The sequence below is a fragment of the Cryptomeria japonica genome, chromosome 11 (assembly GCF_030272615.1).
Source record: "Cryptomeria japonica chromosome 11, Sugi_1.0, whole genome shotgun sequence".
NCBI lineage: Eukaryota > Viridiplantae > Streptophyta > Pinopsida > Cupressales > Cupressaceae > Cryptomeria > Cryptomeria japonica.
The window spans coordinates 670,754,467-670,826,555 of record NC_081415.1 but is presented as its reverse complement, the minus strand read 5'-3'; the positions used below and the strand labels follow the sequence as shown (position 1 = coordinate 670,826,555).

Sequence of the window (72,089 nt, the reverse complement as noted above, 5' to 3'; positions counted from 1 at the left end):
GTATTGCATCATTGATAGGAATACAATTTATTCTCATCATATTGATTCTCTCTTGTTATTCTGCTTTCCATTTGGCCTCTAGATCTTGGGTGGCTACCTTCATATCAAATTCTTACATGGTATCAGAGCTTTTAGAGTGCCATTGGTTTGTCATTTAAGAGAATTTTGGTGCAATTTTTGGTTTTGGCAGTTTTTGGCTTTCTATTGCAGATCAATATTGGGACTTGCTCGGACAAATCTGATGCTACCATTGGATTGTGGAGGTTTGAAAAAGTTGGAATTGCCTTTTGTTTCATCCAAATTCGACACTGGAGGCCAAATCTACAACCATTTGAAGGTGGAAGGAGGTTACCAAATCCAGGAGGCACCTGCAATTTTGAAGCACGTTGGGGAAAAATTGACCCTCGCATCGCGCTCAAAAGGCCCAAGAACCCCAAAATCGACTATCAATTTGTTGAAATTAGACATCGTCACGCAAAGATGAGAAAAAAATTGCCCCCTGGTTGCATGGTACAGACGGTACAGTCGTTTGATGCAAGTATGATTTTATTTTTTTTAAAGAAAATTTCTCATTTTTTATTTTTTAGACTTTTATTAAAATCAAAATTTATTTTTTATCAGGTTTTTTATTTTATTTTTTTTAAAATTAAATAAAAAAATTATTTGGTACCTTCGGGCATTGCAGGGTACTTGATAGGTACGTAGGTGGGCCCTATGACCTGCAGGCCACCTATACCATAGTACACTTATGGTGGTAGGTGTACTACCTGCCACGACAAGCCTGTGGACGAGGTACCCTGCCACAACAAGGTATTGTAGATGTTTTAAAATTTATTTTTATTTAAAACTTTTTTTAATTTAAAAACACTTTAATAATATGTGTTTTTTTCACATTTAAAAATAAATTAAAACAATAATGTTTTTAATAAAAAAATATTTTTCTTTATTAATTTATTTAATAAGTTTTTTAATCAAAACTAAAAAAATAAAAAAAAAATTTATTATTTTAATGAAAAAAGTGTATATTTTTTCCTTTATTTTTAAATAGTTTTTTCAAAATAAAAAAATAAAAATTGTGTGATTTTTTTCTTTATTTTTTAAAGAAGGGTTTTTTCGATAATAATTTTTTTTTCAATTTTTCTTTATTTTGATAAAGTTTTTTCATCACGGGTTTTAATAATAGTTTTAATTAAACTTTTAAGAAGTCAAAAAGTTGTCTAGGTCTCTACTAAACCAGGAAAGATATGAAAATTGTTTGAATCCCTTGCTAAAAACCCAAAGAAATTAAAGGTCATTCCACTTACTACCTTGATAAAATAAAATAAAACAACTTCCCTTAAAAACTATCAAGCAATCACAACACTTGAAGAAAAAGGGGAAGGTCACATAGACATCACCTCAAAAGAAAGTAAAAACATTACTTATAAACCCATAAATAAAATCTGAGAGGGAGGATTATTGAGGTAGTATGAGTGCCTAGTTTAGGAAGATTAAAGAATAGACATTTCCTCTAAGATTGATGAGGAATACTCATTTGATAAGCTAATTCTTTGATTGGGAGGAGGAAATTGAAGTTGGCCAGTAAGAAGGGCAGAGGCTAGATATGCAATAGGAAGAGTATAGGTTGGACACACGGTAGGAGGAGCAAATGATGGGTGTGTTACAAGAAAAATAAGAGTTTAAATTGTGGCAAGAAGAGAAGGAAACCGACATGCAAAATTTATGTTAGAAAATCTAGCCAAAATGGATGCTATAGAATAAGAAGAGGTTAACAAGAAGCACACAAAAAATATTTGCCACAAACCTCCTAACTTCTCTAAGCTAACCATTGCTTTGAAATTGTGGAAGCAAGTGTAACAATTTAAGTTGTAGTAAGAAAAATGTAAATGAGGAAATGAATGTCGAAATTGAATAGAAGGATGTTGAAATAAAGAAATTAAAAGGAATAGTTGAATACATAGCTCTAATAGTGTTGGCAGTAGGCCAACATCCCTCGCGGGGATTCGCGACATGGTTTAATAGCCTCCTGTGGATTCTATAAGTCTAGTGGTTGTATCGGGCATTGACAGGTCGATCTTTTGGTGTAATGACAACCCTAGCTTGTAACAAGTGGTATCAGAGCTTGGTCACAGATTCAAATCACGCAGGTCACGACGAGTGACGCTAGGAGGGGGATTGTTGGCAGTGGGTCAGCATCCCTCGCGGGGATTCGCGACATGGTTTAAAAACCTCCTGTGGATTCTATAAGTCTAGTGATTGTATCAGGCATTGATAGGTCGATCTTTTGGTGTAACGACAACCCTAGTAGTTGTAACAAATAGTACCTAATATTATTCAATGCACGCTTCTCACAAGGATATATGTTATGTTTTTAAGAGAGATTTTCTTAGTTTTCAATTAATGCAAATATATTGTGATATGCCATTTTCACTAGTCACCCCAAAACATTATTCCAGTATTTTTGAAGTATCACTATAGAACTAAAAAAATCCTCTTGTGAATTCTATTTGCATAATTATGCAATCTTTATGATACATAGTGAAACCCACTTCTTTATGTAGGAGACTTGCATCTAGGGGCCATTTCTTAATTCATCTAGAACGAAATCAATAAAAGGAAACACATGAGAAACTACTTAGAGATGGAGAAATTAATGTCATTGAGTCTTACACTAGAATAAGATAGTCTAGACTACATACTAAACACTTGGTTTATAGTTCCTAGATGACCTAACACTTAAGGACAAATCATGTCAACCAAATGGTCAAGTCATGCCATGTTTAAGAAATTGGCACAAACTACAGGAAGAGAGGTTTTGAGATTCCTTGCAACATGATGGAATGAATTGATAGATGATCTAAAAAAAGAATTGCATTCACTGTATAGTTATCATGCAGGATTCCAAAGGGCACAAAGGTATATGTAATTGGCCATAGAACATGATGTGCTATGGTTGGCTCTTATATTTTATCCACCAATATTTTGGTGGCCTATTCCACACTAGAAGTGAGGTGTACCATATGATGAGGAAGTAGAAGGATATAGATTTTTAAAAAAGACATTTGAAAGGATTCTGTTGGACCATATAATCACAACATAATGATATCACTAACTCGGGAGACATTTAATAGTTGGCATTGATGTATAGTTAAATGCCTCTCCTTCTTGATGAAAAGAAAGACATTAAGCTTGGGGGAAATGATGGGCCATTTTAATGAATTTTTAATTACCCTATTCATCTTTTAAATCCTCTAAAGACTGCTAAACTTGTTAATACTTTTCCATTTTTATGACTAATTATTGAACCCTAAAGCATGTTTGTTAATAAAATGATAAATACTTATATGTGCATCTGATTATTGGTAAAAGCATGTTACATTTTATGATTTATTTAATGTTGAATGAGTATAAGGACTGACATGTCTTGTACCAAAAAGAATGAAGAACACATGACATAGACTTACTATAGCTGAAGAAAGTGTAGAGACAACAATATTCCTATAGTTGGGTAGAACACAAGTTTGCAGTGATAAGCATAATGTAAGTTAAGGTGTCCATTGAAGCAATGGTATCAAACTCCTATTTCCAGCATATATTTGTACCATTTATAATTATTTTGTTGAATCTATTATTAATTCTCTTCTATTATGCATTCATCCTAGTCATCAAACTTTCATTTATGATGAATTTATAGAATTCATCTAGGACTTCATTTTCATCTTTTAGTTGTGTCTCTTTAGTAAATAGTCCTCTTATTGTTAGGAATGAATGAAAAATAATCCAAGATAGTTAGAATAGTTAGAATTATATATGATGTAAATAAATAATGGATTGGATGGATCATCTTGTGTAATTTTTTTATAATTATTATCAATAATCAATTAAATGCAAATATTTATCTTTGTGAATGATCATGCATGAATCATTGTCAAACTATTAGTTGTATTTTAGTAGTTTAGCCTTGTAAGTACTCTTACCAAATTAGGGTTCACTTGAGGCAATTAACTACTCGTAGTTGGTTTGTTAATATTATTTCAATTTTGTTTATCATTTAATATATTTAGTTGTTGATATCATGAGGGTTGTAGATCATGTAGTGGATTTAGTATATGTCTTTAACTAAAACTATCATTTATCTTTGTAAAATTTGGCTATAGAGACATCCACCTAAGATATAGAGTCCTAATAGAAAGATCAATAAAATGAGAAGATCAATATGACAAGAATAAATTATATTCCTATCAATAATACAAATACAATGGATGATATTACAAAGGCGATCCTTGGTTATATATGCCAAGGTGAACATAGGATTGCATAAGTTTATGACACATACATCTTAATTTTATGACTTGATACATAAAGTGATAACATATCCACTTAATGTGGGAAATCAAATTAAAGTGGGAAGAATCCTATGTGTTCCCTAAGTAAAATTAAGTAACATGTGTGATTAGGACCTATGGGAGGAACTTACTATATACAACACCCCTTTCACACCAACAACCCCCTTAAATGCAACTTAGGGAGAATGAAAACAAATTAAAAAAATGCAAGATGCAAGATGGGTCCCAAATACTAGGCCATGTTGGATACCCATGTACATATACAATCCAATCTCTCATAAATGGAGAAAGGGAGAAAAATATTCCCAAAAAGAGAGATGAATATACAAAATACTTTCAAAGAAGAATGTAATGGAAAAAAACCTCATGTGAATAAACAGTCCCCCCATAAGATAGAAGAAGAGAGAACATGTAGCCATCCTCAATATAGAACATGCACCAATGGTAGATGCTTGAAACTATATGTAGAAGATGGTCAATGATCGTCAAACAACATTCCTCCCCTTAGCAAGAAAAAAAACAAACACGTATGAATGATGTCTTACCATTCCTAGAAGGAAGGTGATGGAAGATAGATGCAATGTGATGTCTCTAAAGTATTCTCAAGTGTCTCCATGTTGATGTTAAAAGCTACTACATTCCAATCAGGTGTTCTAGAGCACATTACTAAAGATGACAATCCAAGATCTCCTAGAAACTGATGTAGGATATCATCCAAAGATACGATTACCTCCTTTGAAGACATAGAGACCTCCTCCAAAAGTTGTTCCAAATTATCCACACTCATATCAAACCACAAGGAATGATAATGTATACAATATAGAAGAGGGTTATATTATTCCATCACAACATTTAAGAAGGATAATCTCCATCAAAGAAAATATGTATGCCATCAATGGTGTCTCCTGATGCTCTACAAAAAGGATTAGAAAATCTGTTTGATGGCAACACACACAAGAGCACAAGAAACAAACATTAGTGTTAGCAACAAGAGATTATCCTAAACAGGCATATCAAGAGAGATATTAAGCATGAAATAGAAAGCATATAAACATAGAATAAAATAGCTAATCAAGATGCTCATAGTTGCTCCTCCCTTGTTCCTCTCCTCTCCAAGTCGCAAATGAGTGTAGCTTTCAGCTTTTAGCACTAGCCATGGATGCCATATGGAGATTCAAGATGGTTGAATATGATAAGCAAATGCTATGCAAGTGTAGATAGTGATGCTATGAGAAAGCTCTATGCTAATGCCAGTATAACAACAATACTCTAAATGTTTTTTTTTGCTTGAGGAGAAGGGTTCTATTTATAGAAGAAATGGGGAAATGAAGGGTTAAAATTGAATGGTTTAATCAAGGGCCAAGTTTGAAAGTTGGGGATCCATGTGCACAATTGGCACCAATAAAATGGTGACAAGTGTCAACATAGGATTGGGTTGAGAGAAGAGGTTGGAGGCATTAAAGGCCAGAGAAGACCTCATGGTTATATAGAGGCCAAGGGTCAAGTCCAAATTAAGATTACCCACTGGATTAAGAGTTAATCCAAGGATAAACCTTTGTGCAAATGTTTAAGAGATAATCATGGTCAAAGCATTAATGGCCTGATGAGACCTTTGGGTTGGGTAGAGGTTGAGTCAAAACAAATGTTTTAACCATGTGGGAGGGTTTGAGGTAACCATTAATGGTTATTGGAGACTTTGGGGATTAAGTGGTTGAAGGTTGAAAGCCTTCAATGGTTATCAAAGACTTTGAGCCATTTAGTGGTTGAAGGTTGAAAGCCTTTAATGGTTATCAAAGACTTTGAGGGTTTGAGAAGTGACTTCCCTTTTGCTTAGGAATGTGACAAAGTTTAGAGAAGGGGTTAGGTTATTTAGAAGTGATTAGAAAATTCTAGAAGGGGTTTAGGCATGCAAGTGGATTTTGTAGGAAAATGCAAGTGGGAGAAATTTTGGTATTTTCAATTAAAATAAAATCATTTATTTCAATTAAATGGTGTAATTTGCATTTGGATAAATATTCAAATAAATATTAATTTATTTAAATGAGAAAAATGAAGATAAAGCATTAAAATGCTTGAAAACTTTGAGGGAAACCATTAAAGGCTTGAAGACTTTAAGGAAAACCATTAAAGTCTTAAGAAGACTATAGAAGGAAGCCATCAAGTTTGAAGACTTTAAAGCCATCAAGTTTGAATACTTTAAGGGAAACCATTAAAGGTTTCAAGTGGGTGAGGATAAATAGGATTTTAAATAAATAATTTATTTAAAATAGTTGTGCAACTTGCTTTTGTAGGAAAATACAAGTGGGTGGAGGATAAAGGTGATTTAAATAAATTATTAATTTATTTAAATGTGAGAGGTGGGATTTTGGGGGATTTAAATAAATATTAATTTATTTAAATGTGAGAGAATATTTAATTAAATAAATATGATTTATTTATTTAATTAATGGTCTGAATTTGGTTAAGTGAATTAAATCAAATAAATTGAATAATTAATAGGAGAAGAGGGTTAACATGAATTAATTAAATATTAATTTAATTAATTATTAATTGATGGTTAAATAATCAAATAAATACTAAGTATTCATTTAATTAAGTGGACAGATTTATGTGACTACATCTCCCATATCTACAAGATAGAACTCCACAAACAAAATTGCAATTCCTATAGACTAGTCATTACAACTCACTGTATTTTAGAGACAATGAATATCATGTTGCATCGAATCATAAGATGCCATATTTGTAGCAACACAAGTATCATCACAATATATGTGATATCAATAGGAGGAGATATAATGCAAGGCTCAAGAATTGGATCACAAGTGAGAATACCCAAAATCAAGTAGCCAAAGTCCTCCTCAAAATATGAATCCATACTAGAAGTGTGATCATCATTTGAAGAATCAAAGTCACCAATAGAAACAAATTTTGAAAAGGAGTACAGCTGAAATGCATGATCTACCACCACATTAGAAATGCCACCTCTACTCTCCAAGTCCCTAAAAATAATTGAATCAGGAGTGAATTCCACAATTTTCCCTTCTTGACCATGAGTGATTTGATAGATAGAAAAGAGATTGTTTGTCAAGTGAGATACATAGAAAACATAATTAAAAGTGTCATCCCCAATATTAATATATCCCTTCCAAATTACATTCATTTATGCATGATTACCCATCAAAATACGTGACATATTACAAAGCTCAAATGAAGAAAACATAGATTATGAAGATGAACTTACAAGATAAGTTAATATATAAGTTATTCTAAACTATTACAAGATAACTATATGTCAATTAATTGTGCTAATCCTTGTATCTAATTCTTATTAACTATACTTAAATGCCAATGCCTATTCAAACTAATGGATGCTTTTTAAATTAATAATATTTTCATAAAAAATATTATAAATGTCTCACCAAAGGGTCCACAAATTAGTGATAATTTAAAAACAAATTTTATATATAAAAGTTGTCGCATGAAACTCGTTGTTGTTTTTTATTAATTTATTGCGAAACAGGTCATTCCAAAAAAAGTTGTCATTTTCATTTTAACTTAAACGTCACGTCTTAATAGTTAAAGGGGAACATAAAATAAATGCAAGTTTTGGGGTTTGTAATCTCCACTAGATTTTCTATGCAAATCATTGGCCTTTCACTATCATACTTAATTCATGCACATTTTTATTTTTCTTGGAATCATCATATTGTATGTAAATAGGAACAAAGTCCCTTTCAAGATAAATAGTTGGCATCAAAATTATATGGAGAAATGTAAAATAAATGTGGAAGTCAACTTAAAATAAATTAAAGATATTTAGGTAGATTTGTTTATATATAAAACTCAAAATAATAAAATGAATATTATAGAATATAGGAATTTATTGTCTATGTTTTTAGGTTATTCATGTGACTTTAGAAGTGAATTGTGCAATTGGAATTTGATTTTGTTTCGTAGACGTGATTTTTTGTGTGTGCATTCAATCTTTGCTATAGTTCAATATTTGCTTCTCAATTTACCTTGATGCTTATGACTTGCATTACTTGTTTGATAGTATTATACTACACGATTTTTATTAGTCCTACAATTTTTTAGAAATAATAATACGTTTTTAGAACATTCTCATACATGTTTCTAATAAAATCACAGAAACTTACAAAATCTTGGCTCTGAAACATGCAAGAGCACAATGCATATACCCTCCAATTTACTCTCCATTTCTAGCAAATTTATAAACATTGAAATCATAATTAATCCATTTACATGCATTCAACGCTCCATAACAGTTTTGGTTTACATGCATTCAACAGTCCTTAACAATTTTGATTTACATGCTTTCAACACTTCTTCATAGTTTTGATCTACATTCATTCAACGCTCCTTAATAGTTTTTGTAGTTTCATGATAATTTGTAATTAAAATATTAAATATAATTATTGTTCTAATTTTAAAAATTCTTATATTTTATTATGTATAATTATATATAATAATAAATAAAAATTATTTTTTAAATATAATTATAATTAAGCTATTGGAATTATGACTATTAGCTTGAGTAGATTATAAGTTTTACATTATTTTCTTAAAATAAAAAAAATCATATACATCATTAGGGTGAAAAAAACATGACAAACATCTACTTTTTTTTAATGATCTAGTTAATAAAAAAATAATTAAAATCTTGTAAAAATTTTAAAGAACATATAGATAGTTAATATAGTTAAAAATGATAAATATAATCTTTATTATAACTATTGTATACATTAAGATAAAAGTTCAAAATATAATGATGCAAGTAGTTACTTGTTCAAAATATTGTATATACATACAAGGGTCCTTTATTTGTTGATGAAAGTAGTTAATGCAATAATAAATACTAAGCCATTCCACAAATGCAATAAAAAGACATATTACTTCACCTTAATGGCATGGATACAATGCACCACCACAAGGAGATTATACCAATTCAAGTATGCCTACAAATATATCAACTAAAAAATGAGGAAAACAAGTATGTAAACCAAGACATGCTCAAAATTGAGGAAATCTCCAAGGCATAAATGAAATAAGCTAAATAAAGAAATACATGCAAATAAGTATACCTTTGACCAAAAATTCAAATCCCAACATTAGAAGCCATTCAAAAGGCTTGGCCCAAAATGGAAAGATAAATTAGGGCTTTCAAAATTTACTAAACACACCAAAATAAGAACTAAAATATGGGAAAATAAAATTTATTTGATTCTAGAATTTCACTCATGTTTTACAATTTGATTTAAAAATATTTCTCTAGCACATGAGATGTTCACTCATGATTTCCTCATCAAACTCGTAGCTAATATTTTCAAATTTTGTATATGATGAAATGTTTCCAAGTTAAAGCTTATATAAAACACCAATACATAGCTACCATATAGTCATCTTAAATGTCTTAAACCCAATAAATCATTAGTGTATTTAAAACATCAACTAATTGAATATATGGATTTGTAAATTTATTTATCAGAACTCTCTATATAACACATTTTAATTAAAAAAAATGCAAGCATTAAAAAGATGATTACACTACCTTAAAAATTTGTAACATGGCAATAAAATATAATTGCAAAAGCATATGTGGGCCCAATGATCCTATCAAATCACATTCATAAGGTACTTTCATCTTGAACTACCAAGCACTTGTAAACCTTCCAAATGATGGCATTGATTTATCTTTTCAAGATAAGTGAAGAGAAATTGGAGAACTGTCATATAATCACATATTATATACTCTTTTCCAATAAAATGGTTAATGCATACAACCTTAGACCCACAATATTAGCAATGCCCACCCAAACCAACCAATAGAAATAAGTGTGATGGATGAAAATAAAATCAGGTAGGCTAAGACCTAATCCAAAACTCATTCGTACATTAGACTAAGAAAGAGCCTAAGGAAGTGATTCACTTTGACTTTCTCTTATGAAAGAGAGTCAAGGAATACTTTAAGGGTCTCTATTCCTTTTCTAATATGAAAGGGAATGTGCTAAATGTAAGATGCAAACAAACTAAGCTAGTAGAAGTAATAAGAATAACAACAAATAATAGCTGGATATAGAAATGAAACTAAGACACAAAGTACAAATTTGGAGAAGGAATTCTGATGTCCACTTGATACTAAAATCTGAACCTGATTAAGCTAGACAGGAGCACAAGGCGCTTTGGTCCCTGTCACTACACTTAGCTAGAAACTAGAAATTTGCAAATTGAAGTGGTCTAGACCTGGACTACCAAAACCTACAACTAATTGAGGAGGACCAAGGCCTTGGGCATTTTGGTCCCAGAGGTTTGAGCCCAAATTCTGCAAATGGGTCCCTAACTATTGACTGAGACTTCCTGTAAATTTGCAACTCCGAAGGAAACCTGTACTTGCACCTATGATCTAAAAAATGATGCATTTGGGACTATATAGGGTTTTGCCTTAGTCAAACCCCTTGTTTTGGTGATTTCAACCTCCATAAATAGCCAATAATGTATTGAAAAGTGTGTGTTCCCTAGAATCTCATGTGTTTGTAAGATTCCTATGAGCTAAAATGCAAACTAGAGTTCTACCCTATGTTTTGAGTAAAAACCCTAACTGAATGTAATGTAAATGCTTTAGATCACAAATGCAATGTAGATCTAAAGCAATAATGTAAATCTGAAAATGAATGATGTATAGATTTGAAACTCACATAGAGATATAAAAATAACATGAAACTATACCAAACCCTAAGGGAGAGGTACAAGTCAATCAACAGTCGGTGATCTCCTTATTATTCTTCAATATCTCCTAAGCTTCCATGATTGATGAAAAATTGATGAATGATGAATTTGCTAATTGTAGACTTCACATAAATAGGTGCTCTTTCACTTCACAAGGATCTCCTTCAATTGCTAGATAATCGATCCTCAAATGAGGGAAAGAAAAGGTTTTATATATGAAACCCTAACTTTAATTTTGATCAAGGATGACCTAGAATTGATCAAATTACATACAAAGTGGGATTTGAACATTATAATACCACCAAATTAAGATCTTGAAATTCGAGGAGAAAAAAGTTGGGATTTGTATGGCGGGCATACCGGTCCAACCAACTTTTTTTCCAAATTTCTAGGGATGCAAAATATCATGATTACAAAGTCAAATCCATCTTGATGGTTCAATCCAAGGTGTTTATATATGCGAAAATGTGCCTTGAATATGGGAAATAGGGCTTTATTAGGATCAATTAAAATAAAATTAAAAGAGACACGCTTAGGGTTAAGGGCCCAATTTTATAATATGTGAATTGATGAGAGATGACCTTAGATTTAATTAAATTCTTAAAATAATCTTGAAAATTCAAAATGGAATGAGACACACTAAGGCAGGTGCTAACCTAAGCGTAAAATTGGACAACCCCAATTAGGGGTGTACAATTTACGACGCTACAATAAGACCATGATGTATCACCTTGACACACAAGAGCCTTCGATTGTAAATGAGTTCTAAGGGTACTCACAACCCCACTCTAAAATAATAATAACTTACTCCATAAAGTTGCATGGGCCTTTGAATCATACTTATCAATATTAGATCAAATTATTTGACCATATTAGTGGCATCATGATCTCCAAAAATCTCATGGGCCCACAATATCCTTATACACTAATGAGAACACATTTAATGCAAACATACACATGAAGAAAAAATAGATAAAAGGTCCCACCAATTATGACTCATCTTCTCCATGTCCAATGGTGCAATCAACCATTGACACATTTGGTCAATAGATTCTAGGGAACACTCTATATAGATTCAACACTCAATATAGATTCAACACTCAACCCGCCCTCCTCTCTCATTTAGTAATATAATGGTTTATATTATTATCTAAAGCTTGTAAGATTGTAAGACCATATTACCTTATCATGATTATAAATATGAAGCCTAATTATAAACAGGACTAGAAAAATATTCATAGGGTCAAGAATTAAGGGAATAACACATGCTCAAAACATTGATAAGGTCAACAATAGAGCCTTCTAAAAAATGAATTTTTATAAGTTACACAAGCTTTCTCATCTTATGAATCTAAGGATCATAAGGGTGAGACACTTATTTTTGTTATAGATTCTACTTCAATTAAATAGATCCTTGACTTTAGAGTTTCACATTAAATGGATTTATCATAAGATAAACATTTTATTCATTTGAGACTTGTCCTATGCCTCATATTATAATGGATAACAATATTTTTATGAGTGTTTATGGGAGAGGGCTAGTTGACATAGGTGAAGGATCATTCAATGATTTCCTCTGTGTACCTTTCTCATCAACTAATTTCACATCCATTTATCAAATTACATAGTAGGACAATATAATTGATTATGTGGTTATTTAGGATTTTTGTATTACTACCATTATTGCAATTAAGAAGGTAGACGATTTATTTAAATTATATGTAATTCCTTAGATTTGTATTGTGATATTCATTTGATAGATGTTCATACTCACACATCTATTTCTAATAATTTTTAGAATGTGCACTCACTTGAAGGTTCAAGTTCCTTCATTAAGGTTCTAGAGACATGTGTTTTCATTCCTTTGTCATCACCTAATACTTGTATAGCTTTTATCATTGCCTCTCATGATAAAGTTTCTATTAGTCTTCTTGATTCACTTCATAGGGCCATCCATCTACCAAATTTTTTATATATTTTAAAGTTTCATCTTTGGGATGCTAAGTACACCATTAAGGACCTATTCCTGCTTTTTAACAATAGTCGTTCTACAATAGAACCTCCACCATGTTTGGCTTTTTTTCTTCAAAAGTATCCATAGTTCTTTGAGTTTTCATTATCTTTAGTTTAGGGTCACAACACTTGAGCTAGGATTGACACCTTTGAAGATTGACTTGATGATATTTGAATGATTTCTATAAATCACTCTTCCCTCATTGAATTTTTTCTTTCAAAGGGTAAAAATATTATTTGGCAAGCATGGATCATCTTCAACTATCATTATCAAGCATCCACCATTAATATTAAACATCATATTTAGGGGCTATCTAATCTCTATCTTCATTCTCCTCCTTGTGTGGTCTATCATTGTACATTGATACCTCATATAGCATGTTTTGTTTGAACCCAATTTTTAAAAAAATTCTCACTCCCTCCTATGTTGCACTAATGAGGGGTTTATGTTAGTGAAATATTTTATTTACCTTGGATATGTCCATATCCCAAGTGTGATATTACACCTATTAAACAAGTTTCTGTAGAATATTATGAATAATCAATTTTCTATAGATCTAAGTAAGAAATAATAACATATGTTCAACTTGATTTGGGGTACATAGATGCTACATCTACCTCATCAAATATTGATAGATGGTGGTTAAGTTTCACACCCATTTAATTAATGCCACCTCCATCTTAGCTAGATTGATAGTTAGATGACATTTAACTCAACACTTAATTTCCAATGGTTGAGAACTAAAATCATGACTCTTACATACAATTTTATTGATTTATTCATCTTAGATACCTACATAGTTGCATGCAATTCTTTGTAGTTAATCAATTTATTTTTATTTTCTCAATATTAAATACTAGCGTACAATTTTTTTTCAACATCATTTATTGTTTTCACTAAGCTTAAGTAATCTTCTATAGTCACTTAGATATAGGCTCATGTTTGGATTCCCAAGAATCCTAAATTTAAATTAAAATCTTCTCTTATAAATTTGTATTATCTAAGATAACAACTAATTTTTTTATTGTTGTGATCAATTAGATATGTATACTCATAATTATGATTTGTAATCATTGCATACAAAATTTTGTTATATTGTATATTTTGTTGTTTGTTATTTAAAATTAATAAGATTGTACATTTAGAATTTATTTTTTAATGCATGTGTACATTCCATGCACATTGCAATTCATCGTGTTTTGTGCAAATATAGCATATTAGATTGCATTAGATAATTGTTATTTTTAAACTATAGATTCTATATGTTCTTTTAGGCCATGCATATAAAGAGATAAGAATAAATATAGAAGGCCAAGTTTTTCCAGTGATATTTACTATTTAGTTCTATATGGCAAATAATAAATCGTGTCATGAATTCAATAGGAACTAAGAATCCATACTTTTGATACATGTTGAGGCTATGTGAATTAGTCTATATTTACATATATTTTGTTTGGATAAAATACAATATCATATAAACTCAATTATGATGATCTTTGAATTGTATGTGCACATATTAATTGAATTAAGAATACTTTGTAATTTCTTGTGAACTTTTTTTTTTATCAGTAAATGACAATCTTTTAATTTGTCAAACACTCCACAAATTCAAACCCGCCCAGCCTAGGCACAAGGCTTGTGGGCCTAGTGGTCTAGTAGAGGTTTGAACCTTGGTGACAATCTCACCAACTAAGTGTTTCAATAAAGAATAAAAAAATAAGAGAAATGTCAACATTTATTATATACAATAAGTACTAAGAAAATCATAAATATATTGAAATCTTAATAAAAATAAATAAATTGATATCATTAATAATTAAATTTACTTTTTTACATTGAACAAAACAAACTACAAAGAATAAGAAGCACCAATAAGTAGCTGGCCCTTCAAATTTATTGATAATGAAATAAAATTAAATACAAACTAATTGCGTGATAAATTAAAAAACTATTTTAATCAAAATAACCCAATCAGAAATTTTAAAATGATTTATTTAACTGTGCAAGGTTTTACAAGATATCAAAACCACTATTAATATGAGCACAAACATTAAAAAACAAAAATTATTTGGATCTATTAATTGCGACACAAACCAGCCCAATTAAGAAGCCCTAAATTCACAAATGATTGTTTATTATTTCAGCAGCCAAAAAAATAGGTTTTGCATCTTGACAATGGAGCTCGATTTTATTGGTTCGTGATTATTCTAGCTCCAAAACATATCTGTCGTACAGCATGTTAGTGACAGGTTAGTCAATCGTAACCGTTAACTGCAAAATCGATGGTGTAAAACAAGCGATCCGTACTGTCTTTTTGGAACCAGAATAGACGTGTCCATTTTATTGAGCCACCCACAGAAAAATATTTTAACACGTGATTTAACCTTTAATAATTTGTTCCTTCTCTTCTTCAATGATTTTTTCTCTCTAGTTTATATTCTGGAATAGTAGTTGAGAGAGTAAACATTTCACCTGTGTAGAAGTTAGAAGTTAGCAGATCAAACATTCCATCTGTGTAGTTGAGAGAGTAAATATTTCATCTGTGCAGAGAATGGGGAACAATCTGCATTTTGTACTTGGCATTTTTGGTTTTGAAAAACTACCCTTTTTCTTTCTTTCTTTCAAATGACATTAATAATATATCAGTGAAGTCTTTTCTGTAAAGATTAGAAAGAGCAGAGAAAACAATAATAGAAATAGAAAAGCAATAAGAAGAGACAACACACGATTTATCGTGGTTCAGCAAATATGCCTACATCCACACTCAAAGCAGGGAATAACTTCTATTAATCAACCTCAAATACATGGGCTACACACAGCCATTATATAATCATATTCAGATATGAAATGAACAGTTGGGAGAATGCGAAGGGTCATGTGACCGTTGGACTTCACATTCCCAACAATCTCCCCCGTGAAGGCCAACTGGCATAGCCATGCACTGGCATCCCTGCTTCCATTTTTGAAATTCACATTAAAACCAGCCTACTAGATTTTAGCTTCGCGAACTCTTGTTCACATACACTTCGAATCAGCCTTTTCCAAATCAAAGCAGAGTTAAAAACTATATTAGGCACAAACTCACCCATTATGCCAAAAACCGAAACACCACTTTGTCCCAGTTTAAAATACATTTCTTCATCACCATCACCTAAACTCCCCCGTAACAGAATATCTACCGATTCACAATTACTGGATTCTAATATCCAAACATAAAACTCAAACCTTACAAGGAACAAAACAATGGCATTATTTTCATTATCAAACAACTCTATCAGATTGTTATCACAAGTTCGAGTTCTCTCACCCTCAGGTTGTTCATTATCGACGTTGGCACTATCATCCACATCCATCCAATCAGGTTGGTGAATGTCAATGCATTCTGGTCGATATAAAACATCTCCTCCTCCATTAGAATAAGCATTAACAGATTCAATAACATTTTCATTCACTCCATGTGATGCCTAAAATTGCTTGGAGCGATGCACATTGTCCTCTGCTCCCGTCAATGGTCGCTTTCACTTCAAACCAGAAAACAAACTTTTATCATTTACTATGTCATCTAAATCCATAAGCTCATAGGCTTCTATGAAATTATCTACACAAAGGTTGTCATCATTATGGGAGTGCCTCTTTATTTTCGCCAAGGCCATGCCATCCGCAGAGCTCTCTGAAGCCAAAATTTCTCCCAGGCCTCCTTGCCCTGCTACCTCACTCCAATCTGCACCCTCCTCATCTTGGGAGTCAATAGCAGATTCAGCTTGGGTTTCCAATGGCATACACTCTTCCTCCCACGATCTCTTGAGTTCATCCTCTTCAACAACAACCACTTTTTCAAAATCTTTCAGCTTAGAAATTCTAGCGTCTATGCAGGGACTATCATAGCGTTCAACCTTCACCACATGAATGCCAACAACTTCTCGGCCATTAACAGTTTGGCCAATAAGTGCCAAGGCTGGCTCAAGGGGAGAGCAAATAAGAATCCCAACATCATTTTCCTTCGCTGGATTCTCCTCTTCAACTGAGACCCCCTCTTTCTTCCAGCCATCCCACCAATGTATGCGGCGCTTGAAACATAGTTTTACATGAAACGTAAAACTGCCATAGAAGTTATAAATTTTACCTACTCCTTCCTCCATCTCTACTCAAGCCAACATGGCTCTGATACCAATTGTAAAGATTAGAAAGAGCAAAGAAAACAATAACAAAAACAGAAAAGAAATAAGAAGAGACAACACATGATTTATCATGGTTCGGCAAATATGCCTACATCCACACTCAAAGCAGCGAATAACTTCTATTAATCAACCTCAAATACATGGGTTGCACACAGCCATTATATAATCATATTCAGATATGAAATGAACAGTTGGGAGAATGCGAAGGGTCATGTGACCGTTGGACTTCACATTCCCAACATTTTCTAATCAAGTAGATTTCAGCCTTCTTGGCAAAGGGTGTTCCACGGATCGAACCTGGACAATGTCTTTTGGCTCAACTCTACCTGTCTATAATTCATCATCAAATTCTATGTGTTTTCTTTTCAAATTAGTGTTAATAAGTCAATAAACTTGTGAAATATTTGTTATAATTTGCAGCTTCCAAATGGATTGGGAGCATTGCTTGGTGCAGCACAAATTCTACTTTCCTGTGTGTACAGAAACTCTAGCCGCAATAATGAAGATTATGAAAGAGCTATGATTCAATGAAGCAAATTCTTGGCTGTTGTTTTCGTTGGGGGCCATTCGATATTTTTTTTTTAGTATTTTTCATTGGAATTTGGTTAAGTGGCGTACATTTCGCCGACCCATTTTTCATTTACTTATCAACTTTATTACAAACAAACACGATATTCGTGAAGTCGTAATACCTAAAAAGACTTTAAAAAAGGCTCTCTTGAAAATTATCTACATTGTAAATCATGTGAAGGGACTTTCTATTGTAATATTTCTTCCTCATTAATATATGTATTGTTCATACATGGAAAAAAGGAAAATGAATGAAGATTTTTTAATGTAGTTTATGCGATCGAAATTGAGAACAACATAATGATCTTAAAAGAATCAATCGGCTGATCATGTTGGAAGTGAAGTCCAACGGACTCCTTCCACTTTGCCGCCAAAACCTTTGGCTCTTCATCTTCTATTTGTAAAGCTCTTTAAGAGCTATTTGAATATCATTTGTGATGTGTGTTCTGAAGCTGCTTGCAGCTATGTATGTACAAACCAGAAGTGGTCATCAATAAATTGATTCCCCTGCTTTAAGTGTGGACGTAGGCAAACTGTCGAACCATGATAAATTGTGAGTCTCTTTTGTCTCTATAATTCATTGTTCTTTTTTCAGCTCTTCTAATTCACTTTAAATCCTAACAATTGGTATTAGAGTGAGGTTAGATCACTATTAGGATTTTGGTGGTTGAAATTTCGGAATCATGGAAGAAGTGAAGATAGAGAAGTTTTCCGATCAGAACTTTGGGCTATGGAAGGTGCAAATGGAGTCTTTGTTGATAAAGCAAGACCTTTCACTTGCGCTTCAAGGGAAAGCAAAGAAGCCATTTATGATGGCTGATGAAGAATGGGAAAAATTAGACAAGAAGGCAAAAGTGACAATATTTCTCTCGCTGTCTAACAATGTTCTCTTTAATGTCATGGGTGAAGCAACAACGAAAGATGTATGGGATAAACTCACAACCATGTATGAAATGACATCGACTACCAATAAAGTGTTTATCATGAAGCGGTTGTACAAGCTTAAGATGAAGGAAGGTTGCACAATGGCAAATCACATCAATGAATTTAATACATTGATTAGTCAAGCAACTTTGGTGGGGATGAAACAAGATGATCTGAGAGCAAGGCTATTATTTTATTATGCTCTTTACCAAGCAACTGGGATGGCATTCTAACAATAGTTAGCATATCAATATCCGATAAAAATAAGTTAGTTTTTAATGATGTAGCAGGTAGCGAAGATTTGAGAAGGAAAAATGAAGAACCTTCATCTGATGAAGCCTTATTAACAGTGGTAAGCACTGAAAAATAGAGGTAGGAGCCATAATAGAGGCAGAAATAATTATCATAGACGTTCGAAATCAGCAAGGAGATCGAAGTCTAGAAACAGAAATGGTGATTGTTGGTTTTGTGGCAAATCTACTCATGTAAAGAAGGATTGTAGAAACTACAAAAGGGCACAAGAGAAGGTGCGAGACAGCGAAGCACATATAGTCTACAATAAAGATGATAGTGTACTAATCCTTTCAACAACCGACACTACTCCGAATTCATGGGTACTTGATTTCGATGCCTCCCATCATGCTACCTCATTTCTTGAAGCGTTCATTAACTACAAAGAAGGTCATTTTGGAAATGTTTTCTTAGGAGATAACAAAGCTTGTGAAATTACAGGCAAGGGTGATGTGTTGCTACCATTAGAAGGTTGTAAAACATGGTTGCTCAAAAATGTTCGGCATATCCCACAATTGAAGCGAAATTTGATATCCGTTGGACAACTCTTTGATCAAGGTCTTAATGTGAATTTTCTTCCGGATACTTTGAAGGTAACTCATGGTACCATGCTGATTGCAAATGGCAATAAATTGGGTAGTCTATATATATTTAAGACTCATGGTGAAGTGGAAGCTGCAATGGTGATTGAGGACATCAAAGCAGATCTTTGGCATCAAAGGCTTGGGCATATTAGCAAGAAAGGACTCCATGTTATGCACACAATAAATTAGCTTCTGGGTTTCAAACTTGTCGACTTAGCTTTTTGTGAACATTGTCTTTATGGCAAACAAAAGCGAGTCAGTTTTTTGAAAGGTGGGTGTGATACAAAGACAACACCGCTGGAGCTTGTATACTCGGATGTTTTTCAGCCTATTGAGGTAACCTCCATTTGAGGAGATAACTATTTTGTCACCTTTCTAATGATTGTACAAGGAAAGTATGGATTTATATGCTCTTTAAGAAATCTGAAGTTTTTTCAAAATTTAAATTTTTTAAAGCTTTAGTTGAAAATCAGACTGGGCATAAGATTAAGTGTCTACAAATAGATAAGGTGGAGAATTTTGTTCACATGAATTTGATGATTTTTGTACTGATAATGGGATTAGAAGAATTAAGGTTGTTCCTTTCACTCCTCAAGAAAACGGTGCAGTCGAGAGGATGAACATGACAATCCTTGAAAAGGCACAATGTATGTTATCAAATGCAAGTCTAGGCAAGGAATTTTGGGTAGAGGCTTGTAACACAACAATACATTTGACCAATCGAAGTCCCTCATCTAAATTAGACTTTGGTATTTCGAAAGAGGAATGGAAAGGGAAGAGGATTCCATACTCGCATCTTCACGTGTTTGGATGTGAAGCTTTCTCGCATATACTCAAGGAGAAAAGAACCAAACTAGATCCCAAGTCGCAGAAGTGTATTTTTGTTGGGTATGGCAAAGATCAATTTGGTTTCAGGTTGTGGGATCCGGTTCATAGAAAAATTATTTGCAATAGGGATGTAATTTTTCATGAGACTTCCTTCCCTACACTGCAAGGTTCAAATAAACCAGATAAAGAGTATGTTCCTTTGTCTCTGTTTCAAAATTATTCTACTGGTGCTTTTCTTCATATCTCTCATCCGGTGGGAGATCCTATGTCATCTACCATGGTTGAATACAATTCTTAGACTGAGAATGGTGAAGAAGAAAGAATTTATCAAGACTGCTCACAGCCATTTGAGATAGCACACCATGGAACAGGGGGACCGGATAACATATCCTATGAAAAATCAATCTTTTTTATTTTCTCAATATTAAATATTAGCTTACAGTTTTTTCAACATCATTTGCCGTTTTCACTGAGCTTAAGTAATCTTCTATAGTCACTTAGATCTAGGCTTATGTTTGGATTCCCAGTAAATCCTACTTTGAAGTTAAAATATTCTATTATAATTGTTTAATTATCTAAATTTATATTAGATATTTTATTATGTAAGATAACAATTAATTTTTTGATTGTTGTGATCAATTAGATATGTATGCTCCTAATTATGATTTGTAATTGTTATATAAATTTTTTTGTTATTATATATTTGTTGTTTGCTATTTAAAATTAATAAGATTGTACATTTAGAATCCATTTTTTAATCCAAGCGCATTCCATGCACATTGCAATGGATCATGTTTTGTGCAAATAGAACATATTGGATTGCATTAGATAATTGTTATTTTGAAAATATAGATTCCATATGTTCTTTTAGGTTATACATATAGAGAGATAAGATTGAACATAGAAAGGCCATTTTTTCTCAATGATATTTACTATTCAATTTCATATGGCTTTATTTTGCAAACAATAAATTTTGTGTCATGAATTGAATAGGAACTAAGAATCCATGCTTTTGATACATGTTGAGGCTATGGGAACTAGTCTATATCTACATATATTGTTTGGATAAAATACAATCTAATATAAACTTAATTTTTATGATTTTTGAATTAGATGTGCACATATTAATTGAATTAAGAATACTTTGTGATTTTTTTTTTAAAGTGGTAAACGATAACCTTTTAAGCTGTCAAACTCTCCATAAATTCAAACCCACCAGCAAGTGTAGGCACAAGGCTTGCGAGCCCAATAACCTAGTGGAGGTTTGAACCCAATCAAAAAAATTTAAATGATTTATTTAACTTTAGAGGGTTTTACAAGATATCAAAACCACTATTAATATGAGCACAAACATTTTAAAGAGAAAAATTATTTGAATCTATTGATTGCGACATAAACCAGCCCAATTAAGAAACCCTAAATTGATGTGACAAATGATTGTTTATTACTCCAGAGAAACAAAATAGTTTCTCCATCTTGACAATGGAGCCCGATTTTAATTAGCAACCCACAATCTGTGGCAAGGAAAAATATTTTAACACGTGATTTAACCTTTAATTATTTGTTCTTTCCCTGGTTTATATTCTGGAATGGTAGTTGAGAGAGTAAAGATTTCATCTGTGCAGAGAATGGGGATCAATCTGCATTTTGTACTTGGCATTTTTGGTTGTGAAAAACTGTCCTTTTTTCTTTCAAATGTTATCTTCATAACAGAACAGTGAAGTCTTTTCTAATCAAGTACATTTTCTCTGTTTGGTTATTACAGGGAATGTTTTTGGAATTGCTCTCTTTGTAGTCCCTCTGTAAGCCTCTTTCTCATATGGGAATGGTTTTCTAAATGGTGGTTTAGACATGTTTTCTTTAGTGGGTATTTGCCAGATCTTATGATGAAGAGTTTGGTCTATGCAGGATTACATTCATCTCTGTGGTGAAGAAGGGATCCACTGAGGAATACTCAGGCATTCCATATGTGGCTGCACTCTTCAACTGTCTTGTCTACACATGGTATGGCCTTCCATTGGTCACTTCTGATAACATTCTCGTCTCGTCTGTTAATGGATGTGGCGTAGTTTTGGAGATTTTCTATATTTGTCTGTACTTGACGTATGCCCCTCCAAAGTACACGGTAAGATTATATTTCAACACATTTTAAACTTTGACTTGTTTAAACAACGCACTTTAGGCTTATCCTGAGATTGTAACCATTTGAAGGTGTGATAGCTTTTGTATGAAATGGAGGTGAGAGGAATGATAGGACTTGTTTGTGTTTTGTTTGGATATGGCAGGTGAAAATTTTGAGACTGTTCATTGGAGTGCTGGCTTTGTTTGCTGCAATTGTTGCAGTTTCTGTTTTGGCTTTTCATGGCACTGGACGAGAATTGTTTGTTGGGATCATCGGAGTTGCTGTCTCTGTTGCCATGTTCGCTGCTCCTTTGTCTATAATGGTGAGTCATAGATATAATATTGTTACAATCTATGAAATTAATTCGAAAGTGCTTTATATTTTGATAGTTAAAGATATTAGCATATGAGAAATCAAGAATATATTAAAGTTATCAAATCTTCATATATTAATGATTATTATCGTTATTTTTAAATTAAATCGTATAAAAGTTTTCATATCAATATTTTGAATCACACTTTGTAATCCATAATCAAACATATTCTTACACACTAAATTATGAAAAAATAAAGTAGAAGTTTCATATCTTGAGAACCAATCAGTCGGTGACCTTGTTGGATTGGAAAGGTTGATTCAAAGGGTTTGTGTATTTCGACCTTAGTTGCTTGCAAAGGGTGGTCCACGGATCGAACCTGGACAATGTCTTTTGTCTCAACTCTACCTGAATGGCACTCAAAGTTATGGTCTACTACTTTCTTCACGACCACTTTATCATTATTTCAATATTCCTGCTGCTATGAATGCCAAGGGGACCCTTCAAATTAACTAAAACTAAAGTCTTTTGTTAAGAATGGAATAATTTTTTTGGTATTCATCAAAAAACTTATTCAATACATATCCATCCATATTAAACCTCTGCAATAGACCATTTGGTTTCTAGAATCTCCTTTACTACAAGTCGTTCTCCAAAAATTTACCTAATGAGCAGTAAGTAAGTAATTAATTCATTATGATGAGCAATAAAATCATATATATATATATATACAATATTCACATGAGAGTCTGAGACTGATCCTGCAATATTCACATGGGACTGATCATGCAGTGCAATAGTTAGTTGCAAGCACTGACTCACTGGTTCATAGTTCTTTTCAAAAGCGTTTATGGTTTCGGCCTCTTATCGATAAAAAAATAAAATAAAATATTCACATGATTTAGAACTTGTTTTATGGTTTTAAAATATGCAGTTTTTACATTTTATAATAATAGTAACTCATCGTGTATTTTTTAACTTGACTTTGTTAAATTTTTATGATCAGTTTAATAGATGATTAAAATTTTACACAATTAATTTTAAAATCAATAATGAATTATTTGTATTTTTTATTTTTATATGCATTGATGCTCAACAAAATCTTCCCTAACATTTACATTGTCTATGCCCTCCTTTTCATATTGCAGAAATTGGTAGTCCAGACAAGAAGCGTGGAGTTTATGCCCTTCTTCCTTTCAGTCAGTGTATTTCTCTGTGGTTTCACCTGGTTTTTCTATGGCATTTTGGGCAGAGATATATTTGTGGCGGTAAACTTCTACATTTACACTTACTAAATATGCTCATTGATATTTATGATTCACCATCAAAATCTATATTTTAGATCATACGTTCATCGATGTTTTACATCATATTCTAAGATTCACCATCAAAATTTATGTTTTAGATCATACTCTATAATTTACTGTCAAAATTTATGTTTTTTTTCTTTGAAATTTGAAGACAGACCAGTTAGTGTTAATAAGTCAATAAACTTGTGAAATATTTGTTTTGATTTGCAGCTTCCAAATGGATTGGGGGCATTGCTTGGTGCAGCACAAATTCTACTGTACTGTGTGTACAGAAACTCCAGCCGCAATAATGAAGATTATGAAAGATCTCTGCTCCAATGAGACAAATTCTTGGCTATCGATATTTTTTTTGTGTTTTCCGTTGGAGTTTGGGTTAAGTGGCGTACATTCCGCCGACTCGTTTTTTGTTAATTTTATTAAGTCGTACTTTAAAACGACTAAGAAAATGGTATTGAAAATTATCTACATAGAAAATCACATGAAGTACGTGGAAGAAACGGAGGGAATGGGATATCTAAAATTAATTTAGATATTTTGAATAGTGGGAAAATTATCAGTTTAAGGTGTTTATATAATATAAATATTTAATATTGTAATGGTGAAATTTGTAAATGTATTTTTTATCTAGTTTTATGTTTAGAGGGAACGTTTTGATATACGTGTATATTAATGAATGCCATAATCTTATGTATGGTTGGTTTCATCCTAAAATAGTCTTTATCCATTCATATAGAGGTATATCTCAACTTTACTTTATCTTTATACACACATATTTATTTGTCTCACCTTATCATCGTATTCATTTATACCTACCTCCATATATCCTTTAGCCACATGGAAATTGCTTATCCAATCACTATCATTTTTTTGTGGTTGTAAAGTCAGCCCTTTCCTAGCCTCCTTTATTTTCCCACCACAAACCAACTTAATAAAAAAATTGCACAATTTAGTGGTATGTAAAGTCATTTAAATGCACGAATATTTTGCATGATCAAGCATTCAAGCCTCTTCTCTCATTCTAGAGCATTAAAGAAGCAGTCCATGGTAAAACACATGGATTTGGTACAAGTTAAAATAGGTAATGAATCTACATATATCATTTTAGGATTCTCTATGTTTTTTTCCAACTTTATATATAAATTTCTAGGGGTCAAGCTAGGAGAACTTATCTCTTAGTACTAAAATGACATCTCTTCCAAGGTATAAATATTGTCAGTCTTTCAGTCAGAAAAAGTCACAAAGTAGATACAATAATTAGGGGAGCAACATAGAAGAATTGGATATTGTTTAGAATCAAGTCTAAATCTAATGGAAAAAATCACAATCAAAAGTTTTTGTTGGAATCAATGAACACTAAGAGGGGGGGGTGAATCAGTGTTCCAATATTTATAAATTTGTTAATCTGATTATTTATCAACCGGATGCACAAATAAGAAACTGAAATACGGAAACACAAAGCAAATATGCACATAACCATAACATCAATATTTTTATGTGGAAACCCAAAAAGGGAAAAACCACGGTGGAATTTGAACCCACAATATTATTATACTGTGGCCAGTAGTAAAACAATATTACATGGGTTGGAATGCACATGCATTCAGACACACTGCCTAGAGCTCACTGCTCAATTACAAAAGGGCTACAACCCAGAGGAAGGCTCACTTCCTTACAAGCTAATAAAAAATGATTAAAATGAGTAATGAACTGAATAAAAGCATCTGACCATGCCATATAATAGTTCTGGTTTAGGCACAAAGTGATCCACTGCACTGTTCTGATAAATTGCTCTATTCTGCCTTGCTACTGATTACCAAATCAATAAAACTCAAGGTGCGCACGTGAAACTGTACTCAATCGCTCCCAAAATCATCTCACGCATCATATCCAAACACAAATGCATTAACCAAATCGATCTTATATATTCGCACTAACAAAAATGATCTCCCACAAGTCGACTTCCCAAAATATCAAAATATGAAACATGTAGCTTCAAGTCGGCTCAAATATCCTCAAAAAAATATTTCAGATCCAAAACATATGATCACACACTTCCCATAAGTCGGTCCAATTACCTCATACAACACACCTTCAATAATGGTGATAACCTTGTTTTACTGCTCTACCGGATACTAAACCTTCTAACATGCTAAAGAATCAACACCAAAGGACAATATTGCATGACAATCTGCTTCCCATACTCAATCAACTTAACTCAGATCACTGAAACTAAGAACACATCATCAGAGATGAGAAATTCTCATCAACATTGTACACGGAGTATCACTGACAGACTTATGCCAAAACTTACTCAAAACATCCTCAGTACATCCAGATATTCCAAAAATCCATACCGAATAAGATCAATAGACTGAGTTTCCATCAATGACAACTTCTAAGAAATATCATGCACGAGACATTACCAATCTTCACCTGAGCATCACCGCAATAGTGTCTTATGCCAAGAATCTCCCCCTTTGGCATTGATGGCAACACTGTGAAAAATGCTCCAAAAACCGCAAGCAATCCGACAATCAGAAATCTGTACACTCAACTGACTCCCCCTAAGAATAAGCATCATTTTTCACTGCACTCTCCCAATTCTCTCCCCTTTTGACACCAATGGCAAAGGGTAGGAATCCACCAGAACTTATGTACAATTGAAGGCAATAATTTACATGAATTTAAATTTTTTTGCATAAGTAACCTTCAATGATTGCAAGTACCCATTCCATCCCCTCAGGAAACAATCTAATACATGAATCAGAGCACTAAACATGTATGCATGCACTTCAACACATTTGAGATTAGATGGCACCTATTTACCTAACGCACTATCTGCATCATGTTGAGCTCCAAGTAAGGTGTCCATCCGGGGAGTGATTGGACTTCTTCGTTCTCCCACTCTGCTTAACATTTGCTCTTTTTCTTTATTCAATCCCTTAATTTTGTCAGTAAAATCCAGTATTTGGGCTTCAAGGGAACTTGGAAAAACTGAATGAGGGGCGAATGAATGAACAATACTAGCAAGCTTCCCTTCAAAATTTCTTATTTGCTTATCAATATCTGCAATAAACAGGAAAAAATAGACATGATTTGAATTTTTTTTTGCCGTCATCTAATGCATCTTCTGCACTCTTTACCGCAGACTTCAAAACTTCCCTATCAACTTCAGTTATCTTCAAATAGGTTTGAAGCCTCATCTCATTGAACTTATTCATAGCCTTTATATCCGCAACTTTCTCTAATTATACAAAATCAGATTCTACTTTACTCAACATATCCTTAAGCTTACTAGATGGTGAGTCACTTAAGATCTTCTTAAGGTCAAGCAAAACTTTTTCCAAAACTGCAGTGGTCAAAGATATCACTTATTGTGATTGACCGGTTATCATATTGGGAACCAGTAACAACTGCCACAGTGGTATTTTGCACTTTCCTCAGGCTCAGAATCTCACCGGATGCACTCAAGCATGTGACTCCTTGAATGGCCTTCTTTGTGATTTTATGTGGTATGTACGGCCATATAAATTCATCATGAACCTTGTTGAGGATGTACCGGACCCATTCCGCTTCATCGAATGTCGAAAAATGGATGCACTGTGCGAAACCCTTGTCGTGAAGAATCTTGTATTCCGGCTTCAGGTTTCCAAAATTGTCTGCCATATGCTTGTTTTAGAGTGTAAGCATGTCTACATTGCCAAGTTCTTCAATTTCACAGTGCATGTATGTCCTTATATCCTCATTGAGAAGAACGTCATACGGAACTGAACAAAACGCTCCTTTTGGATCATCTTCAATCGATTTTAAAGGATGCATCTTTAAAATGAGCCTTGCCCTCTCAAAAATATCAACTACTAGATGAGTAGAAATACTAGATGCAGATGTCATTGAGAATTTAGGGTTTAAAATAGACTCTCAACCGGGCGCAGGAAATCGTTGAATGACCGCTTCAAGCTCGCTTTTGCTTTTAAATCTCTTTCGCTCTGCTGATATGCACTTTTTTTTTGTTTGCATTGTGAGGAATAAGCTTTTAAAATGCCTTTTTAACCTAATTTCTAGTTGTAATAAATGTTCAACTTTAAAGCTTCTGGCTACACTGTTTTCCTTCATTTCTTTCACCAGATTACCAAACTGCTACAAATCTTTCAGATATCAACTGCATGCTCAATCTAGATCTTTTGCAACCTTCCCAAACTAGTTACAAATCTCCGAAGAGGGAGTTTTAAATATTTGCATGAAAAACTCCCCCTAAGGCCAAAAAGCCCTAGTTACTAGATGAGGTTCCATCACTGGATTTAGGTGTGGAGCCATTTTGCACAGTTTGATATTCTTTCTTTACCCACATCTTCTTATGCTAATATATTATTTCATCTACCTTTGCTTTGCCTTTCTCATCAGATTTGTTCACCGGTGCATTCTTGCTTCTACAACGTCTTGCAATATGGCCTACTTTTTTACATACATGATAGACAACATTTCTCTGCATAGGCTTGAAATTCATTTGATTTGGTCTCATCCTACATTGGTTAGATATATGTCCAAACATCCCACATGCAAAACATCTTTTGTTTTGGAAATTGATCGTCATTCTGCACATATTTGACTTATGACCAAAATTGTTGCATTTGAAACATTGACCGATAAAGGTAGGACCATTGTTCACATTATTCATCATTTAATTATTCATCCTACTTCTACATTGATTTTCCATATGACTGAATCTATTGCAAGTGAAACATCTACCATTGAATTTATAGGCATTAGATTGTCTTACTGGAGGTTTCTTGCTCTCCTAATGATTAGATTAAATGCATTGCTCTATTCAGAATCGGAGGATTCTCCTTTCTTATATCCAAGTCCTCGCGTGTCTTTTCCATGTCTCTGACTATCCATCATCTCATCCAAATAGGCCGAACTCGCTTCGAACTTCTCTTTGTACTCATTAGCAGTAGTCAGCTCATCTCTCAGAATTATGATCTGTCTCTCAAGTTCTTGTCCGTCATTCTTTATTTGCAGCAATTCAAGTTTCAACTGATCATTCTCATATGTCAATCTGCAACATTCATCAGATCTATCTTTCAAGGATTGAGTTAGGCTTTCTTCATTCTTCTTTTGGTCTTCAATCTCCTTAGTCAACTTCATGACAATAGATTGTATCTCATTCTTCAAAACTACATTCTCCCTGGCCAACTTTTCACATTCATTAGTCTTGTCTTGATTTCTGATGATTTACTGTTCTTTCTCATTTAGCTTGTCCATCAACTCCTTTCTCTTTTCCCAATAGGGGTTCAATTGATCTTTCAAGGTTTCAATGAAGTCTTCAGTTGCATTCAGATTTCTTTTCAAAGTACTCTTTTCCTTCATTGTTGCATCAAGATCTTCAAGTGCCACAACAAGTTGTTTCTTCAAACCGGAGTCCATCGATTCAATCTTCTAGATCTCCCTCAAGTTGTTAGGCTTCTTCGAAGGCACAAGGCTCTTATACCAATTATTGGAATCAATGAACACTGAGAGGGGGGGTGAATCAGTGTTTCAGTATTTATAAATGTGTTAATCTGATTCTTTATCAATCAGATGCACAAATAAGAAACTGAAATGCAAAAACACAAAGCAAATATGCACATAACAATAACACCAATATTTTTACATGGAAACCCAGAAAGGGAAAAACCACGGTGGGATTTGAACCCACAATATTATTATACTATGGCTAGTAGTAAAACAATATTACATGAGTTAGAATGTGCATGCATTTAGGCACATTGCCTAGTGCTCATTGCTCAATTACAAAAGTGCTACAACCCGGAGGAAGGCTCGTTGCTTTACAGGATAATAGAAAATTATTACAATGAGTAATGAACTAAATAAAATCATCTAACCATGCCAAATAACAGTGTCGGTTTAGACACAAAGTGATTCACTGCTATGTTCAGCCCGACTACTGATTACTGGATCAACAAAACTCAAGGTGCGCACGTGAAACTGTGCTCAATCGCTTCCAAAATCATCTCACAAATCATATCCACACACAAATGCATTAACCAAGTCGATCTTAAATATATTTTCACTAACAAAAAAGATCTCTCACAAGTCGGCTTCCCAAAATATGAAACATGTAGCTTCAGGTCGGCTCAAATATCCTCAAAACAATATTTCAGATCCAAAACATATGATCACATGCTTCCCATAAGCTGGTCCAATCACCTTGAACTAACCAACAAACATCAGAATCACCTCAAACAATCTGGTCCACATGATACACCTTCAATAATGGAGATAAGTTCCCTGTTTTACTGCTCTACGGGATACAAAACCTTCTAACATGCTAAAGAGTCAACACCAAAGGATAGATTGCATGACAATATGCTTCACATTATCAATCAACTTCTCAGATCACTGAAACCAAGAACACATCACCAGAGATGAGAAATTCTCATCAATAATGTACACAGAGTATCACTAACAGACTTATACCAAAACTTACTCAAAACATCCTCGGGACATTAGGATATTCCAAAACTCCATACTAGATAAGATCAATAGACTGAGTTGCGATCAATGAAAACTCCTAACAAATATCATGCACTAGACATCACCAATCTTCACCGGAATAGTGGACCTTATGCCAATAGTTTGACCCAAACCTCTAAACCCAAACATTGATAAAGTAGATGCCTAGCAAAAAATTTAATGCTAGGGTATAAGTATATCTGGAGCAAATACAAATTAACAATTATATGCAAATACAAACACAACAGATGAAGAAAAATTCATAACACAGATAACAAATAGATTGAACGTGGTTCACCCAAGATGGGCTACATCCACAGAACACAGTCATCCAATCTTTTCTTATTATCTAGTAAATCAGTACAACACCTTACAATGCCTTTTTTACATTCCAGTTCCTTATAGCATGCAAAATTTTAGGGCAACATACAAAGTCAACTAATTTTAGGGTTTTTTTCAATGTTGGTTTTTTTGAACCAAAAAATGGCAAAAAAAATTCCTCGGGGGTTGTGCCCCCAAACGCCTACTCTTGGGGGAAACTACGCCCGAACCCCCGCTCGGGGCTTGACCCAGCCTCAAACCCCGACGAGGATACATAAGGAGTGTATAGTACTTGCATGATCAGTCGCCACATATCAACAATCTCCCACTTGGAGACTGATCAAGCTCCACACCAAACATTTCAAACCATTCACTAACAAAGAGTAAGGTTTTTCATTTTTTTATATTTATTATATCTTATTTTAAATCTTAAATCTCCTTAAATTACATTAATTCATTGCTTTTACTTAACATACTTTTTTTAGGGTTTTTTAGCTTTATTGTGATATATTTTTTTGTTGACCCTACCCACCCATGGCCATCACATTAGGGTCTTACTTTTTGATATTTTATATCACTAATATTTCAAATTTTCTAATATCGAATTTTTCTTTTGAGCTTCGTTTTCTTATCCTTGGATAATGTCATGAGATACTATGCTTCCAAAGCATCTTCTTTATATCATTTGCAGTTCTTTGACATGTTCTTAGCATGTATCTATGTATTGGGTGCACCATTCCTTCACATATCACATTTGATATTACCATGTTACTTCTTTACAATGGAGTGATCACCAATTAAGCTTGCTCTTGTCTTTTGCGTGAGTAGTTAGTTAACTAGTGTTTATACAAAATCATTTGAATTAATTTACTTTAAACTTGATAACTATAAAATGCATAAAGGGTACTATAATTTTCATTAAATATGGGTAAAGTAAACACAAGTATGAGTGTTAGGATATGGCGCCTATAAAATACTAGCCTATAGTAGTAACAAGATATCTCTTCTTGATAATACATAATTTGCTTCATATCAATTGAATGGATATGAATTGTGAAGAGAAAATAGAAATCAAACAATTATTGTAGAGAAATGACAAATTCATATCAAATTCATATTTGATTTGATGATAATATATTGACTTCTAAATGGCTTTATAAAGCCTTATTTTCTTGTGCAAAACTTCTTACAAGAATGCAACTACCATATAAATAACATTCAAGAACTTTATTATTTATTAATCTAAACTATAAAACTAACCTATATTAATATATTACTTCAATTTTGCCCCCCTTATTAAATTAACCCAAACAAGAGTGGAATATTGCAAGGGTTGAACACAACCTTTCTAGAGACTTTGATGAAGTGCCTTCACCAATCCTCCTTGCTCACCTAGAAAATACTGAACTAACTACATCAGTGGATCTCTTGATTGTAGAACCTACAATCATCTACACAACATGAGAGAACATAAAGTGTTCCCAAACTTCATGCATAATGAGACACATTTCCAATAAAAATCCACATCTCCTTTGAGTGTGTCTAATGCCTCCTCTAGTGTCGCACATGAGACACCTTTACTCTGAAATTCTACATCTCCTCTAAGTGTGTCTAATGCCTCCTCAAGTGATGTGGAAATAATCTCTCCTCTACTGTACAAATCACCAACTAGACATTTACACATGAGACACCTTTCCTTTCAAAGTCCATATCTCCTTCAAGTGTGTCTAATACCTCCTCAAGTTCTATACAAATCACCAACCAAAACGTGAATACACCAAGTACACCCACAAAAAATATTGTCCCCCCTTTCTTATTGAAGGGAAATATAATGCCAAACCCCTACTCTTCTTTAGGGATACAAATATGGTGCTTCCCATGCAATGAATTATTCCTAAGTGAGAAGCTAGCTTGGGATGATAAAAAACCTCTTACCTCCAACCTCTAATTTGTCATCTTCTCTACTCTCTAAAGAAAAAATCTATCATCAATTTCAACATCGTGAGATGAGTTGTTTGTGTGCATTGCAAAACCACAAAAGTGTGTTTCACCTTTAGTCGCGGTGAGAGCTTTATTTTTCTTCAACATCTCATTAATGAGATCTTTGGCTTGTTGAATGCAATTCATCTATAATACATGTCCATTTTTTTTCCACTAATAACATTTCAATTTGTTCCTTGTTGAAATGTTAGACTTCTAGCAAGCAAAGCTCTTTCCTCAACAATTAAATGACTATTGTTAACTCTACTTCCTTCATCAATCAAGGAAGAAATCACAGTTTCCAAACTAGGATTCAATTTGTTCAAAGTGGAAATAATAAGATCAGAATTTGAAAGCATACTAATTAGTAAGATTATCTTGGCATCGTCATCATCAACCTTGGATTTTACACCTACAAGTTGATTAAGGAGGGAACAAAATGCACTTATATGTTGAACAATATTATCTCCCTCTTTCATCTTCAACCCAAACAAATTTTTTTTTAAGGACATTTTAGCACTTCGAGCATGTGAAGCAAAAAATGTATTAAGACCATCCCATATTTCCTTTGATGTCTTCATTAGATCAAAGTGATAGAAATATGCATTGGATAATCCAAGACCAATCAATGTCATAGCCCTATGATCTTTAGCCATCCATTTTGTTGCTCCATCTACATTTTGTGGCTTTTTAACAACTCCACTCACAATGTCCCATAAATATTGTTAGATTAAAAGTAATTGTGTTTTAGTTTGCCAAATACAAAAATCACACCCTTCAAATTTTACAACAGTAACTAATTTCTCCATATCCTTATAATAGCTTATACCTCCTTAACAAACATAAATCAATATTTTGTGTAAAGAAAATTCACACATACCTTTAAATGTTTTGAATATTCTATGTTTGAACAAGAATGAAGCGACTTCTCTCAATCCCCAATATGTGCCCAAACACTAATGTATCTTATTTCTCTTCTGCCTAGAGAAAACTCTTTTGAATTGGTATATGAAACTTTGTTTTTATCATTGGTATATATTCATATTAGATAGAGAGAAGCTACATGGCTTAAGAAGCAAATCAAACTATAAATCAAAAGGTGGAGACTCTCGAGCGCTACTTATCACTCTGATGTATGATCAAATACTCTTTTTAAGAACACATTTCAACCCCCTCCATTAGACATACTTATTCTCCCAGTGCAAAAAGTTTAAATATTTGACAAAAGCCCATTTTGTTTATAGCTTCATAAATTGTAACCCTACACAATTTACACCACCTTTTGTGTCCCTGAACTTTAGTGTGTCTTAACTTAGCTCTCTCCTAGGTTCATTTCTAGTTATTTCACCTCAAATCTGAAGTTAGCTATTTGCACAAAGAACTAAACATGTGCCTCAAGTTGTGCACCCTGATCTCTCGTCAGTTTGCTTATTTTTGGTGGAATATGGTGCCTAGGGTGTCCTAGTCCCAAGATCATGGCTTGGGGCATCTTGTTCCTCCTTAAACAAGACCTAATTAGAATGGGTAAATGCACCTCCCCTCCCCAATGATTTTGGTCCTTGGTGTCTCAATTTGACAATTGGAGGTTGGCCTAATCGGTAAATTACCTTGAGAACCCTATATGAGAGCTTTCTTCCTATTTATTTTCATCTAAGCAATCTAAGACATCTATCACATCTACCCATCATTCATGCATCAACATCAAGAATCTTGAAGCATTTAATGTTCAACATTTCATCTTTCAAGCATCATGGAGTAGAAAATATACATCAATCTTCATGCAAGCATGTGTGTTTGAGTAGGTCATCCATGTTCATGTTATGTCAAGTAATGTTATTGCATCAACACTTGCGATCATGTCTAAAGAGCATTGCATCATCACCCATTATCAATTGCAATAAATTTGTGGCATATGATTGAGCATTTACTTCAATATTTCCATTTACAAATTCAATTCAATTAGGGTTAATTCCAAACCTAGGGTTTGACCTAAGGTGAACCCTTATCAACAACATCATTTCCCTTCTTTTTGTGTATAGGTGACAAATCTAGGAGCTACCGACGAAGATTTCGATAGAGGAGACAATGATGATTAGATCTAACTTTTGCAGAGGTGAAAACTAGAAGGCCAAGATGAAAACCGTCATGGTCCTAAGGATTTTTTATGAGCTTCTGGAAATAGATTTTGTGTGGCATCCTGATTCCACAAAATTCTAGTCTGTTTGCATCTAACATCAAGGACCAAGATGCAAATTGCCACACGGTCTTGCATTTCTAGGCCAACCTTATTGTCACAAGTTCTTCTTTGATTATCCTATTCATATTTTGCTTTGTGCCTCTATATCTTATTTGTAGCTTGTTGTTTATGTGGTTTCATGTCAATTCTTCATCATTCATCCTAGATCTAGCATTCAAATAAATTCAAATCAATTTCAGTTAAACAAAGAAAAAAGAACTTAATTTGCTTTCAACCCTCTTGCATTAGATCAATTGAGTTTTGCCTTCCTTTAATTTTTTGTTTGGAATGTTAGGTCATTTCCTAGTCTATAAGGCTTAATTTGTGAAACCTTCATTTTCTATCCATTACATTTTGGTGAATGTAACACTTCTTACATTTTTCAAATTTCTAAGTTGGTATTTTCAAATTTGATTATTCATAATGGAATTCACAAAGCACCCACTTAAGATAAGCCCCCCACCCACCCCACTTCTTCCCTTCACAAAATCTGATTGGTTTACTATTTCACGTGTGATTGCCTTATCTATTAGCTTTTTTTATTTAAAAAAAATTCATATATTGGATAATAGCATCTTCCATTTCATGTTGCTTGCATTCTTTCATAGTACTTACACTTTTTTTTTTAGATAAAAAAGTTACCGAAGTCACTAGAATTTTATTAATATAAAATAAGAACAAACAAAGCATCCTTAGAGCAAAAATTAGGATGAAAAGAATTTATGAAGAGTATAAATCACATTAATAAGAAAAGTTAAAAAGAATTTATCAATAGATCTTTTGTTGGTAGTGAAGTTTAATGATTTTGAATGATCCCACTAGAAATCATATCTTGTTGAATTTACCTTCACAACATAAGAAATAAGGTTGGAATCCAACCATAACTAACTTAGAATGAAAAAAAAAAATCAACTTGAAGTAAGTTTTCCTATATGAAACAGCCTATAATGTAAAGCAATAATTGAAATCCTTTGAATAACTATCAAGGCTTAGAATTTTTAATACTGTGATTGTATTTTACTGTCGTTGTGCTATTATTTTCGGTCGCGGCTATTCTGGCTCCAAAACGGACTTTTCGTAGAGCGTGATAGTGATGTGTTACTCAATTGCAGCCATTTATTGCAAAATCAACAGTATAAAACGCATGACTAACACGCATGTTAGTCAATCCACAGTCGTTTTGAAACCAAAATAGACGCATCCCCAGAATAGACACATCCATTATTTCCTTTCCTGTGCTGCCCTTTTGAACTGCTATTCATTCTATTTTACAACTCTAATCAGTTAAAAAAAATCCACTACCAAACATTGAAAAAGTCGAAGTGACAGATAGCTGACCATACGGCATTAATTTACAACCATAAGTGATGTGACAAAAGTGAATGAAGACAATTATTTCCGCATGAGTAAAATAGTTTACACCACATTTGTCAAGACACTTCAATTTGTGGATAGAAAACATAGCTTAATGGTGGAGCTTCTTCCACGTGATTTAATCTTCAATAATTTGTTCTCTCTCTGGTTTCTATTCTTGACTGGTCGATGAGAGAGGATATAACCAAGTAAAGGTTTTATCTCTGTAGACATTAGCAGAGCAGAAAATGGAGATCGATCTATATTTTGTACTTGGCATTTTTGGTTGTGAAAACTGTCCTTTATTTCTTTCAAATCACATTAATAACATATCAATGAAGTCTCCTCTAATCAAATACATGTTTTCCGTTTGGTTATTACAGGAAATGTTTTTGGAATTGCTCTCTTTGTAGTCCCTCTGTAAGCCTCTTTCTTATATGATCCTTTTGGCAATGGTTATCTGGATGGTGGTTTAGACATGTTTTGCTTAGTGGGTTTTTTCAGATCTAATGATGAAGAGTTTGGTCTATGCAGAATTACATTCATCGCTGTGGTAAAGAGGGGATCCACAGAGGAATACTCAGGCATTCCATATGTGGCTGCACTCTTCAACTGTCTTGTCTACACATGGTATGGCCTTCCATTGGTCACTTCTGATAACATTCTCGTCTCCTCTGTCAATGGATGTGGCGTTGTTTTGGAGATTTTCTATATCTGTTTGTACCTGACGTATGCTCCTTCAAAATACAGAGTAAGATTATGTATCACCACATTCTAAAGTTTGATTTGTTTAAACGACATACTTAAAACTTATCTTAAGAATATCACCATTTGATGGTGATAGCTTTTGTTGAATTAGAAGTGAGGGGAATGATAGATTAAATGGTGATAGCTTTTGTTGAGTTAGAAATGAGGGGAATGATAGATTAAATGGTGATAGCTTTTGTTGAGTTAGAAGTGAGGGGAATGATAGATTTTGTTTGGGTTTTGTTTGGATATGACAGATGAAAATTTTGATGCTGTTCATTGGAGTTTTGGCTTTGTTTGCTGCAATTGTTGCAGTTTCTGTTTTGGGTTTTCATGACATAGGACGGGAATTGTTTGTTGGGATCATTGGGGTGACTGTTTCAGTGGCCATGTTCGCTTCTCCATTGTCTATAATGGTGAGTAATACATCTGATTTTTTATTAAAATAAGTCTGATTCAATCTTTTATTATACATGAAGATAATAGTGTATAATTAATTAAAAAAGTCTGAAGAAAAGGTACATTTTTAGAATCTTAGCTGCTGTTTCTGGGTATAATTGTGTGTGTTTTTGCATCAATGTTTCGGATCACACTCTGTGATCCATCATCAGGATAAGAGAGCAACATAAGAATAAAAATGGATGATGGATCAAAGAGTGTGATCCGAAACATTGATGCAAAAAAACACACACAATCATACCCAGAAACAACAGCTATCATTCTAAATTAATTCAATGATAAATTCACAAATGGAAACTGGGCATAACTGTTTTGCTGAGCACTAGCCTTGAGAACCAATCAGTCCATGACCTTGTTGGATTGGAAAGGTTGATTCAAAGGGTTTGTGTATTTCGACCTTAGTTGCTTGCAAAGGGTGGTCCACGGATCGAACCTGGACAATGTCTTTTGTCTCAACTCTACCTGAATGGCACTCAAAGTTATGGTCCACTACTTTCTTCACGACCACTTTATCATTATTTCAATATTCCTGCTGCTATGAATGCCAAGGGGACCCTTCAAATTAACTAAAACTAAAGTCTTTTGTTAAGAATGGAATATTTTTTTGGGGTATTCATCAAAAAACTTATTCAATACATATCCATCCATATTAAACCTCTGCAATAGACCATTTGGTTTCTAGAATCTCCTTTACTACAAGTCGTTCCCCAGAAATTTACTTAATGAGAGTAAGTAAGTAAGTAATTAATTATGACGTGCAATAAAATCATATATATATATATATATACAATATTCACATGAGAGTCTGAGACTGATCCTGCAATATTCACATGGGACTGATCATGCAGTGCAATAGTTAGTTGCAAGCACTGACTCACTGGTTCATAGTTCTATTCAAAAGCATTTATGGTTTCGGCCTCTTATCGATAAAAAAATAAAATAAAATATTCACATGATTTAGAACTTGTTTTATGGTTTTAAAATATGCAGTTTTTACATTTTATAATAATAGTAATTCATCGTGTATTTTTTAACTTGACTTTGTTAAATTTTTATGATCAGTTTAATAGATGATTAAAATTTTACACAATTAATTTTAAAATCAATAATGAATTATTTGTATTTTTTATTTTTATATGCATTGATGCTCAACAAAATCTTCCCTAACATTTACATTGTCTATGCCCTCCTTTTCATATTGCAGAAATTGGTAGTCCAGACAAGAAGCGTGGAGTTTATGCCCTTCTTCCTTTCAGTCAGTGTATTTCTCTGTGGTTTCACCTGGTTTTTCTATGGCATTTTGGGCAGAGATATATTTGTGGCGGTAAACTTCTACATTTACACTTACTAAATATGCTCATTGATATTTATGATTCACCATCAAAATCTATATTTTAGATCATACGTTCATCGATGTTTTACATCATATTCTAAGATTCACCATCAAAATTTATGTTTTAGATCATACTCTATAATTTACTGTCAAAATTTATGTTTTTTTTCTTTGAAATTTGAAGACAGACCAGTTAGTGTTAATAAGTCAATAAACTTGTGAAATATTTGTTTTGATTTGCAGCTTCCAAATGGATTGGGGGCATTGCTTGGTGCAGCACAAATTCTACTGTACTGTGTGTACAGAAACTCCAGCCGCAATAATGAAGATTATGAAAGATCTCTGCTCCAATGAGACAAATTCTTGGCTATCGATATTTTTTTTGTGTTTTCCGTTGGAGTTTGGGTTAAGTGGCGTACATTCCGCCGACTCGTTTTTTGTTAATTTTATTAAGTCGTACTTTAAAACGACTAAGAAAATGGTATTGAAAATTATCTACATAGAAAATCACATGAAGTACGTGGAAGAAACGGAGGGAATGGGATATCTAAAATTAATTTAGATATTTTGAACAGTGGGAAAATTATCAGTTTAAGGTGTTTATATAATATAAATATTTAATATTGTAATGGTGAAATTTGTAAATGTATTTTTTTATCTAGTTTTATGTTTAGAGGGAATGTTTTGATATACGTGTATATTGATGAATGCCATAATCTTATGTATGGTTGGTTTCATTCTAAAATAGTCTCTATCCATTCATAAAGAGGTATATCTCAACTTTACTTTATCTTTATATATTTGTCTCCCCTTATCATTGCATTCATTTATACCTACTTCCATATATCCTTTAGCCACAAGGATTTGACCGCTTATCCAATCACTGTCATTTTTTTTGTGGTTGTAAAGTTGGCCCTTTCCTTTCTAAAATTCAAATTCAAATTTTGGTTTACTACCCTCCTTTATTTTCCCACAATGAACCAACTTAATACACATTTTGCACAATTTAGTGGTATGTAAAGTCATTTAAATGCATTAATATTTTGCATGACCAAGCATTCAAGCCTCTCCCCTCATTCTAGAGCATTAAAGAAGCAGTCCATGGTAAAACACGTGGGTTTAGTACAAGTTCAAAGAGGTAATGAATCTACATATATCATTTTAGGATTTTGTATGCTTGTTTTCCAGCGTTCTACATAAATTTCTAGGGGTCAACCTAGGAAAACTTATCTCTTAGTACTAAAATGACATCTCTTCCAAGGTATAAATATTGTCGGTCTTCAAGTCAGAAAAAGTAGCAAAGTAGATACAGTAATTAGGAGAGCAACATAGAAGAATTATATATTGTGTAGAATCAAGTCTAAATCTAATGGAAAAAATCACAATCACTAGTTTGACCCAAACCTTTAAACCCAACCATTGATAAAGTAGATACCTAGCAAAAAATTCCAAGCCATTCACTAACAAAGAGTATGGTTTTTCCTTTTTGCATTTTTTTTATATTTCTATGTTATTTCAAATCTAAAATCTCCTTATATTACATTGCCTAATTGCTTTTACTTAACATACTTTTTTTTAGGGTTTTTTGGCTTTATTGTGATATATTTTTCCATTGGCCCTACCCACCCATGGCCATCACATCAAGGTCTTACTTTTTGGTTTTATATCACTAAGATTTCTAATTTTCCAATATCAAATTGTGCTTTTGAACTTTTTTTTATCCTTGGATAATGTCATGAAATACTATGCTTCCAAAGTATCTTCTTTATATCATTTGCACTTCTTTGACATGTTCTTAGCGTGTAGTTAAGCTTGCTCTTGTCTTTTGCATGAGTAGTTAGTTAACTAGTGTTGTTACAAAGCCATTTGAATTACTTCCTTTATAAGTGATAACTATAAAATGCATAAAGGGTGCTATAATTTACATTATATGGGTAAAGTAACCACATGTATGAGTGTTGGGGTATGGTGCCTATAAAATCCTATCCTATAGTAGTAAATAGATATCTCTTCTCGATAATAGATAATTTTCTTCTCATCAATTGAATGGATATGAACTATGAAGAGAAAACGGAAACCAAACAATTATTGTAGAGAAAAGAAAAATTGATATAAAATTCATATTCAATTTGATGATAATGTACATTGACTTCTAAATGGATTTATAAAGCCTTATTTTCTCATACAAAACTTCTTACAACAATTCAATTACCATATAACTAACATTCAATTAATTTATTAATCTAAACTATAAAACTTACCTACATTAATATAATACTCCAACATTGACCCCATATTACATTAATCCAAACAAGAGTGGAACATTGCAAGGGTTGAACACAACCTTTCTAGAGACTTTGATGAAGTGCCTTCACCAATCCTCCTCGCCCACCCAAAAAACATTGAACTAACTACATCAATGGATCTATTGATTGTAGAACCTGCAACAATCTGTACAACATGACAGAACATAAAAGTGTTCCCGACCTCCATGCACAATGAGACACATTTCCTCAAAAAATTTACATCTCTTTCGAGTGTGTCTAATGCGTCCTCTAATGTTGTCTCCTTCGAGTGTGTCTAATGCCTCCTAAAGTGTTGTGGAAACAATCCCTCCTCCGTTCTACAAATCACCAACTTAACATTTACACATGAGATACCTTTACTCTGAAAATCCACATCTCCTCCAAGTGTGTCTGATGCCTCCTCATGTGCTATACAAATCACCAACCAAAATGTGAATACACCAAGTGCATCCACAAGAAATCTTTCCCCCCCTTGCTCCTTGAAGGGAAATATAATGCCAAGCCCCCTCTTTTCTTTAGGGATACAAATATGGTGCTTCTCATGCAATGAATCATCCCTAAGCGAGAAGCTAGCTCGGGATGATAAAAAACTTCCTGCCTCCAACCTATAATTTTTTCATCTTCTCTACTCTCTAAATATAAAATCTTTCATCAATGTCAGCATCATGAGATGAGTTGTTTGTATGCACTACAAAACCACAAAAGTGTGTTTTACCTTCAGTCGCAATGAGAGCATTATTTTTCTTCAACTTCTCATTAATGAGATCTTTGGCCTACTAAATGCAATTCATTTGTAGCACATGTCCATTTTTTTGCTACTAATAACATTTAAATTTGTTCCTTGTTGAAATTTTAGACTTCTTCTTAGCAATAAAAACACTTTCCTCAATAAGTAAATGATTATTGTTAACTCTACTCCTTCATCAATCAAGGAATAAATCACAGTTTCTAGAGTAGGATTCATTTTGTTCAAAGTGAAAATAATATGATTAGAATCTGAAAGCATACTACTTAGTAAGATTGCCTTTGCATCATCATCATCGATCTTAGAAATTACACCTGCAAGTTGATTGAGGGAATGAAATGTACTTATATTTTGAGCAATACTATCTTCCTCTTTCATATTCAACCCAAACACTTTTTGTTTTAAGGGCATTTTAGCACTTGAAGCATGAGAACCAAATAAAGTATCAATACCATCCCATATTTCCTTTGATGTCTTCATTAGATCAAAGTGATGCAAATATGCATCAGATAATCCAAGACCGATAAATGTCGTAGCCCTATGATTTTTAGCCATCCATTTTGTTGCTTCATCTACATTTTGTGGTTTTTTAACATCTCCACTCACAATGTCGCATAAATATTGTTAGATTAAAAGTAATTGTGTTTTCTTTTGCCAAATACGAAAATCACACCCTTCAATTTTAACAATAGTAACTAATTTCTCCATATCCTTATAACTACGTATACCTCCCTAAGAAACATAAATCAATATTTTGTGTAAACCAAATTCACACATACCTTTAAATGTTTTGAAGATTTTATGTTTGAACAAGAATAAAGCGGCTTCTCTTAATCCCCAATATGTGTCCAAATATTGATGTAGTTTATTTCTCTTCTACCTAGCAAAAACTCTTTTGAATTGGTATATGAAACTATATTTTTCTCACCGGTATTTATTTACATTAGATCAAGAAAAGAAGCATGGCTTAAGTAGTAAAGAAAACAACAAATCAAAAGGTAGAGAATCCCTCACTATTTATCGCTCGGATTTATGATCAAATAATCTTCTTACGAACACATTTTAACCCGCTCCATTAGACATACTTATTCTCCAATTGCGAAAAGTTAAAATATCTGACAAAATCCCATTTTGTTTGTAGCTTCATAAATTGTAACCCTACACAATTTACAGCACCTTTTGTGCCCCTACTTTAGTTTGTCCTAACTTAGCTCTCTCTTAGGTCTATTTCTAGCCTTTTCACTTCAAATTTGAATTCACCTTTCTGCATACAGAACTAAACTTGTGCCTCGATCTATGCACCCTGATCTCTCGCTGCTTTGCCCTATTTTTGGTGGACCATGCCACCTAGAGTGTCCTAGTACCAGGACCATGGTGCCTGGGGAATCATGGTCCTCCTTAAATAAGACCTAATTTAAATGAGTCAATGCACCTCCCCCCCTAGTGATTTATGTCCTTGGTGTCTCAATTCACCATTGGAGGTTGGATTAATAAATAGATTACATTGGGAAACCTATATAAGAGCCTTCTTCCTATTCATTTTCATCTAAGCAATCGAAGACATCTATCACATCCCCCCATCATTCATGCATCAACACCAAGCATCTTCAAGCATTTAAGGAAGCATTTCATCCTTCAAGCATCATGGAGCAACACATATACATCAATCTTCATGCAAGCATGTGTGTTTGATTAGGTCATTCATTTTCATAGTATTTCAAGTAATACTACTTCATCAACACTTGTCGTCGTGTCTAAAGAGAATTGCATCATCACCCATTATCAATTGCAACAAATTAGATGTATACCATTGAGCATTTACTTCAACATAATTTACATTTACAAATTCAATTCAATTAGAGTTAATTCCAAACCTCTGGTTTGACCTAAGGAAAACCCCTATCAACAACATCATTTCCCTTCTTTTTGTGTGTAGGTGATAGATCTAGAAGCCATGGATGAAGATTCTGATAGAGGAGACAACAATGATTAGGTCTAACTTTTGCAAAGGGGAAAACCAGAAGAAAAAGATGAAAACCACGACAGTCTTGGGGATTTTTGATGAGCTTTTAGCAATAGATTTTGTGCGATATCTTGATTAAAAAAGATTCCAATTTCTTTGCATCTGACATCAGGGACTAAGATGCAAATTGCCACATGGTCTTGCATTTTTGGGCCAACCTTATTGTCACAAGTTCTTCTTTGATTCTCCTATTCATACTTTACTTCCTACCTCCGTATCTTATCTATAGCTTGTTGTTTTTGTTGTTTCATGTCAATTCTTCATCATTCACCCTAAATCTAGCATTCAAATACATTCAAATCAATTTCAACTAAACAAAGGAGAAAGAACTTAATTTGCATTCAGTCCTCTTGCATTGGATCAATTGAGTTCTCCCTTCCTTTAATGTTTTTTTCTTGGAATTATTGGAATCAATGAACACTGAGAGGGGGGGATGAATCAGTGTTTTGCAGTTTATAAATGTCTTGAACTGATTCTTAAACCACCAGATGCAAATGAATAAAAGTAAAGTGCAGAAACTCAACACACGCAAACATAAAACCAGAACACCAGAATTTTTACGTGGAAAACTAGAAAGGGAAAAACCATGGTGGGATTAAGACCCACAATATTATAATATTGTGATCAGGAGTATAATAATATTACAAGGGGAATGCACATATATTCAGGCTTACTGTCTAGAGCTCACTGCTCAGATACCAAAGAGAGGGCTACAACCCCCAGAGGACTCGTTGTCCTACAAATGATTACAAATCATAACTGATTGTCTAAACTGATGAATAGCATCTACAAATGCCAAAGTGTAGTTTCGATTAAGCACAAAGTATCTATCTTCCACTGTTCAGGTACACTTCTCTATTCTACTCTGCTCTATCATACACTGGAGCATAAACCCAAAGATAGCGCACATGAAAATGCACACTGAAACTCATACAATCTTTGCACACCAACATCAATCATCAAAAAGATCATATAGATCGATCTTATATATTTGCATCACTTGATTAGGTCTCCAACATGTCAGCTCCAAAAACATTTACAAAACGTGTAACAAGAAGTCGGCTCAATCCTATTACAAATACACATGTGGACCAAAACAAATTGATAATGTGATTCAAACAAGTCAGCATAACAACCTCGAACACGACACCAATCAACAAAATCATCTCGAAGATTCCGCATAACATGCTACACCACTAGTCACACAAATAACTCTATTCTTTTTGAAATACTAGATACCGAATCTACAAACTTGCGTGAGAATCAACACCGAAGGCTAGAGGATTGTGGACTAAGAAATTCCAATCAACAAATCGACTACCTCTTCCACCACAAACAAAAATGTGCACCCAAAATTGAGTTCTACTCAATGTACTCATACTTTGTCAAATATTGTGTTCCACCTTCCAGACTTAAGCAAAGTAGACTTCAAACTTTTAGTAGAATGAATTTGCATATTTTGGATGATACTTAGGATCTGAGTTGCCATCAATGACAACCCCTAAACAATCCTCAAGCACTTATCTCTTCTGGGAAATTTTCTCTTGCCATCATGTTATGTCGTTCCCTAGTCTACAAGGCATAATTTGTGAAACTTCATTTTCTATCCATTACATTTTGGTGAACCTGACGATTCTTACATTTTGCACATTTCTAATTTGGTATTTTCATATTTGATTATTCATAATGGAATTCACAAAGCACCCACTTAAGATAAGCTCCCCACCCACCCCACTTCTTCCCTTCACAAAATCTTATTAGTTTAATATTTCACATGTGATTACATAATTTGCTAGCTATTTTTATTAAAATCATGTGTTGGATAATAGCTTCTTCCATTTTATCTTGTTGCATTCTTTCATAGTACTTTCACATATTGCATAATAAGGGTTTCAACAATACTTTCCTACTTATAAATTGTTTTTCAAGTTTTTTATACATGTTTCTTGTTGTTATATAATAACATTTTTTTAAAAATTAATGGAATATGTGGATATCATAAAAAAGTTGGTGGATAATACCCTTGATAATTCTAGAGATGGCATCGAAACAAACAATACTTGTACTTATCCTAGGGTATCTTATGTTAATGAAGAAAGAGTCAGTACTTCTATCAATAATCTCTTTAATGGAGAGACAAAATTGAAGAGAGCAAGATTGAACTATCCTCTTCTCATAAAGATAATTTAGAGCAAGGGGGCAAGGTAAACACATTGGTATATCAATCTCTTTGTATCCTCTGTATTCTCCTATAGCTTATCTTAGCTAAAGTACTTTGAGACAAGATTATGTTATGTATTTTATTCATGACCCATTTCTTAACATAACATTAAGAAAAGGTGAAGCCTTAGATGATCTAAGGATTCTTCTTCCAAACGTAATGTTTAAAGTGGCTATGAATAGTAATCATGCAAAGGGGAATCTCCCTACAAAGGATATCCCTTCTTTATCTATTCATCCTTTTGGTCCTTCAACTTGTCCTTGCACAATAAATTTTGAAGAAATTCATAATGAAATCCCTTCTCCTTCACAATTAAAAACATCGTATGGGATTGGCTATGATAGTATTTCAAAACAAGGCTATAGTGCACAAGGACTTTGAAGACAACAACAAGGAATCAAGGTCCCTATAGATCCTCACTCACAATGCACTAGAGAACATCTAGGATATCCCAATTCATCAACATCTATGGATGATTTCCTTAAGGTTCAAATTCTTAAAGATTATTTTGTAAAAAGAGAAATTACCACAAGAAAACAACCCTTCTTCCTCCACTAGAATACCTTGCCCTACGTCTCAAGAGACAAGACGTATCTATATTGGCAATCATGAAAAACTAGCCATAAGGATCTTTTAGAGATTAAAATAGGATAAATATTACATTTCCTTTTGTGCAATATGCCAATAATTATAAGTACAAAGAAGGTAGTGTGCATTTCCTCTTTCATCATAGTTATTCTCATTTTATTGGTAATTGAAAAACTTTAAAGGAATTGGATCAAGATTTATGTTATAGGAATCTTATCCATATCACACCAAATCTCAAGCTTTTTCTTGATCCAAATTTCAAGGCGATGCACTAGCACTCCCTTCACCCTATTATGTTGCTCCTCACTATGTGACATTGATAATTTACCCTATTGGGGGCTCTTTGTCATGTGTGGTGGTACAAATTCAATTATAATCATACTTGGACAACAAAATAATAGTCTTTCTTGCTTGTATCTATTCTTGGGGGGCATGAATAACATTTCAATCCTCTCTTTTTCTTTCCAAAAATTCCCTTTTCCTTTGTTGAGTTGTATTTTTCACAGCTCGAGGTCTTTTCTTACTGTATTGGTGAGGAAAAATTAGGGTTTCACCAATTAAGATGATAAAACCACTAATATTTCTTACAGGACCAAAACATTGAAAGAGGAGTGAATCCAATAGATCTAGACACAATCCAAATAAGAAAAAGGCTTAAATTCTAATTAGATTCACTAGTTTTGTTTGTCACCCTCTTTTGGTTGAAATTTTGATGTGAATTCTGAAATTAAAGAAAGACAAGGGATAATTGAGGAGGAATATTAAAAACGTATTGCTATAGATATCCAACAGAGCCACAAATAGGGATTTGGGCAAAAGGAGAGAATCAAAACCTATTCCCAAAAGTTCAAGCTGATTTTTTAGGACCGGGTTACAAAGGTTTGCCCTGGTCCTCTGCTTTTTGCTCCACCAAAATATGAACGTGTTCCTCATCATCAACTCTGTCAAAATATCTAAGGATAGCTATTGAGTCAATTCCCTGTACATATAAATAGAGGATAAAGGGTTGTGGATAGGGGTTTGTCTTGGGTCAAACCCCAATTTAGGAATTAACCATGAATTGAATAATATAAATATTGAAGTAAATGCTAGGAGATATACCTCAAATTTGCAATGGTTGATGAAAAGAATGATGATGCAATTCTCTTTGGATGTAATCACAAATTTTGAATGTAATGGCATGATAAACACATAAACATAAGAAAAGATAACTTAATCAAACACATATGCTTTCATGAAGATTGATGTAACTTTTCTCCATAATGCTTGGAGGATAAAATGCTACCTTGAATGCCTGAAAATGCTTGATGATGAATGATTGAATGCACAAGTTCTTGGTATGGAGTCTTAGCCATAAAATTAATTGATAGGATGTCTTTATATAGGGTTTCCTAGGTAGATTATCGATCAGGTCAACCTCCAATGGTCAAGTCTAGCCACAGGGACCAAAATCCATCAAGGAGGGAGAAAGCCTGCCCAGATTTAAATTGGGTCCTATTTAATGGGGACCAGGGTGGTTTGGGGTGCCTTGGTCCAAGAACAAGGCGTTCTATGTCGTGGTCCTCCAAAAATAGGTTTAGAAAATTAGGAAATGGGAGAAGGCAACTCCAAGATGTCCTAACTCAATGGTGTCAATAAATTACATCAAGGTTGGAGTAAAGAGGACCAAAATGGACCTAGAGGGAATGGAGATTGGACATGCTAAAGTACAACAATAAACATGAGGTGTGAATTGTACCAGTTACAATTTATGATGTTACACTTACATAGTGTGGTCCTCCATGTGAGTATGTATATGTCCCTTGGTAGGACGTTCTTTATTTGAGATGATATTCCTATGAATAATCTATCCTTAGTAAATATGTGTAATTCCTCACTAAGAATCCACTTTTTCTAGCAATCGGGAAGGTATTCTTAGTTCTCCTTCTTCGTTTAAATCACATTTAAATATGTCATCCTTATCAAAGATCTCCTCTAGTTTTGGAGGTAGGTATATTTATACAAATATCTCTTCCCCCATGCATCCCTCAAAAGGATTCCTTTACACTTGTTACAAGATATCTCTTTTACAACTATCTGTTCCTTGCTCATAAGAGTTATGCCTCTTTAGATCAAAGTTATGTACATTGTTACCTAAAGGATATCCTTGGTGATGAAGGTGTATGCCCTCTTTCCTCTCTTTTCCTTAAGACATCGATATAGGACTATGTTGACATCTTAATGGGTGGGCATACATGCGACTTCCTTGCACCATATGTTCAATTCGAGTTGTGGATTTCCTTGCATGATTCCTTGCTTGGTTATCCTTATTCAATTCATGTTAGTGGATTTCCTTATGAACAATGTGCTTTTCCTGGTTATCCTTATCTCTTAGATGAGATTTACATGCTTGAAACCAAACCAAAGTCTTAGACAAGATGTTTTATTCCAAATCCAAGCATTTTTTATTAAATGTCTTATACAAGTTGTTGCATGCTTGAAAATAGACTGAAGTCTTAGACAAGATGTTTAACTATTGAAACCAAATGACATTTCGGTAGGATGTTGACTATCATAACACAACTTGCTAGACCTTTCAACTCTTTCTTTTAAATAGGTCGACTAGCATAACACAACCTACTAGACCTTTCAACCATTTCATTTGGAAATTCTTTGGGGTGAGTTGACTAGAATAACGCATCTTGCTAGATGTTTCAACTCCTATTTCTCTCTTTTTAGGATGAGTCCGATCTAGCATAACGCATCTTGCTACTCAATTCTTCCTGCATGGATCACACAACATAATGCAACTTGTTGTCCCAGGACAATCCATATTTTTTTAGATCACTTAGCATAACACCGCTTGCTAGCTCATAGTATCCATGTTTCCTCTTGATTTTTTCTCTCATGGATCACTTAGCATAACACAACTTTCTATCCCATGAAATCCATGCTTTCCCTTTTCTCTCCCCCATGAACCCATAAGCATAACATACCTTGCTAGTTGTTGAATCATGGTTCATCACTCAATGCATTCTCTTTCTCCTTCCATGTGACCATTTGTGCTCTTGCAACAACATTCTGAGAATGATATTAGCGGTTGAGATATTTTGATTATCGAGGTATCTTCAACTAGTTGACTTGGAGCCTTTGTTTTTAGTACTAACCCCTTTTATGTCTTTTGTGTGTCTTTTTCCTTTGACTTTGTTTTGTTTTGTTTTGTGTGTCCTTGCATACGATTGTATGAGTTAAGATCCTAATCTTGGGGGATTTTCCCTTGAATTTAGTGATGTCTTACCTCTTTGTGATCTTACTCCCAGTTGCTATATATATATATATATATATATATATATATATATATATATATATATATATATATATATATATATATATATATATATATATATATATATATATATATATATATATATATATATATATATATATATATATATATATATATATATATATATATGTATCCTTCTAGTACTTTGCCATGAGTTTGAGAATAAGTTCATCCTCCTGCTAAAGTGGTGATTATATCTAGCATGATAAATTGTAACACTACACAATTTGCATCACCTTTTGTACCCCTACTTTAGTGTTTCCTATGTTAACTCTCTCCTATGTCCATTTCAATCATTTTCACCTCAAATTTGATGTGATAATTCTATGTAGACAACTAAAGCACCCTGATCTCTCACTGATTTATCCTTTTTTTTATGATGGACCACAACACCAAGGACGTCTTGGTCCTAGGACCATGGTGCCTAGGTTGTTGCACTCCTCCTTAAACGAGACCTATAGTAAATGGGTTGGTGCACTTCCTCTCCCTAGTGAATTTGGTTCTTGTTGTCTCAATTTCACCATTGTAGGTCAGCCTAATCAGTGAATTACCTTGGTAACCATATATAAGAGGCTTTTTAACATTCATTTTCATCTAGTCAATCTAAGACATCTATCACATCCACCCATCATTCATGTGTCAACATCAAGCATCTTCAAGCATTCAAGGCAATATTTCATCCTCCAAGCATCATGGAGCAACAAATCTACATCAATCTTCATGTTGGCATGTATGTTTGATTAGGCCATTCATGTTCAAGTTATTGCATCAGCACTTATGATCACATCTAAAGAGAATTACATCAACACCCATTATCAATTGTAACAAATCTGAGGTATATCATTCAACATTTACTTCATCATTTCTATTTACAAATCCAATTCAGTTAGGGTTAGTTTCAAAATTGAGGTTTGAACTAAGGTAAACCCCTATCAACAATATCAGTTTCCTTCTTTTTGTGTGTAGGCAACAAATCCAGGAGCCATAGATAGAGATTTTGGGAAAGGAGACGATGGTTATCAAATTTGCCTTTTGCAAAGGCAAAAACTAGAGGACCGTGATGAAAATTGCCATGGTCCTAAGGATTTCTAACAAGCTTTTGGTGATATATTTTTTGTGACATCTTAATCTTGAAATATTCCAGTCTATCTACATTTGACATTAGGGACCGAGACACAGATTGCCACACAGTCCTACATTTATGGCTAAGATTGATGTCAAATGTTCTTTTTTTATTCTGCTATTCAAAATTTGCTTTGTGCCTCTATATCTTATATGTAGCTTTTTGTTTTAGTTGTTTCACATCAATTCTTAATCATTTTCCCTAGATCTAGCATTAAAATACATTCAAATCAATTTCAACTAAACAAAGGAAAAATAACTTGATATGCATTAAATCCTCTTGCATTGGATCAATTGAATTCTCCTTTCTTAGTCTACAATACTTAAATTGTGAAACCCTAATTTTCCATCCATTACACTATTGTGATTTGATAGATCACATAACATACAAAATATTTCCATTTCTTATCACTTGATGTACATACCACCTACTAATCTCTCCCTAACATGCAATTTTAGTGTTATTACACAATTTATATCTTCCTTTCATCCTTCTTGAATGGTATCACACCTGAGAACATCATGCTATCTTGCAAGTCCACTTAAATAATATTCAACTTATTTCCTTTTGACCTTTTAACTCAATGAATATTCACACCTCCTCTTCATACCTAGATCTACTATGCCCTCAACACTTTGTTGATATATGCTCACTTTGTCAAACGTAATTGATGGTAACTCATCTCAAATCTTCACGCAATAGTAACACATGAAAAACTGCTAGAGCTCAAATCTATCATACTAGGCCTTGGATTATAGCTACTTTGATACCATATGAAAATAAAATTGAAATCAAACCATTATTATAGAGAAATACAAATTGATATAAAATTTGTAATCAATTCAATGATAATACATTGAATTTTGAATGGCTTTTTAAACCCTTATTTTCATTTGAAAACTTCTTGTTAGTTATTGCATCCATTCTAACTCAATGAGAGTCTATTAGGCTTTAATAAATTCTCTATAAAATCTTCTTATGCATGTTTCTATAAAATTCCATTGATCTTATCTCTTTAACTCCATCTAAAAGGCTTGTAAAATCTCCTCTATAAGGCTTATCTAGCATGATGAATGTATTAACATTGTTTAAGCATTTCTTCATCTTCTATTTGATGGAATAGACTTATTCAACATGATTATAAACCATATTTTCTCATTCAACATATCAATGGAAAATGCCTTTTTCAAAAGAGAATTAAAAATTTTAAAGATTTTTCAAATCTACAAGATTTAGCTAAAAACTTTAGCAACATGTTAAAGTTCAATACAATGTGTTCTCTTCTGATAAATAGAATATACTTGTCATCTAGAAACTTATTCCCCCATAAGATTTATAACTTATTATCTATTCATAGCTGATTGAATTTTAATAAATACTAGAGATGATCCAACACTCATAATCTCCATTTCTTCTCACTCAACTGATTAATACTAAGAGGGGGGCTGAATTAGTATACCCAAAAACTTTACCAAACACTTAAGCAATTTTACTACAGACCGGTATAGCCTTTTCAACAATAAACCGGTTATTACACAAATAAGAAAAATAGCAAATAAAGCATTCACCCACAATAACACAATCACCATAACACATGATATTTTGATGTGGAAACCCAAATGGGAAAAACCACAGTGAGTAAAACTCACAAGTCTACTATCTGCAGAATAGTAACCAGACTGGTTAAGGTCAGACCGGTTAAGGCCTTACAATGTTATTCACCAAAATAGATCCTGTTAGGAATCCAGATCTTTGTTAGGAGATAAGTCCTGTTAAAGACTACCATGTTAAAGGATTTTAGATCCACAACTGTGAACCACCTTATTAGAGGATTTTGAATAGGCTTAACTAAGCCTACCCGGTTAAGGGTTTCTAACTTGTCGAAGAGATTAGTAATCAACAAGTAAGTGATCTACAAAGTAGCACAAAATGCTTAGTTAGATCCGTGGTTGCCCTTTATTAATGCATTGCAGCATTACTTCAGTCTTTTGTTCAATCTCTATCGCAAGATACCTTTTCACAAAGACCTAATCTTCTCTGCAACACTTCGCACACACATACAAAACCCTAGACATGATGTCCTCATATAGGAATCTAATTTCATGTTGGTCCAATGAGATTAGACTACAATTTCCTAGGTACAGTGCATCTAGACATAATTTGTAACACGACACAGAATCACCATGTTGGTGTCGGTGGATGATAACTCATCACACATTACAAGTTTGTCGGTTGACAAAACATAGTATGTCGATTATCATTTTACAAACAAAGACTGGTAAACTGGAACATAGTGTTCCAATCTTAAAGATTGGCTGCCACTAGGGGTCCTCATACCGCTTGAAGTCCTCGGTCATGCTTTGACTGGTAAGCTCCTTCTGCAAACACCTATAGTCTTCTACAAACAAATACTATGCATAAAATGGCATTTAATACCGGTTTGAATTTTACATCACATACTATCGGTTTAGAATAACTCAATAAGTGTGTGTCCATCAATGACAATCACAACTAAACATCATCAAAATGCCAACATCAGCATGTTTGTTTTTCCTTAATCCATAATCCATGAAGCATTCCTTTTGGGTTATCCACACATGTTAGGAACCTTTAGGCATTCCTCTTCTTTGATCTTCTTTCTCTATTCCCTCACACTTAAATTTGGAAATATTCCTTCCTAGGAACCTCTACCTCATCACCCACGCCTATAAAATTTAATTCTCAAGTTCATTTGGAAGTATCATTGCTTGGATATTTTATTGAATTCTCTCAATCCTAGAAAAAATAAGATCTCCAAATGATTTACTTCAATTTGACTCTCCATATGGTTAATATTAACACTACTCTTCAATCCCAAAGGATGTTAATACGAGTTGAACAAATATTTCCTTAAACTTCTTTAACTCCAAACTATAGGGAGTTCACTTAGCCACAAAATCTATCTTGCAAAAATTTCTTTTTCCAAACCCTCATGAGCCCTTTCAACTAGTTTTTGGGACCTTGAACTATATATATTTAGTTCATGACTCAATATTCTCTTACTAGTTGTATTAATGTCAATGAGAGGCACTACTTCAAGGAATTAAGTCATTTCCTTATCTTCTACGACCCATATAAAATTCAAGATAAAATATCTTTAGAGATTGGCTCCTTTTAGTCATGCTTGGGGCACTATGAATTAGAGGATATGATCTATGACTATGATTATTATCACATTCCCATCACTATTGATTAGACATTAGAAGTTTCATTAGTTAAGGAAGACACTGTCAATATGAGACCATTAGAATAGCTTGAAAAATATATTACGAATGGTGACCCTATTAATTTGATGTACAAAGTGATAATTATGAAACTTCTTCTATGATTGAGTTACCTACTAGTTTCACTCTTAATCATGTTGCCAATACACATATTATTTCTTATATTTATGACTATGAAGTTAACTCTCCTTTGTAATCCTCCATGATTGATTTTTTTTTCCACCTTACTAGTTGGTTTATACGATATATATGCTACTGAAATATTATGATGACCAAAGATTTGATGTATATATGCTACTTGATTTTGTTATAAATTTGTAATAAACTATTTGGTTATTTCTATGACTATTAAAATGAATTTGTTTCCCTAAACTATAAATTGTTTACTATATATTAAGTTTTTACTCGAGGTAGCATGTTCAATTACCTTCCAATATTTTTTGTATTTTTTATTGTAATACTCTTTAAAGGTTTTTATATGTTTTCCAATTATTTTATTATGTAATTTATCTTCTTTTAATATATTAAAAAATATTGAAACTAAAAATAAAATAAAATCATTTATAAAAATCAAGAAAAATTATTTTTATAAGAAACGTTAAAAAGAATTTATCAATAGGTCTTTGGTCTATTAGTGAAGCTTAATGGTTTTGAATGAGCCCAATAGAAATAAAATATTGTTGAATGTAAGACCTTGACATCATGAGAGGTGAGGTTGGGATATGTAAGGTGATAGAAAATGGAAATAGGTTTACACAAGCTTAGCTAAAAAAACACCTACTTCACGTGCCTTTACAAAAAAAATTGAAGTAAACCCAATAAACCCCACCTCAATTCATTAGAGAAGAGGGTTGGGTGCTAATTAGATTTGGTTTTTCCTTTTGGGAGTTGAATTAAAATTGTATTTGAATTATAATTAAATTGCAATGCTAGATCTAGGACAAACAATGAGAAATTGACATAAAATAACAGTAACAGAATGTTCTAGATATCATATAGAGTTGTAAACTTATTTGAGAATGGATGATATATTAGAACCTATGAAAGAAAGTTCGGGCATAATTATTGGGAGTAGGGGACAGATCGTTCTGGTCCTCCAAAACTCGAGGGTAGACAATCTTGATATTTTCTGGATTAGGATGATGCACAAAATCTACCATCAACAATTCATAAAAAATTGTCGAGACCAAGGGGGCCAACCATCTTGGTCCTCTGCTTTTCACACCTTCAAAATCTAATTCTATTTTTCATCGTATATTATGTTGGATTCCTCATTCGCAGCTCCTAATATAATTTCCTCCAAACAAAATGATGGTGTAGGCATCTAAAAATGGTCAACGCTTGCAGTGTCATACTTTAACATGTTTGTGTGACCTTATTTTAGGGTTTTCGCATCCTATTAACATTTCTTCTATGACGCACACTTGATCTTTATTATTTGTCGACATTTTGTCATTCTTCTGTGTTTCTTGCATTTGTCGCATTTTCAATTAGGTCTTGTCAACATTATCATTATCAATTGCGATCTTTGATTATTATCAATATTATCATGTCAATTGGACATCGTCAACCCTTCTCCATGTCGAATTAGGGTTTTTTCTTGATCGATCATCAATTTATCAATCTCTTATCAATTTGTGACCGATTTGTCATTGGTCTTTGGTCAATTGACCTTCATCAAGTTGACCTTTTATCAATCTTTGATCGATTTGTCATCAATCCTCATCAATTGGCGTCTATCGATTTTATCATTGATCTTTATCAATCAACATCAACACTTTATCAATTATCCAATTTTCATCATTAAATCGTGATCAAATCGAACCTATATCAATTATCTTTTGTCATGACCTAATTATCGTCCTTGCATTTCTAATTCATTTAATCCTATTTGTCATTTTCCCTCTAGGTTAAATAATTTATTCATTTATCCTAAGTCTTCTTGTCACAATTAAATATTTATTTAATTGGCTAATTAATTCCCCCTCTTTTGTGAATTAATTAATGAATGAAAACTTATTATTTAATTCACCTAATATACTAATTTCTAATTCATCATTTCCACCTAATTTCCTAATTGATAAATCCTAATTTCCAACTCATTATCTCTCTCAAGTGGATCTTATTTTTGTGCTTTAATTTTGAAGCATGTTTCCTTATTCATCATGAGTTTGGATATGGCATCTTATCCTAACATTAGATTTGATGGCTAGTCTTATCCTCTTGCATGGAAAGTGTGCAATGTCATTTCTTTTGAAATTTGTTTTTTCTCATTTTTTAATCCAATTGCATCTAATATCAATTTCTTGCTAATTGTTGTCCTCTCTCCAATTTTTTTATAAATTGGATGCATTTATCATTAGAATCAACCATGCTTCTAGTATCCTCACGTTGTCAAAATCGATCTTGCTTTCATACTTTTCTCTTGTACTTGTAGGTGAGATCCACAAATCTGCTATTTGGAGGAGAAAGGAGGACAATGGAGAGATATGAAGGAGATACTTTGCTTCTATGGTTTGCAATTTTATTATCATTTTGTTTTCATAGCTTCATTGTGTGTAATAGGATCTATTTTCATTGCAATTTAGGTTTGTGGTTGCCTAATATCATATTGCTTTGATGTTTTTTCCATTTTCCTACATTACAAATGGAAATAGGTTTGTTGATGGGGTTTTTCCTTAGGTAAAACCCTGGTTTAGGAATCAACCTTGAAATTGAAATGGAATTGAAGTAGAATGCTTCCCTTTCGAGGGAAAGGCTAGATCTGACCTAAAAGTGCTTGAAATTGAACTTGATACCTTGATGAAGCTTTTTTGAATCCTCACACAAGGGTTTAGGATGTCATGTAGAATATCTACATAGAATGTTGATCATGAATTCTTAAACTTGACTTCTCCTTCAATGCTTGATGAATGCTTGATTGATTGCTCACTTACAATCGAATTCGCTAGAGTGCAATTGATATCTTGATAGAAGTTCTCCAAAGCTCTAGCTCAATAATTTTCTCTAGCTTCTTACCAAATGAGAGGGTTAGGATTTCTTTTATACCTAACTATGCATTAAATATTTGAATATTTGAAGCAGGCCAACACAGAGCCAAATTTCCCACCCACATGAGTTCACTGTTGAGGGGTCCTATTTTGGGTCTTGATTGGGAGGACTAGGGTTCTCGATGTGTCTGAGTCCTAAGATAGGACACAAAAGTAGATAGAGGTTGGATAAGGAGTTGAAAACCTAGAATTCAAGAGGGTGTGAGAAAAGTCGCATTGAAAAAAAACTTTCACCAAGATACCAAAGAGACAAGAAACACCAAGCTCCCAAGGTCTTAGGAACTTATCAATATAATATTGAGATAAAAGGAGCAATGCATGAAGAGGATGTAAAGAATATGACTATACTTGGCCTACTAAAGCATTTTCTTACTATGCTTCATGTTAGATTGATAATTTTGAAATAAAAAAAAATAGTGCAAAAGAATACAAATAAAAAGGCTTAGATTGCAATAAAACATGAAAATTGAATTGAAGTGACTACAAAATGGGTAAGTTGAAACATGTACCAAACATGTCATGGTGTGGCAATCAAAGTGTACAAACAAAGTCTCATGGTGTGTGCACAAATTATAACATTGAATAGAGTGTATGTCCCCATATTAAAGTGATTGTGTTCGCCTTACAAGGAGAAATAACTTTAAGCTAGCATACATGCATCCAAAAGAAAAGAATGTTGTCACAATGAGATTCCCCCAAGAAAGGAAAAATCAAAGGTAAATGGTTACAAAACATATAGGAAAAAGTACATAAGGGATCCACTAGTTGGGGTCAGTATGCACTTTTGATAAATAATGTACATCAAGAATAATTGCATAGAATTGACCTCATCCCCCAAAGGTAGTAGAACTACAAGCACAATGGAAGAAGATCACAAAAGATGAACAAAAAATTATATTTTTGAGTAAACATGAGAGAGGCCAAAAAGAGACCTCAACACTTTGCATTGTCCCCAAGTAGACAATACAAAGGTACATTCACAAACAATAACACATGTATGACATAACATTGATATGACATATAGAAGATTTGAGATACAAATAGAGGAATAGCACAACAGTTTCAAACTCTTTATTGCCTTTCACCAATGAAATAACAAGGATCATCCAAACAGAACCTAACATGACATAAAGATGTATCAAGCAACACATCACACGAGAAACATGTTACATACAATAAAATACACATAAGAATCTACAGCATAGATGAAGCTAGTTGAGAAAATCATTTGTTTCCCAATCTTGCTTAACGTCATTTAGGGATGGTGGACAAGATACAAGAGGAGAAACAATGATCACGGTAGATGGAGTTACTGCAAGGTCCAAACAAGGACCATTCTCTAATGATGTGTCACTTTGTTTGTCACTAGAAGCTAGGATTGATGCTTTTTAAAAGTGTGAAGATAGTTCATGATTAATCTTGACAATATAATACATATCATCAAAATCATTAGCATCAACATTGTTAGCATGAACAAAATTATTATCATCATCCATATCATCCTCTAGATTATTCATAATAGGATCTTCACATGAAAAGAAAGTGAACCATATTTTTTCTTAAGCATCTTTAACTTGTTGATTTGAGTTGAACTTCCTCACTAGGGTTAGGAGAAGGTTGGATAAATGGGACAAACTAAACATTTGGTGTCTTCAAAGAGAAACTGGTTTGGGAAGCAAATTCATGAGCCTTGGCATGACGTCTTTATCAACATTCTCTCGCACAAGGTATGTGCACAAAGATGGTGGTTAGAAAAGTGGACACCACCCAAAAAAAAATGGAAAAACAAGCAGCGCGTGCACGGTTCTAAAATTTTAAATGACCGCGTACGCGCTTAGGTTTGTTGTTCCTGACCCTAGAGAAGGTAGCGCATACGTGCTGCTTTTAGGGAAAGTAGCGCGTATGCGCTACCTCTAGGAAATGAGCGTGTACGCGCTACTTATAGGAAAATGAGTGTGTACGCACTAATAATCCCAAAAGAACCGCATACGCGGTGCCTATCAAAAAAAGTCTTTTTAAAAAATGGGTCTTATTTTCCCATGAATAACGCGTTTTTACTTTGTTTTTTCTTCATTTTCTCTCCTAAACCGCGAACGGGGTGCTAGATTTCTCCTCCAGACACTATGGATCAAGGTTAGTTTTTGTTTATTTTTGTCTTTCTTTCCCGTTTGTTCAATTTGTTTTACATTTTGAATTTAATTTCATTAATTTTGATTAGGTTTTTCATTTTTTGTTTCAAAAACTACATTATTCTAATCCACAACAAGAACAACCAAATGCACCTCCTAAAAACCCACAAGATACACCCCCAATTCCTCCTTTTGACCACACACCTGAAACACATGAGCAATTAATTAATCGGTTAGGACAAAATACGTCTAAAATCAATAGACTAATTGTTAAATTGAAAACATCTGAACTTGAGCATCATCAATCTCTCGCCACTAGCCTAGAAACATTAGCTAGTGGTGTCATAAGTGTTTCCACACAAATTACCAAATGGGGAAGCTTTAGGGATAGGTGTCGTCAATTATATGTCGATGGGATATGATACGAGGGAGTAAAAAACAAAAATATTAGTAAACAACAAATATGTGCCCTTTTCGTTGATCCCAAAACTGGTCAGTCATTACCTATAAATGCAAAGAGGTTTCTCATACATTGGTGTACCAATGTGCAGATGAAGAATCTTTTTTGGCAGAGGTGGTGGATGGTCTTTGATGATCCACCTTGTAATAATTATGAGATGCCATTATATTTTTTGAGAAAAGTATATTGTGAGTTTGTGCTCAATGTGCGCCCAAACTATTTTGGCATGAGAGAGTTCCATGGTAGAGGTGGTGGCTCTGCTCAAGATAGACCTGGAGCCCATAGGCGATTACCTGCAAAGAGTCGCCTCCCCCTAGCACCCAAACCCAAGGTGCATCAAGTTGTCCCAGTAGAGTTGAAAGAGTCGATGGAACTACAGACTCTTCAAGAGGCCACAACGTTGACTGGTGTCATCATCCAGCATGGGACGTTGTTAGCACACCCTATTGTATTGGATGATGAGACATTAGTTGCTCCACGTGGCGACAAAGAGCCCATCCAGCATATGTGTGTCAGTTGCTCAGGGATATGCTTGGGGATAGATGATGCAGTCGGTGCAGATGGGTCCACCTCTCATCTATTCACGATTTGCGGGAGTAGATGTCAGGCCCGCACACCTGAGGATTTCGCGCTGACAGATGAGTTGATGGACATGGTGTTTGCCCATGAGCAACAGACACGGGTATGTTGATTTGAATTTATAGCATTTTATTTATCAATCACTTTAAATTTGTAATTACATAAATGAATTTTCATTTATACATTGATTTAAATTGAGACAAATAATATGCATTTCAGGATGCAATAGCAGTATCCCATACTCCTCCCCCAGTTACTACAACTGCAACTTTGATGCCTGAGGTATAAATTTTGTAACATGTTAAAATAGAATAGTACACTTTGAATTAAAAAAAATACAAGATATAATAACTATCTTTAATGCTTGGTCCAATTTTGGGTTTGTAGGTGTTGACAGGGGACCAAATGTCCCAGATTGATGACATCACGCTCTTAGCGATCGATTTTGGCCTACAAGGCTATACGGTATCATATCTTGTACAACCCTTTTTATGTATTGTTTTGATGGAATGTGAAAGTCATTTCATTTTAGATTTTTAAAATTATGTTTAATTTATTATCTGTACTAATATCTCATGTTAATTTTGTTTTTTTAGGGTACCCCCTCTGCGTTTAGGGCTCGTCCTAAGAAAAAGAATCCCTCGAAGACGCCAAAACGTGGGAAGAAGGTAATTGAACACATTTTTAGTTGTGCAATTGTTTGAAAATGTTGAAATCAAGTATTAGCTGGGGTTTGTAGATTGATTAGTGTTTTTTGTCTATTTTACATGTACAACGGCCATTGAGCTATGTGGATTTGTTGAATGCACCTGATTCACCTGTGGATCAAGAGAGGGCAGAGATATGTATCTCTACTTTATTTTCTTGATTTCATGATTATATGCACGCATACATGTGAACTTGTGATATATTATAATCTTATAATTTTTTCATATAGGAAATATCGATACCTATTTCATCAATGGCGAACCCTCCTTCATGCACTAGAGAAGCATCTCAGGATCCGGTACACTTTTGTTTGATATGTAAAATTAATTGTTTTTAACCTACAATACTTATCATTATATTAATTGTATTTAATCTTTGAACATTTTTTGTATAGGTAATAGCGACAGTTTCTCCATCGATGGTGAGCCATCCTTAGTCCATTAGAGAAGTATCTCAGGCACAGGTACGTCATTGTTCTCTATACTATATATTTTAAGTGTTTTTGATATATTTATGTTAGTACATTGTATTAATTGTACATTTAATCTACAATAGACCCCTTCGCGGTACGACCTTAACGTGGATCCATTTAAGTATGTCTTCAAGAAAACTTCTAAGAGTGACAAGGAGAGGAGAGCGAAGACATTAGCTCCTAGATCAACCGATGAGGTAATCTACATTTCAATTGCAAAGGAATTATAGTTAAATGCATAGTTATGTTGTTAATTGTGAACTATTTTCTACAAAATAATTCTAACTTGGCTTTTGAATTGTGGTTTTGCCGCCATCTACAGAGCCACGTACTGCATCGAAGAGACTTGATTTTGATGATCCGCCACAAGTTTAGGATCATATAGTGTTAGTTTTGTTCATAGAATGACTAGTACATGTAGATATATTCTACATTTTTATTGTATATCAATTTGGATATAGCATATGCCACATTTTTGTAATACTTGTATTGACTTGGCAAACATGTCATATATATATATACTTAGTACACATTTATTGGATCGAATATCGACACACACACACACACAATTTGTGTGTGTGTGTGTCGATATTCGATCCAATAAATGTGTACTAAGTTCATTATTTTGTATTCGTTGTATTTTGTGGTTTTCCTTTTAGAAATTTAATTGATCATTTGCCTATGTAACCAACAATATGAATATAAACAGTAAAAATATATGATATAAAACATTGCAATTGTGGAATATGATTTGACAAAATTTCTAATATGTTGAATTAACCCTACAAAACTCCTTGTATTCAGTTCATTATTATGTATTCATTGTATTTGGTGGCTGCCCTTTTATAAATTTAAATGAATATTTGCATATGTAATCAACAATATGAATATAAACAACAATATGTGTTTGGTGCGAGAGCCCCTCACGCTCGTAATGGTCAAATTTTGTTTGTTGTATGCACAAAACGATGTCGCGAGCACATCCAGATGGGCAGGTTTACGCTAGGCATGCCCCTATCATGCATCCCAAAGCGCCAGAATGTCGAGAGCCATACCATACCGGTGCGATCTCTCAAGTGCCTTGAGTCCAAAAAATTGTCAAAATTTGACGAACTATTTCTTCAAATCCAGGATACATATGGTCAATCCGTTTGAACCCTGGGGTCGCATGAGGCTCCTTTATAATGTCCTATCTCGGTTTTTGATGACTCGAAGCCATTTTCAATTGGTAGTATTTTTCCGCCTGCTGCAAAAACGGTCAGTTGCATGCAATGCAAAGTTGCAAGATTGGCTATAATTGATTCGGCTTGTCATATGCACAAACAGACATTGCAAGCGCGTTTGGGTGGGAAGGTTTACGCTAGGCATGCCCCTGTCATGCATCCCATAGTGTCGGAATGCCAAGAATCATACTGTACTAGTGCAATCTCTCAAGTGCCCTAAGTCCAAAAAATTGTCAAAATTTGACGGACTATTTCTTCAAATACAGGACACATATGGTCGATATGTTTGAACCCATGGGGTCACGTGAGGCTCCTCTACAATGGCCTACCTCAGTTTTTGACCACTCAAAGCCATTTTGAATTGGTAGCATTTTTTTGCCTACTGCAAAAACTGTCAGTTGCATGCAATGCAAAGTTGCAAAATTGGCTAGAATTGATTTGGTTCGTCATGTGTACAAATCGACGTCACAAAGCACATCTGGGTGGGTAGGTTTACACTAGGCATTCCCTTTTTGTGCATCCCAAAGCGTCAAAACGTCGAGAGTCATACCGTACCAAGGCGATCTCTAAAGTGCCATGAGTCCAAAAAATTGTCAAAATTTGACGGATTATTTCTTCCAATCCATAACACATATGGTTGATCCATTTGAACCCATGGGGTCACGTGAGGCTCCTCTACAATGGCCTATCTTGGTTTTTGACGACTCGAAGCCATTTTCAATTGGTAGCATTTTTTTGCCTACTGCAAAAACCGTTAGTTACATGCAATGCAAAGTTGCAAGATTGGATAGAATTGATTCGGTTCGTCATGTGCACAAGCCGACATCACGAGTGCTCTGGGTGGGAATTTTTACACTAGGCATGCCCCTTTCATGCATCCCAAAGTGTCAGAACGTCGAGAGTCATACCATACCAGGGCGATCTCTCAAGTGTCATGAGTTCAAAAAATTGTCAAAATTTGACGGACTGTTTCTTCCAATCTAAGACACATATGGTCGATTCGTTTAAACTTGTGGGTTTGCATGAGGCTCCTCTACAATGGCCTATCTCAGTTTTTTATGACTCAGAGTCATTTTCAATTGGTAGCATTTTTTCGCCTGCTGCAAAAACCGTCAGTTGCATACAATGCAAAGTTGCAGGATTGGCTAGAATTGATTCGGTTCGTCGTGTGCACAATCCAATGTCACGAGCGCATCTAGGTGGGTAGGTTTACACTATGCATTCTCCTCTTGTGCATCCCAAAGTGTTGGAACATTGAGAGTCATACCGTACCGAGGGGATCTCTCAAGTGCCCTAAGTCCGAAAAATTGTCAAAATTTGACGGATTGTTTTTTCAAATCCAGGACACATATGGTCGATCTGTTTGAACCTATGGGGTCGCGTGAGGATCCTCTACAATGTCCCATCTTGGTTTTTGATGAATCAGAGCCATTTTCAATTGGTAGCATTTTTCGCCTGCTGCAAAAATCATCAGTTGCATGCAATGCAAAGTTGCAGGATTGGCTAGAATTGATTCGGTTCGTCATGTGCACAAACCGACATCACGAGCACGTCTGGGTGGGTATTTTTATGCTAGGAATGCCCCTGTCATGCATCCCAAAGCACCGGAACGTCGAGAGTCATACCCTACCAACACAATGTAGAAGTTGCTTGACAATGTTTTTGACAACAATGACAATTTTTGCTCAAATTATATCTAGTCTCAATATATGACCCCTATGACCTGATAATGAATCAAATAATTCTCCATGATTATACAAGAATCAAGAATGCTCATGATTGACCAAGGACACATCACATATTCTCAAAACATAGTCACAAAACATTGTCACATATTATTCAAAATTTGCCTCTAAATATGGTCAAATCAGCTCTTGGCTATTTGATTATACAAAAAAATGTCTTACAAATCATCTCATGGAATTTTATACAAAATTTGGCATTACAATATGTGCGATTTAGCTCATCGCCATTTTCATATACAAAATTTGACATGTACATATGTACAAATAAGCTCATTGTCATTTAAATATACAAAATTATGCCCCTAAACATGTAAAAATCAGCTCATGGGCATTTATATATACAAAAAATGAATATAGAACAATTCGTCAATGATTTATACAAAATTATCAAAATCATTCTACTCTGCATCGTAGAATCAATCAAGGAAGCCTTCAAGATTAGCTCTAACCCGTATTGTGTCAAGTATTGCCTCGTGGTCAAATTCACGAACTTTCCATAAAATCTTGTTATGAGGTCTACCACAATACTTCATCAAATGAATATTTGTTGCAAGAACAAGGTTAGAGAAATGAAGAATATGTCTGTGTGTTTAAAAGTCCTCGAACAACCAAACATCAAAATTCTTGATAGGGTATCTCTGAAGCCATGTTCCTATCATGACAACAGACCCTATTGGATACTCAATACCCTCTCTGTCAATGATTGTGGTTGTCAATTTTCTTTTTGGCTCAACACAACGACACAAATAGTAATATGTTCCTTCTTCATTGTTCTCTTATGCAACAACTACATACACATGACCTGCATTTCATAAAGTGTTAATTAATACCAAAAATAAAGTATGATGTACAACAAAATGAACCAAAAAGAATACTTGCAAAGAAATTAACTCAAAAAATCACATGAATCCACTAGGTCGGATACATGGTCAAAATCCATTGATGTCTCCATCTGGCTCAATTGTAATGCTTTAGGAATTTGATATGAATCAATTGGAACCAACGGTCTACAAGACCATTTGTCAACCCACTCTTGTGATTCACATTCTTCCTACAAACAATACATGCATAAAGAGCAAAAACATACCATCTGTCTCGTATAAATTACCAGTGAACTTGAATTTGAACACATAAATGAGTGCATGTCACTCAATCCTGCAACTGTACAATAATCTAGATAGTTTTCAATGTTAGATTCAGTGATCAACCAAAAATATCAATGAACCATTGACGTACCTGGATTACCTAGACCCATCATAGACTTACACCATCGCACAATTGTTTCTACATCTATCAACTCAGCACCACCTTCATACTTCAATTCTTCTCTAGCTAGGGCTCTTTTCACACATGCTCCTGCACCATTGTGCTCTCCCTTACCATGTCTAGCCTTAGTGAAATTACAAAAATGTTGTACACCGCTTGTCATATGCATCCTTGTCAACCAATAAAACATCCTTGCATTCTTGAATTGTGTCGTGCAATTATCTGACCATATTAAGTGTTGGTTGTATCGTATGTTCCTTTCCCTTAAACTATCATAGAACTTTAAAACATCCTTGTACAAACTCCGATGAATGAGTATGATCATCACTTATGTAGAAGTGATACTCTCTTACAACCTTTCTATCCTCCTTTGTGCTATCATCTGCATGCATGAATGCTATGTGTACAAAAATAGAAACTTGTGTAGAGTGATAATACATAGATTGCACTTCATTTTGAGGTTGCAGTGTATAATTTTCAGAGAAATCAATGATAGAGACAATGGTGCCAAGAGGAAATGTGTCCTTACATAACTTGAATTTTCCATCTAACCATCGAGCTCTATGTGTATGCATTATGTACTCATAAACTAGTTTCTCTTGAAACATTTTCATAAATTCGGCTACACATATATCATTTTTCACTGGCTCACATCTCTTCAAATCTTTTACATCTTTAACTCCATATGTGACTATCTTGTATTTTCCCGAAGAAACTAGTTTCCTACCAATTTCATGTGTGCTCTCCAAATGTACGCATCTTGGTAAACATTGAAAACTACCACATATAGCACAAGAACCTTCTAAACAAGGCATCTTATAATAAATGCAACCATCATTTCTATTACATAGCACACTTGAAATAAATTCTCTTGTCGACTTAGGAGGTTCTTGTATATTGCATTCCTGCAAAACATCGTTAGTGTGCAAAGTAGAACAAATATGACGAAAAAATATCATAGTGCATGGAAAATTCAATATGCATCCTACAGCAACACATGGTGCGTACATGATTAATCTTAATATAAAAAGGTTTTGCCATTTCAAAAAATCTTTGAGAAATTCTTATTTGAGGAAAATTTTGAAGTAATCTTCCATAAAATTTAGTTTGAGTCATATCCAAATAGTGTTTGGCATGTGGCTCATGATTTGTAGACCCAATTCGCCTTCTAACAACATCTCTTTGGTTGGGCGAAACTCTTGTGTTGTCATGCCAAAAAATTTCAATTAATGTTCTTAGTGCATCAACAACAACCTTGTCTTTGCATGGTAGTCTACCCGAGAATGCCCAAAGAGAATTATTGTTAGGTTCCTCTATTTTTTCCTGCCTCTTTAATGCATTACTTAATGTTGTTCTACTAACGTTTAATGACTTACTTGTTTGCTTATCAAACGATATTTTTTTATTTTCTTGCTCATTATGGTTGATGTAATGACACGTCGAGTAGCATTAGAATATTTAGTACGTGATTTTGAACCAATAGCTTGATATGCATCAAATAGATTTCTCACAATAGTTCTTTCACTATTACTTTCAGATGATCTTAGGCCTAGAATTTTCATTGTCTCTCTAAAATTCAAGTTTTTAATCATTTGAACAATTAATTGACATCTTGTGGTTTGATTTAAGTTTTCAAAATAGTTTTGCCATATTCTTTTAACCATTCTCCTACAAGTTTGTTCATTCTTTTTATTGGGCATTGGCTTCAATATATTCTCATCAATGTCAATTAGATACTTTGGTTTCCTATGAATGATTCTAGGAGGTGTTAACATTGGTGCATTATGTACATTCAATTCATCAAATAGAAAAGGTGTATGTTCATCATTTAATTGATTGTTCAATGCGGTATCTTCTTCAATTGCATTAGGTTCATACGGTAAATCAAAAGTCTCTTCTTCAATTGCATTAGGTGCATTATGTTGATTTCGTTAATCGAATTAAGATGTTGAGGATGACATACCTTATTCTCCCATTGTCCTTATGTCACGTAATTTCTTCATACGTTGCCTTTGTCTTTCCTTTTCAACCTTTCATTGTTCCATCGTTCCTCGCTTGTTCTTTCCCATGGTTGATATCGGTTGTCCTAAATAGAATCATATTACATATATATGTAAACAAAAGTTCATAAACAAACAAATAACCATAAATATACATCTTATCACTATTTTTTGGAATAAAACTATTAAATAATCACAATACTATTGACAAAACTAATAAGAACAACAATTCAATCATTTGAAATCATGCAAAAAAAAAAAAAAATCACTTACTTCTATGTATAAAACAGTGATAGAAGTGCAAACGCAGTTCCAGTGGGGCCTTCAACGACCTCAAAAACTTCTTTTTAGGTTGTTGAGGCTCTTGGGCAACTAAAACTATGTCTATGTACCGCGTACATGCTACATTAATAACCGCGTGCAAGCTGTTAGTCCATAAAATGTTGGCAAGCCCAACGGTATTTTTTTCCCATTCTGTACTAATAAGTAGCGCATACGTGCTCCTAAGCCTAAAAAATATTATTGCAGGGTAGCAAATAATGGGCTCAGTACCTCGTACGCGCTTACAAGTAATAAGTACCGCATACGTGCTCTTACGCCTTAAAAACGTTATAGCAAGGCAATGAACTAATAGGTTCACTAACCCGTACGTGCTATTGGTAGTAGAAAAAATGTGAATGAAAAGGGAGGGTGGGAGGGAGAGAGAGAGAGAGAGAGAGAGAGAGAGAGAGAGAGAGGGAGAGTAGGGGGAGAGTAGGGGGAGGGAGAGAGGAGGGGGGCGTAAGGGAAGGAGGGAGAGAGGGAGAGAAGAAGGAGGGGGGAGGGAGAAGAGAGGGAGAGGAGAGGGGGGAGGGAGGGAGAGAGAGAGAGAGAGAGAGAGAGAGAGAGAGAGAGAGAGAGAGAGAGAGAGAGAGAGAGAGAGAGAGGGGGGGGGGGGGGGGAGGGGGGAGGGAAGGTAGAGAGAGGGAGAGAGGGAGAGGGAGGGAGAGAGGGAGAGAAGAGGGGGCAGGGAGGGAGAGAAGAAGGGGTATGGAGAGAGAGAGAGAGGGGAGAGAGGGGGTGGGAGGGAAAGGTAGAGGGAGGAAGAGAGAGGGAGAGGGAGAGAGGGAGAGAATAAGGAGGGGAGAGAGAGAGAGAGAGAGAGAGACCATAACACAATATGACCCCTAACAACATTTAAGGGGTCATAGGGTGTCCTAAGGGGTCATATGACACTGTATTATCCCTTAGCACACCATAGGACCTATAACAACACTAAATAGTGTTCTAAGGGGTCATAGAACACCATATGACCCTTTCGAACACCATATGGTGTTGTTATGGGTCATTGGTGTCCCGAGGGGTCATATGGCATCCTATGACCCCTTACGACACCATATGGTGTTGTTATGGGTCGTATGGTATCTTAAGGGGTCATATGGTGTCTTGAGGGGTCACAGGACACCATATGACCTCTTAGGAAACAATATGACCTCTAATGACACCTAAGGGGTCATACGGTGGGCTAATAAAATGATATATTAAATTTAAAGTTATGAATAGAACATCATACAATAGAACATCAGTAGTTTAGTTTTGATATAGCTAAGTTAGACCATTGTCAGCATAAGAGAGACTCCAAGCAAACAAACAATGAGGCTTCACTAAAAAGCAAGTGTAAGAGCTTGACCTAACCCTAAGAGTACTGCCTAAGTTCTAAAACATATGATGCTATTAAATTTCCAAGGTTATAGGATTGATCTTGATTATGACTATAGGAATTTTACACTTGATTTCTTTCATGGGTATGTATCGTTCCAAGCCTTTTGACAAGTGATGATCATCATATACTACCACTGCCATGCATAAAACAAACTTTAATTTCTTTAGGTGACAGGCGTTGTGTAACAACATGGGAACTCTCACATACCCACCACTATTATTCTCCAGGACATCATTTGTGTTACTCTCCCTCTTTGTCTTCCTACCAGTTGTTTCCTTCTGAAAAACATATTGCAGGTACTCTGACTCATCATGTTGCTTTGTTGACACTATTTTCCACATCTACTTTGCTCATTAAAAACACATTCGAGAAGAATATTGTTGCAGGTTTCCTTGTTTGTCACGGTAATGCACCTGTGGTTCAATTACAAACCCTATTCCTCCTATTCAATATACACACACAAATCCATCGGTCAATTTTCTTAGGAGAGCATACATGATAAAAATCAAAGAGGAAGTTGCAGACAAGAAATAAATTCACTAACTTCTATAGAAGTGCAGACACAGTTGCAGTGGGGTGTGGAGGGAGGGAGGGAGAGAAGAAGAGAAAGAGGGATGGGGTATGGAGGAAGGGAGAAGGGAAGGGAGAGAGCGAGAGAGAGAGGAAGAGAGATCGAATCCAAGACACAATATGACCCTTAGAACACATTATGACCCCTAACGACATCTAAGGGGTCATAGGGTGTCCTAAGGGGTTATATGACACTATATTATCCCTTAGCACACCATAGGACCTATAACGACACCAAATAGTGTCGTAAGGGGTCATAGAACACCTTATGACCCTTTAGAACACCATATGGTGTTGTTATGGGTCATTGGTGTCCCGAGGGGTCATATGGCATCCTATGACCCCCTAGGACACCATATGGTGTTGTTATGGGTTGTATGGTGTCTTAAGGGGTCATATAGTGTCCTAAGGGGTCACAGGACACCATATGACCTCTTAGGAAACAATATGACCTCTAATGACACCTAAGGGGTCATATGGTGGGCTAATAAAATGATATATTAAATTTAAAGTTATGAATAGAACATCATACAATAGAACATCAGTAGTTGAGATATACAAGATGCTAGGCATTTTCCTTTATAAGATGTGGGAGGTGGGACCACAACATATATAGGAGGAATAGAAGGTGTAGGAAGAAGACCGAATCCAAGATGAGGAGAAGGAATATCCATGGGTGAAGGGTTTTTGGGATATTGTTGAGATGAGTACTGTAAATATGTGATTTAGTGATATCTGAGAGATGTGTTGTCATTGATGTCAACATATTTTCTCTATTTGGTGCAGTGATACAGTGTAGTTCAATTAGTTGGTTTTTGTTGTATATTAATGATCAATGTTTACGGATTAGAGGGTTTGTATAGTGATATCTCTATTTTATTCAGTGAAAGTGTTAGAAGTTCGCATGAAGATTTGAGTGTTATGAGTATCAGTGTTGTGGCCAGTTCTTCAATTGTTCAGTGATGCTAGTGTTCAATATTTTGATCTGCATTGCAATATCTTGATCTGTGAATTTGGAATTATGTTTGGGGCATTGATGTGTGTCCTCAATTCAGATGGTTTGTGGTTTGGAGCTCTATAAGTGATTTTTCTAGGTTGGCAGTCACTTCAGTTAATGTTCTTGAGGTTCAGTATAATTATGTCGATGATTCTAGTAATTTGAGTTTGTACGAATGTTGTTGTGATAATTCAGAATGCTTGTGGATGTTTCTAGATCGTGTATTATTCATGTTGGTGGTCTGCAATGATCGATGAGCATGTTATTGATGATTTTGTTTAGTCCAGTGGTCTTCATGTTCTTGGCTGACATGATGCATGTAGTGTGTTGCGGAAGTTTGATGCACAATTCTTGTTTCATATTTGAGGTGGTGATTTTTCTATGTCTTAGTAGCTGACATTGTTTTGGTCCACATGTGATATTGT

General features: G+C 34.1%; 2 protein-coding genes across 2 annotated transcripts; both read left to right on the top strand.

The window, feature by feature from the left end:
• Window positions 1-18,667: 18,667 nt before the first annotated feature.
• LOC131070677 (bidirectional sugar transporter SWEET1-like) lies at window positions 18,668-24,866 on the top strand. The gene is made up of 7 exons (XM_058006269.2): window positions 18,668-18,872; window positions 19,070-19,131; window positions 22,196-22,284; window positions 22,391-22,607; window positions 22,768-22,926; window positions 24,066-24,185; window positions 24,438-24,866. The coding sequence occupies exons 1-7, from the start codon at window positions 18,668-18,670 to the stop codon at window positions 24,546-24,548; spliced, it is 963 nt and encodes a 320-aa protein (XP_057862252.2). The 3' UTR covers window positions 24,549-24,866.
• An 11,853-nt stretch (window positions 24,867-36,719) lies between these two features.
• LOC131070704 (bidirectional sugar transporter SWEET1) lies at window positions 36,720-39,730 on the top strand. The gene is made up of 6 exons (XM_058006309.1): window positions 36,720-36,915; window positions 37,014-37,050; window positions 37,165-37,381; window positions 37,635-37,793; window positions 39,041-39,160; window positions 39,413-39,730. The coding sequence occupies exons 1-6, from the start codon at window positions 36,879-36,881 to the stop codon at window positions 39,521-39,523; spliced, it is 681 nt and encodes a 226-aa protein (XP_057862292.1). The 5' UTR covers window positions 36,720-36,878; the 3' UTR covers window positions 39,524-39,730.
• The last annotated feature ends 32,359 nt before the right edge of the window (window positions 39,731-72,089 follow it).

Bases quoted from the DNA above. Each gene is read 5' to 3' on its own strand.
- LOC131070677 (XM_058006269.2), top strand. From the start codon at position 18,668: ATGGCTGATGAAGAATGGGAAAAATTAGACAAGAAGGCAAAAGTGACA. The intron at 19,132-22,195 runs GTAAGCACTGAA...TCTTCATAACAG, and splicing joins ATGAAGCCTTATTAACAGTG to AACAGTGAAGTCTTTTCTAA. The intron at 24,186-24,437 runs GTAAACTTCTAC...TTTGATTTGCAG, and splicing joins GCAGAGATATATTTGTGGCG to CTTCCAAATGGATTGGGGGC.
- LOC131070704 (XM_058006309.1), top strand. From the start codon at position 36,879: ATGGAGATCGATCTATATTTTGTACTTGGCATTTTTG. The intron at 37,382-37,634 runs GTAAGATTATGT...TGGATATGACAG, and splicing joins ATGCTCCTTCAAAATACAGA to ATGAAAATTTTGATGCTGTT. The intron at 37,794-39,040 runs GTGAGTAATACA...TTCATATTGCAG, and splicing joins CTTCTCCATTGTCTATAATG to AAATTGGTAGTCCAGACAAG.